The following is a 72,089-nucleotide window of genomic DNA, read 5'->3' on the forward strand; positions in this document are numbered from 1 at the left end:
TGAAAGACCAGTCAGTATGTTTTCAGTTGAGCTGGGTGCGGGTTTAGCTGTAGCTTTAGTAAGTTCACTATGGATTCAAATGTTTTGAGGGCGGTACTGGGACTTGGTCTTCATTAGGGTCTTCAATCATTGATGAGATTCCAAAGTTCTGCTTACTCCTCATAGCTAAATAGCCAGCTTTCTAAACCGTGACAGATTTCTCCTTGCTTTACTCCCACAGCCTAACTTTTGTGTTATTGAAGAATTCTCTTTGCTCTCCAGTGCTGTCTCTCATCTTAGGAAATCTCTCTTTGCTCTTCTGCCTTGCCCTTGTCCTTTAGAAGTCAGCCAAAAATTCTCTCCACTCTGAAGGCAGAGATTGTCTTGGAGGGGTTTCACTCAGTTCTTCCACCTCATCTTGACTTCTGAGTTAAGCATGGAGTGCCAGGGGAAGAGTGTGGCTCTCTCAGCTCTCTTACCCCTCCTCCAATGTTCTGTAACTTCTGGAAGTTTCTCTCAATTTTTCCCCATCACTATTTTCAGCACTCAGTAAAGATCAGAGGGAAAGAATTGGCAGTAGCACAGTTTTGTTCTGTGTCTGGGGCTCCAGTGGAATTTGACGTGTCATGCCAGCCCACACGCAGTCATTAGAAATGTCAGGCTGGGCTGGTTTCCCCTGCTCCCACCTATGGAGGAGTGCTCCTTCTCCTTTCATGTCAGTTATAAGAGGTCTCCTTGGCCATTCTTTCTTAGGAAGAGCTTGTCACTTGCTGGATTTTAGTTTATTTAGGTCGCTTTGCGTTCTTTGCTCCCTGATAGATTTTTTTTTGATCTGTGATTATGTAGCTTTTCCAATGTTTTGGTTGAAAGGGTGAAATGATGAAATTTTGCAGCTTCCAACATCTGAACTGGAAGTAAAACAACTACTAGAATTTGAGAGGTGAAAAGTAGGTTACAGAAGGGTTTTTGAGTATATATTGAGAATTTTCCAAGCTTTAAGTCCTATAAATAGTCTCTGAATGCCCAAGAAAACAAGCAAGCAAGAAAGTATCTAGACCTTGGATTTTCTCATCTCTAGTACTTCTATCTCTCCAACAGATTTTCATAATTCCAGCATAATACTCACCTTCATATTTCAGGGCAAGTTATACAGAGAGATATGGCCACAGCCAAAGGAGGCTGTCAAAATTGTAGGAGTCAACTCACTCAGTCCTCTACAGTCCTGTTGCATCTGTTCAGGCCATACACAAATGAGTTACCTCTGCCAGGAAGTGCTCAGTAAAGAGGGGATTGAGTCACATCTCTTGGTTATTGTGGTAGAAAATGTCCAGGCCCAATGATGAAATAAGAAATACATCATGAAAGTATGTAACTCTCGTTGAGCAGGAAATTCCCTGTATGCTACAAGGAGAAATTGCCACATGGCCCTTTCTACATCACTCATAAAATACACAATCCAATAGATTAGAGTCCTCTCATGTGGAAGATTTCTCACATCTCATGGTTTAAAATTTAAAATCAACACACGTTAGGTGTTCTTCTGTGAACCACAAAAGATAAAACAAGGAGCTGAGGTACCCGCTTGTAACATTGATATGGTGTATGTCTCAAGTGTAGGTTGTTATTTCTTGGACCATTAGTAAACCAAAGTGAAAACAATCATAAACAGTGTCCAAGGAGTCAATGTTCATATAAATCAGAGACTAATTAATAACAACAATAATAATAAATACTTGTCATATTTAGTATATTCCAGGTACCGTTTAGTTCTTTAAGCTTTATTTAAAAAACACCCAAAAAACAAAAAAAAATCCCCTTTGAGCTATGTACTATTGTTATCTCCATTTTATAGATGAGCAAATGGAGGCAAAGGGGTCAAGGAACTTGCTGAAGCCACAAGTAATGATTTGTTACATCTACAGCTCACAGGAAGAAAATGGAATCATGTTACTATTCAGTTGCAATTTAGTCACTAATTATACTAATTACTATTATTATTTGACATTATTATGATGATGTTAATGAAAATAGGATGGATATTCTGACAATGTACTAAATAGAACCATTTTTTAAACTGTTCATTTATATTATGAAAAATTCACTCCTTTCTTTCTCTTCCACATCAACTTTACCTATATTCTTAAGTGAAAGGAAGATGTCCATGAAATATAGACAACCAAAGTAACATGAGAAGAAAACCAAATACTGTAAATCTTTAAGTTTCTCATCCTCACTCTCTGAAAACACATGTAGATTATTCAATACTGCTTTTTTCTTTTTACCAATGTGTCTTTCAAATATTAGAACGGTGCTGTGAACTAAGCAAATCTTTCCAACAGTATGTTATATCCATAAAGCACATGTCGAGACCCACTTCAATGATAACTAATACTGTATCAACTTGGACTATGTTTATCAGTAAGAAACACTTCCCCAAATCAGGATTTATCTAAAGATAGATTCTAATTGCCAGAATGTTCCTGCCCCCAATCATTTTTGAGTTGAAAAATCTGAACTTCTTTTGGTTGGGACTGACACGGGTGCAATACAAGTGAAGCAGAGGGAAAAAAAAGAAAAACTTTGGAGCAAAAAGCATGAGACAACTGATAACTCTGAGTGATGGTTCAAAAAGAATAAACTAATTTATATTTCATTTGATGTGTGTTTGAAATTAAAGGGCTGTGATAAGACAAAACATGATAAAAGGAAGAAAAAAGCAATGACCATATGTATATGTCCCCTTTAAAACAAAGTATGTACCAATCAACAATAAAGTAATTAGCAATTAGAGTAAAAGGGTGGTTAAAAAAAGACTAAATTCTACCCGAGGAGCCATAACAGTAAAAATTTGCTAAAAGCTAGCAGTTTAAACTTCTTCATAATCTCCCAATGAATATCTGTTTTCTGATATGCCTATTGCCATTCTGTCTTATCTAATCAAGTTTATACCTGGCTACTAGAATAACCTAACTTTAAGAACGTAAATACACAGTAACATGCTTTATGTCATATCAAAATCACTCCAACTTAAGTATTACATTTTCCAACAAACTCCCTCGTTTTCTTATACTCTGCTGCCTTGTTTGTTTGTTTGTTCAACTCATCTCAATTTTGGCATTTTCATGTTACATTGAAATAGCATAGAAATAGTCTTGTCCAGCCTCCACTTAATTTGCTACATGAATGAGCCTGGCCTTCAGGCCCTCCATAAAAGGGAACAGCTTGAGGCTAGTAGGTCAATCTTCACTCCGGCCAGATGCCTTTGCTTTCAAAGCTCACTTGTAGGCTGAACATAAATTGGATATATTTGTTCCAAAAGAATATATGACAGTTGTACTTGGTATTGTACTTATTCACTTTAGCAAATATTGCAAAAACTGGTAAAATATGATTGTAAAAATTATTTCTCTAAAAATTATGTTCACTATTTTATGATGGATACAAAAATACATCTGTGTTATAAAGTGTGATGAAACAAATGTAAACTCTGAGAAAATAATCATAAAAATTTAGAGGAATTCTACACTTAGATTAGTTTTTATATTCTTACTCAATTTTAAAAAATCAAACTAGAAATCATAAATATTGTATTATAGATGTGATCTATATAAGAGAGACAAGGCAGAGTTCAAAATCAAGTATCTATAATAAAAGAAAATGTCTTGCCCCTAGGTGAAAAGACTAAATAATTACTGTGGGTTCACATGCTTTACATTAATATACAGTGTTTAATGTACACTAACAGCATTATTAGTAATTTTTCTGCCTTAACCCACTTGATTCAATTGAGCAACTAACTACAAGTTATGATCACATTAGATAAGAAAATTTTACCATATGTTTTACTTCTATATTCCCCCACAGTAGATGGAAATTTTTGTTGGCAAGACCCCTTCCTTATACATTTTGGGGCCTGGGAATAAGACTGCATTTATCATCTGAGAGATACTGTGTAATATTTGACATCACATCCTTTTAGGACGCAGCTTAACTATGTCTTCTCAAACCAGCCTGCTACCATTATTATGTTTAGGTAGATGTGTTGCCCACACCCCATTTATTCTTTATTAGTGAACTCTATTTATTTTTCTTTATTAACAGTGTATAAAAATGTGTAATTCTGTAAGTAGTAGCTATGGCCACTGCCTATTCAGCTTCATGAAACCAGTGTTCACATTTTTCCAATTCACTTACAGAACTTAGTGACCACCATATCATAAGTGTTCAATAAATAGACACAGAATTAAATTAACTCATTTCTTTTCTGCACTGCACAAGCCACAGGCTATCTACCTCCCAAAGAGGCCATAATTCCTATTCAGGGTCTCCTTGTGTGTGGTTACTTATATTTAAGTTAAGGAGCTCCATCTGAAAGTTAGTTATCATTGATTGCTAATTTTATTTCTTCCTTCAGAAATCTCTTATCTCACTTTTCTGCTAATTCATGCTCGTCATCTCTTTCGGGACAGGTTTTAAAACCCACTACTATAGGAAACTTCCTAGCTCTGCTACCCTCTTCAATTCACAGTATGCTTTTACTCTACTTCCCCTCAGCATATGTAAAGTTCCTTCTACTTTGAAATTAAATAAATATTTATAAATAGTTATGAAATATTTATTTAGAGTTTGAGTTTAGATTTGTGTTATTTATATATTTCAAATAATGAGTATAAATATATATATATTACAAATTTTAGAATATCTTCTCCCCCACTTCATCTATGTATACATTGTACCTACATATGTATATATGTATACATGCATATAAATATATATATCCATTCTCTAATTAATATGGATGCATACTGGGCAAAATAATTGTCCAAATTATACTTTTTAATTTTTTTATTTTACAAATTTGTTTTACCCCTAAAATAAATTCACAATTAATCATTTAAATTACAGTATTTCCAGTTGTGAATTTGACAAATCTTTCACGAAGCATTCAGCTATATAAAAGAAACACCATATAGTAAAAAAATATATATCAATGGGTTATTCATTCCATCAACTAGCACAGATTCATAAAGCATAACCACATGTGGAGTGTTCTGCAACCAGTCTTTTCACTGGGTTCTTAATTGAATGAGACTCACTTTTCCCCACTTGTTTTTTATGCCATTTAGAAAACTATGTAATAATGGCCAGGCATGGTGGCTCATGCCTATAACCCCAGCACTTTGGGAGGCCAAGGTGAGAGGATTATTTGAGGTCAGGAGTTCGAGACCAGCCTGGCCAACATGGTGAAACCTCACCTCTATCAAAAACATAAAAAATTAGCCAGGTGTGATGGCGCCCACCTGTAATCCCAGCTACTCAGAAGCCTGGGTGACAGAGTGAGACTCTGTCTCAAAAAAATACATAAATAAAAATAATAAAAAATATAATAAGTATATATAATTTTTATTCATCTGTTTCAAAGATTTAAAAATTACATTATTAGAGCAGCTGGCCTCAAGGTGAGTATCATTAAATGTAGATATATTCTATTCAGAAGTATAAACAGTAGAGTTCATCCTGGAAATGGAACTGACCCTAAATGCAAGCAGCTGTTTTCCAGAATTCTACGTTCCTAGAAATGAGTAATGACTGTATGGGTTTCAAGTATGGATAAACTGACAAATTTCCACATGTAAGTTTTCCAATGCAAGGGAGGATATTTTTAAAAATATCAATGTTCTTCTCTTTTATATATTGATTGTACCTAACCTTATCCCTTGAAACAGATAAGATTCTTAGAGCAAGAATGCTCTAAGATAGTGTTTTTTGTTTCTTACATTAAAAGAATTTTTCAGTAAAGCATTGTTGGCAGAGAAAGGATTTTCTAAATTCCTCCTTCATCTATGGCTCCCCGACCTCATACCTCTCAAGAGTAAGACTTGTTTGATTATCTCACAGAATTATATATAAGGAAGGTTCAGCAAGTAAGAGAAATGAGGGAAATATATTTTCTACCAGCCCTAAGGAATCCTGGGGAAAGAATGAGAACAAGAAGAAAGAGTAGATGTGAAGTTCTTATTTTGTTTCTCCTTATTTCTTGGTGACCTTAGGGTTGACGGTGGATAAGAGTGTTTACAAATATCAAGGTAAGGGAAAGCGAAAGGTAGAAGGCTTTTGCTGGGCTCCCGCTTCACAGTAAAATGGTTTCCGGCACAGCTGAAGCCAGGTCAAAAATTAAACTTAGTAGTGATTTGTGTGGTGAAACAGAAAAGTCTCTGATATTTAGCCTCCCTGAATGGAATGAATGGGAGCACGAAGCAGATGATAGTCCGGAAGGGCAGATCGCAAGAGGAGAACTTCAGCAGAGTGAGGAACAGAAGTCAAGAAGGGGATCATGTGAATCAAAGTCAAATGGGAGTCACAGCCAGGCTTAACAAGTTCTGCAGGCTGGAAAAGCTGAAGTAAAGCTCACTCAGCTCGGGAGGACTGTGTGTCCCTGGCTAAGACAAGAGAGATCAAAACACAATTCACAGCAGACATTGACTTGTTCAAGCAAATGTCACGCAAGCCAGGGCCATTTATAATCCAGAAGATCCAGAGGACACAATGAAGATCTGAGGGCCCCTCCCTGTCAATGCCAAAAGTTTACATAAGTCTCTTGCTCCCATATCAAAATTTTGTCTTAAGGAAGAGCAGAGTTGGGGATGGGGGTATGAAGGAAACCATTTAAAATAATTAATGAGACTGAGTTTGTCAATAGAACTAAAAATTAGATAGTTTTGTTTATCTCTTCTTTACCAACACGTGAGGAAGACAATATCTATTTTTGCCCAAAGAAAAATGCTAAAGATGTTCTGTGTATCTGAGTGGTATTGTGCATAAATTATGCCCTCAATATATTAATTTAGGGAGATGTACGATATGATGATATGACTTTAAATAAATTTGTATCTACTGCTACACAACATTTGTTAGTTCATTATCCATACGTGAAATAAAATAATAATTGCTAATAATAACACATGGCTAACATCACTTTTTTAAGATGGTCCCAAATTAATTACATATTATTTTCATTTATTCTTCGCAATAATCTGGTTAGGGTACTCTTATTATTCCCATCTTTACAGATAAAAAATAAAAAATAAAAACGCAGAGAATGGTTATATCATTTGTGAAAGTTGTAGAGCCAGGATTTCCACCCAGGCATTCTGACTCCAAAGCTTGCTTTTTAAATCAATGGCTATGAGACTCAATGATTTTATTACAGTGTTCACTTTTATCTAAATTTGTGGGCAATGTGTTGCTTGGCACCAAGTAGAGAAATGTCTGGATAAATAAAACAATTTTTTACTGAGTTGCTCATGTCCACATTCTAACATGGCAACTAGATTTTGGGTTGTTTCTACATGACATGAAAGAAATATTGAACTTACTTTAACTAAATGAGTTAGAAATTCCTCTATTGGAATTCCAGTGCCTTTATTGCACTGTTTACCATTCCATGTTTTAACTGAGGACATCCATTTAAGTTATGAAGTGGAGACTCTTAATATAATGATTAACTTCAGGTAGCCTGTTTTATTGTTATTCCACTTACCACGGCATTTTCTTTCTTATTTTCTCCATTCTTTCAACTCATTCATTTTTATCTCTATTCTCTCCATGTTTATCTTATCCTTGTCAGATTATTTAATCAGTTTCTTCTGGAGAGGGCTATTTTTCTTCACTAGTCCTCTGCCCTCTTCTGTCAATGTTATACACACAACTATGACATGAAGAATATTAAAATAAGAATTGGAGACTCCAAAAAGTAATTTGATGTTGGCTAAATCATTTCATTTTTCTAGGACTCAGTTTCCTTATCCAGAAAATAAAGAGATTAAACTAGAAAGTTTCTAAAATTTACTCCATATCAAGAATTCTTGATTAAGCTTGTTGAGCTTGTGATTTACATTTTACATAGAACATAATTACTTTAGGCTGTGTCTACATGATGCCAAATATTAAATTGATTTAATAATAAAAAAACATTTAGCCCATCATCCAGATGTTTTGTGTTCAAAACACCAAACATCTGGAAGAACTGGCTCTTGAACTGATTTGACCTGACATTTTAAGCACCACTGTGTAGGACCAGCCAATGAATATATTAGTTGAACTGATCGTATCTGGTTTCCAATAAACATTTCAATATGTAAGTCGGGTACTTATGTCCAGTATCTGTGCTGGATTTGCAACTATTTTCTAACTTCTCAAGAGTTGATTTAAATTTGAGTAAAATATTAGAAGCTTGGTGAACTTCGTTTACAGAAAGGTCCATCTTGTTGAAAGATCCTATGAATAGCCTATCTTGAACTTGAAGATGAGACAACCCTCCCTACAGGAGCATTGATATGGATTTTGGAATCCTTACAAGAATTAACACCAGTGCTACTGTAATTCTATTTGTTATTCCATAACTCATAGTGTCTATCTTCTATATACATTCATATCCATCCTTATTCCTTAGAGATACAGTTTGTTCATTCCTCTTGATCATTCCTTAGTGGCGATGAAGCACATTTGGTCACCATCCTCCTTATAAAAATAACTTAAGTACTTAAAGATGCTCCCCTTCAGGACATCATCTTCTGGATGAACTGTGTAGAGAATCTGCTTTAGTTTTCAACTCAGAACTTATTTTCCCATTGTCAAAATGTGGAGTATGTTTGCTGGAATAAACAGAATGAAATGAATAATTATGATTGTATGATCATATGGCCTTAAGTTTATCGAAGGAAACTTGGATAAAAATAATCATGAATGGAGATTCTTTGGAAGTAGAAAGAAAGTTCAGTTATGGTAAGTCACAGTAACAAAAGCTGCTATTTATTAATTACCTACTTGTATTATTGACATTAAAAAACAAAATAGCATCTTCATTACTTAAGATACAAAGTTTCAGAAATTGTCCAGCCATACAAGAAACTATCTGAACCAGAATTCAAACCCTGGACTGTCTCTCTCCAAAACCTATGTGTTTTCTAATAGACAATATTGTTGCTATACCAAAAAGGGTCGTTATCTCACACAAACCCCAAAGACTTATTTGAACTATTTTGCAAAGTTATAAAAGATTATTTTATCATCGGGATATTTTATATAAAATCCAGATTTCCAACTTCTCTAGAAAAAGTTGCAATACCTGGCAAGGCTGAACCGACAATTAGTGAGTTAAAAATTAGTTGTGGCTGCCTCTGGCAAAACAGGCATATACTATCCCATTTGCACGAATCTTCGCCATTCCCTATTACATTACTATTAATGTGTATGAATGTCTATTATTGTATCCAAATTCTGAATATTATGCCATTAAATCACTAGAGTATACCAGTGATTTAATACCCAGTCTAATTGGCTTATTTAAGTTACATTCATAGCCTCATTTATATGCATGTGAAAACACCTAAATATTAAAACAAACGTGGGAGAAGAACCCAGAGTTGAAAAACTAAACAAATTTAAATGAAGTTTTCACTTATTTACCATTATGTTAATGAATGTGGTGAGAATCTCTCTTTAGTCCTGAAGAGAGATTTATCTATGATTTTCAGTTTATTGGATAAATAACTGTGCCCAAATTAACATTCATGTAAATGGTGAGGCAAATGTATCAAGGACATGACATGATTTATACACCAAAAAAATGTGACACATAGGCAGTGTTTTTGCCACAACATCCAGATGGAATACATGACATGATCTAAAAGATGGAAATCTTTCCATTCAAAAAAATGTGATCACAGAGCCAGCATGCTCTTTCTCCACTATAAGGTTATGACATATATACATCTGCCACCCAGCTGTGTAATCCAGATTTGCTAAAAATAAGAGATGATATTTTCAAAAAAAAAAAAAAGAAAGAAAAAAGCTTACCATTAATTTATTGGACAAAGTTTTGAGTCTGACAAATTCCGTATCAGATGCCAAGTCTTATCCTTTCAGTCTGTCATGGTTTTACCATGAATCCAGAAGGGTTACATGCCATCATACATTAAGAAATGTTGTTTTACAGTATTTCTCTAATAGTCCTTGTAAAAACATAATCTCATAAATACTTGGCAGAAAAGTCCAGTTATAGGAAATAGTAGCATCGTATACTTGAGCTTGCATAGTTTTTAAGAGGCAAAATTGTTGATTGGAACACTCAGAAAAAGACAAAAGGAATAATACATGGTATTTTGCTGATATTTTAGGTATTTATTTGTTTAATAAATATTTACTGTGTACTTATTCTGTGCTAGACACTGGGCCAGGCATGGTACATACCATTTTTAAAAAAACGCAAAACAACTAGACATTATCCTTGCTCTCAGGCAGCTTGCTCTTGAGTGGAAGGGAAATCCTCTACAGAATCATATGTAAAAATATTCTCTGGCAAATGCTATGGAGATTTGACCTGCAGGGAAGTGGACTCCTTGAGAAAATGAGGTTTTGAAATCTGAAAGGAAGAATAGGTGTTAACAAAGTGAAGAAACGAGAGGTGAACATGTTAGGCAGAGCAAACAGCATCTACGAAAGGCCTATAGTGGGGTGCAGCATAGTGAGTATGAAGGGACCAAAGAATTTCATTATGGCTGGACAGAGAGCAGAGCTGAGTGTGAGATGAGGCCTGAGATGTGGAGAGAAGCCAGGCTATGCAGGACTTTGTTTGTCACGTTAGACAGCTGGTCTTCAATAAATGGGAAGCTTCTGAAGAGTTTAGGTGGAAAATAAACTGATTGGTGTTATGGAAAGATCACTCTGACTGCCATATGAAGAAGTGATTTGAAGGAGGCCAGAATAAATGTAGGTAGACAAGCTAGCGTACTTCTGTAGTAAGTACATGTGTTAGTTATTTATGTCTGCATACCAAATGACCCCAAAACTTAATGGCTTAAAACAATAAACACTTATTATGTCACAGATTTTGTGGGTCATGACTCTGGGCAGGGCTTACGTACGGGTTCTCTGGCTGTAACTCTCTCGCAAGTTTACAATCAAGGTGTCGTCCAAAGCTGCTGTTATCTCAAGGCTTGACTGGAGGAGGATCTCCTTCCATGCTCACTCAAGTGGTAGCTGGAAGCATTCAGTTCCTCGTGGGTTCTTGGATGAAAGCCTTAGTTTCCTTGTAGGAAGGCTCACAATATGACAGCCGGCTTTCATCAGAACAAGCAAGGAGACAGCAAGGGAATGAGAGCATGGCAGCGACCTAAGTCTTTTTGTAACCTAATCTCAAAAACGCCATTCCATCCCTTTGACCATATTCTCTTTATTAGTATTTAGGTCCAGCTGGCACTAGAAAGTAGGAGATTATACAAGTATTTGAATACTAGAAGTCAGAGACTCTTTGACGACCTTAAAAGATAATGGTACCCTGGATTATGAAGAGATACAGAAAAGTATGTGGATTCAAGACATATATATTTAGAAAAAAATCAAATGAATTTATTGATAGATGATTGTGGGATAAATTGTATCCCCCCCAAAATTCATATGTTAAAGTCTTAACCCCCAGTACCTCAGAATGTGACTGTATTTGGTAATAAGACTTTTAAAAGGATGATTAAATTATTTGAAGCTGTTAGGGCAGGATCTAATCTACTCTGATTGATGTCCTTATAAAAAGAGGAAATTCAGACACAAAAAGAGACACCAGAACTTTGTGTATAGACAGGAAAGTTCTTGTGAGGACACAGTGAGAAGCTGACCATCTGCAAACCAAGGAGAGAGGGCTCAGGAGAAACCAAACTGAGACACCTTGAGACTTGAATTCTAGCCTCCATAACTGTGACAAAATAAATTCCTGATGTTTAAGCTGCCCATTCTGTGGTATTTTGTTATAGGAGTCCTAGCCAACTAATACAACTGTTAACTCTGAGGAATCAGGGAAATAGAAATATCAACGATTTTTGCTAGGCTGTTTAGTTTAACTGGATCAATAGTGATGCCTTGCTCTAATACGAAATACTAAAAGAGGATCAAGGTTAGGCAGATCATTTTCTCTTTAATTAAAAATATTCATTGTTCACCCACTATTACTAGACACTTCTAGACACCAGGATAGAAAAGAGACAAAGCAAGCAGTCACTGACTTCATGGAGCTTATATCCCATGTAATGTGTGGGTCTGTTTTTCCAAACAGAGATCTGAGGTAGAGATAGGTACATTAGTAAGTGTTCTCCGGAGAAACAAAACTAACAGGAGATAGATTAGATGGATGACAGATGATAGATAGATAGATAGATAATAGATAGACGATAGACAGATAGATAGATAGATAGATAGATAGATAGATAGATAGATAATAGATAGATAGATAGATAGATAATAGATAGATAGATAGATAGATAGATAGATAGATAATAGATAGATAGATAGATAGATAGATAGATAGATAGATAGATAGATAATAGATAGATAGATAGATAGATAGATAGATAGATAGATATACAATTGTTTCACATAAGCCAAGGGAAGACAGGGTTTCAGAGATGAGGCAGTAGTCAACAGAATGGAACACTGGTGAGAGCTCAAGTGAAATGAGGGGTGAAAAATTTGTGTTGGAATTGGTGTCGTGGAGGTCAGTTGTAAGCTAGGTAAAAGCTGGTTGGGTAGAGGGTCAAGACTGAAGAATGTGCTGAGTAAACAGTAAAAAGTGATGACATGTAAAAAGGGAGAACAGTCATCTTTTCCAAAAAATGTATGTGTGGATGGGCAAAGAGGAGAAGATGGTTGACTGAATGAGAAGAGGGTAAATCTACACACAAAAGAAGAAGTTTAATAAATCATGTGGGGTTGCTGAGAATAAAAACATAAAACTCTAGTCACAGGTGATGGGAAGGATTGGCCCCAGGTAAGAGGTGGAGCTTCATTATGAGATGTAGGCAGCTTGGACCTGTGGTTTCAGGAGAAGGCAATATGTATAGTGGTCAAAGGCATAGACTCAAATTAGAATCCTAACTATCTGAGTGAAAACCTGATGTCGCTTGCTAGCTGCATGACTGTGGGCAAAGTATTTAAATTATCTGTGCCTCTATAAAACGGTGATAGAAATAGCACTGTTTTCCTAGGGTAGCTGATATACATAAATTTTAAAAACTAGTGCCAGGCATATGGTAAGCATTATGTATATATTTATCGTTGCTATTATTACTATCTCTCTGAACTAGGAGTCAGATAATCTACTCATAATGAGAGTGAATGGGGGTGGGGGTTAGGGTTTGATGTGGGTAGAGAGGGTTAGAGAAGGAAATGCTGAGAGTAGGAAAGTAGTACAGAGATGCTGTAGTTGAATTGTCTAGCAATGTTGAATGTTCTTTCAAGGTTGGGATTATGCATTTGTCATAGACCCAGGTTTTTCTATCATGTGAATATTCCAGCAGTGCTTAGCCATTTGGAAACAGAAGCAGAGAAAGCAGATATTTGAATACAATTAGACTGAGTTTTGCCAGATAGACTGTTAACACCAAGAGAGTGTAGGGCAAGGGAGTTTGAGAATATTGGCAGAAAACTGTGTTTTATGGACTTTAGGCTGGATAAACAAGGACATGAAGGAAAGAGCTGGAGGTTGAATTTGGACACAATAGAGGAGCCTCATAAGAGAAGCATTATGACCATACATCATAATACCACATCTGGCTTGTCAAGATGACTATCTATTAGCTATAATTTAAATCCAACTTGTATCAGTTAAAATAGAATTTGGTGTGATCTAAATAAGCAGTAGTAGTGCAAGGTAGAATAATTTAGTGTGTCTTAGTCTGCTGAGAAATAGTAAGTAAAAGTGTAGCAGTTGGTTACTTGAAAGCCCATTAGGTGATATCTTTAGGACAGAATCCCTTTCTCAAGATTATTAAAGAGAGAAGAAAAAGAAAATGATAAGTTAGCATTACTACCCACAGGCAGTGTAACTTGCTGGATGAAAAGAGTGCAGTAATTGAGGAAGATTGTCAAAAAGGCAGGGGGTAGAAGAGAATACATTCAATTTGTATTGTTTCTTAGTGAAACATTGGGTTTTAAAATGGCTCTCAATGTTACTACTCAAAAGGAAAAAGTCATACCTTGGCTTGATATGCTGAGATCCTTTGAATGAATGATGTAGTCGAACTAATGTGACTATAATTTTCGCTCTAACTTCTGAGACCCTTGAGAAATTCCCTAAATGATCTCAAATCAATTATTTCATTGCATGCTAAAGATTAAAATAATAAAGAAGAACAATTATTTTCCTGTTGCAAGAAGAAAGTTTTACATACATAGTTTGGAGTGCTCTAGATAGGATGCTAAAATCTGAGCCAGACTTTGGATACTTTTAGGAAAACCAAACTTTAAAGTGTTGCAGCTTTAAATTTCAGAAAGCCTGAAAATTCTCAATGCCATTACCTGTTAAGGATTTTCCATAATAATATTGAATATATAATAAAAACTCAATTATTATTCAGAGACATTGTGTAGAAATAACTGAAATATATATTTGTGTCCAGAGGATTCATTCACATATTGTTAAGGACTAAGAAGCTTTTGTGAAGCCTAGAAAAACAATATTGCATCTAACAAAATAGGTCAGTGTGAAGTTGCTTTATTGCCAGGACAAGGCAACATCCCAGTAGCCATTTTAGACGAGATGATGAAGAAATAAATGGGCTCAAGACACAAATGGCTTGCAAGAATACCATTTCCTCAGGGAGGAAAAAGGGTTAGAGAAAGATACAAAGGGTCAAAAATATTTTTAAATTTATGCTAATGTTAATTAAATTTAATTCTAATATTACTTAGCACATTCAGCAGATGATATGAAATGAGAAAAGATGCAATTGTACAAATCAGCAAATGGATCCCTTGCTTAGTTAAATGTTTTAGCAATGGGTTCAGTTGGAATACAGTGGTTAATTAGAGTAGACTCTGGCTAGAAACCCAGTCACCAAGTCTCATCTTGGTTTTTATAATAACCATGGGCAAGAGTTCAGCTTCTCTAAGCCACAGTTTCCCCACCTATAAGAAGCACTTGAATTTAATTCATTTCTGTGACTCTTTTCAGCTATAAGTTCTGTGACTGTTTCTGGGCTCCAGTTTTCTTGATCAGCTGCAGCAACACTCCCAGCTTAATAACTTAGAGGTATTCACAAGCAGAAGATTATCTGTTACTTGTTGGAGATAGAATCCAAGAAAGGCTTAATTTCATGATTTTAAAGAGACCCAAGGAAGTGTATTTCCTCCATGTGGTTTTGGTTTAGGAAAATGTAAAGTACAATTCTGACTCAACTTGTGGGTGGTCAAATGGGGGGAAGTAAACACAGGCTAGTTCTGTAATATGTTAGGTCATTGCAACTTTGTGTTTGTAGAAGCAGCCTGAGAAAAGATAAACAAACAAATGCTCAAATCAAGTGAAAAAAGAAAGCTTTTTGTTAGATCCAGCTATAAACACATGGAATATACTGCTTCATAAAATGGAGAAAGCTAAGACGTTAGTCTGATTATTTTACCATTCTCCTCCACTCCCATGACCCAAACAAATATATATACAAAGAATCCACCTAAAAATTATCTTTGCAGCATTAATAATCTGCAATTTAATGTCAAGTAAACCAAAATCCCGTTTTACAAAGTTCTTGGTCACAGTTTTTAATATGTATTTTATCCTAACATTTTTAAACTATATGTTATTTTCATATGATAGAATGTAACAGAGAGTGGCAGAGGCCCACATAGAACCTACATGTTTATTCAAAAGGAGTCACATTATTATGATATTGAAGCTTATCTGGAGAAAATGTAACTGAAAATTTGAGGGATATATTGCGAAAGTTTTCCCACTGACTTTTTTATTATAGAATATTGACTGTATACCTCTAAAAGATAAAGATAAGATTTTGTTTCACATAGATTATATTATTTAAAATCTTACAAAATGTATTAGCTATCTAAACATAAAAACCTTTAAAAATCAATTTAATGCCATCTTGCTAACTAATAAAGAAAAATCAATCTGTAAGGGAGTAAATCGCTAAGAAATTGCCCTCTTTCACATGATTTGTGATTGAGGAAGTGTATAGAGGTTATGTGGTATTTCTCGTTTATAATGATTTCAATTAATTCAAATAACTTTTGAAAGGAAATTATTAGTGTAATTTTGGGATTATACATCAAATTCCATACTTGGAAGTGTTGGAAGTATTATTTTTATTGCAAGGTTAGTTTTTATATTTTTTAAAAAGCACCTCCTTTCGTTATCAAATGTATCTGAAGAAAAAAATAGGATGCTGAAATCTTAAAATTAGAAAAGGCATTGTAAGCATTTTATTTGAGTCAGTTTACTTATTTTTCTTGCCGTTTTCTCTGTGTATGTATAATATAACCATACTCATAGGTGTGTATAGATGAGGGCTAATGCTAAGACAAGAGCTAAAATAACAAGACTCAAGTCGCAGTTATTGGCCCATAGGTAGCTCATTTCTGTGCTGAGATTACTTAAAATGTTTAATTTCTATTAAAAAGTTAAGAAAATCAGCCATCTATTTTATTTTTAAAAGATCAATACTGGCCCAACACAGTGGTTCACTCCTGTAATTCCAGCATTTTGGGAGGCCGAGGCAGGTAGATCACCTGAGCTCAGCAGTTTGAGACCAGCCTGGCCAACATGGCGAAACCCCATCTCTACTAAAAATACAAAAATTAGCTGGGCGTAGCAGTGCATGCCTATAATCCCAGCTACTCGGGGGCTGAGGCAGGAGAATTGCTGGAACCTGGGAGGTGGACGTTGCAGTGAGCCGAGATTGTGCCACTGCACTCCAGCCTGGGTGACAGAGTAAGACTCTGTCTCAAAAAAAAAAAAAAAGAAAAAATTTACAAGTGGCGATGGGGTGTTGGGGGGGAACGTCCATCAACTTTCAACCCTTTAATTAATTAGCTAATAATGTTTTATTGTTTTATCATGAAAGGACATTGTGATTTGTAGTTAATTTCAAAGACACTTCTTTGAATTTAAAAAAGCTTGACTTTAAGCTTTTTAAATAATTTAGTCAGTCGATTCATTCCTTTGTCAACAAGAAGGAGGTAGGAGGGTCTTACACACTTTACTGTAAAATAATCTGTGACATACAGGTAGATTATAAATTACTTTTGAAACATCCGTTGCAATTTATCTCTCTCTCTCTCTCTCTCTCTCCCTCCCTCCGTTTTTAGTATTGTATTGGTGCCACAGGTGGTTGTGGTGTATTATTTTACTCTTTCAAAGTGATGTCTTTCATAGTTCTCAGATTTAAAGAGCTCTTAAAATGAAAAATCAATTATTTTAAATATTTAGTTGCTTGAATTTTTTTTCTCCTCCAGGTAAGCAGATAAAATGTGGAATGAATGGATTCATTTTTCTTTTGTATGACTCAGAACCACATGCGGTATACATGTATAGCTAGGAATCATACGTTTTTATAAATGTAAAAAAAAGTCAAATTCAAATTTCTAAAATGAAAAGTTTAATTTTTCACCTAAAATCCCTGTTATTAGATGGAAATTCTCTATATTGGCCCAAAAAAAGCTTCCCATAACCACTGAATGTATGTTTGGGTTGCATTTTGTTTGTGTTTTATTTCTACCTATACTTTAGGCAAACACAATAGTCTCAGAGATTTCTCAGCTATGGGGGAACATGCACTTATTCCACTTACAATTATTCATTGAGTGCCCATTATCTGCTAGTAACTGTATTAGCAAAATAGGAATAGAAAAATGAAACATATCTCTTGTAACAGTGAACCATAAGACAATATGTGTTATGTGAAGCCATGGAAGTGGTTCGGATACTCTAGGGAGAGATTAGAGATTGAGAATAGGAGAAGGATAAGGACAAAAACCAGGTGACGCCAGCATTTAGTGGCCTAATAGAGGATTATTTCCAAAAAAGACAGGAAAGGAGTGGTCATAGGAGAAGAATAGAAAAGAGTGGTGTCATAGAAAAGAGGAAACAAAAGATATTCATGTTCACTAGATTTCACAAAGATATATTTTACTTTTCCTCTCCGTGTAACAAGAGTGGTATTTTAAAAATAATTCCCAATTTCCATTGCTTTACTGGAAGTGAGTTTCTCTCTCCCTATACTCAATCTGATATTTCAGTTTCAGGGAAGTGTATAAAGGAGATGTCAACTCAGGGAATCAGAGAAAGCCATGGGAGCACAGCCAACCCTTCCCAACTCAGGAACTGTGGTAAGAAACAAACAAAACAAAACGAGAGTAGAGGGATAGCTGGTGGGTGAGCTATGTGGATCCCACCCTCCCCTCTCTGGACATTGGCCTAGAATGTGACAAATGCATTAGATAAATGGAAGAGAAGGCCAAAGGAATGAGGCTTTGGCGAAGTAACTGATCTGCAAGGTGATTTTATGCCAACAAAGAGCCTTGCCAGCATATCTATGAGGGATATGTGGTGTGGTCGAACAGGGGAAAACTCTAGTTCTCATTTTATAAGAATCATGGATGCCAATTTGGAGCCAGTAGATTTGTCATGGGGCCTGGCATGGTGTGGAAAGGACTGAGAGGTGTACAGTACTGCCATGAATCCAAAGAAGGATACGTCAGCAAAAAAGTCCACCCCAGGTTTGAGCAAACAAAGAATAAACAGGCCACAACTTAATCAGGTGGGCATCAGCAATCCCTAGTTGAATGAATTGGGGCAGGAGAGGTCAGCCCTATCTCCAGGGAGGGCTCTGGCACACACACAACCACCAAGGTAGAACCAGAGAACTTCTTTTTCCATCACCACGTGGTCATAAATGTCTATCTCTCAAACCTCAAGTGTCTTACAGAAGAGCAGGGGGATAGAGAAAGAAATCTGAAAGTTCTACGCTATTATTCCAAAGCGAGTGAATTAAATCTAAAGAGACCCTTCAAATTATTATGTACTCTAGGTTTTAAAATAAATTGATCCCTATTTAATTCTTCCAAGCCTCTGCCCCACAACTACTCAGTGGATGAGAATGACAAGATAGATCATGGTAACTTTAGACAGTGAGGAAATTGTATATTTTTCTGCACAACTGTGTATAATGTGAGCAATTTTTCAACCAACCAATTATGCTTCATTTGTTTTTGTTTCTCATCACTCAGTAGAATTATTTTACAAGGTTTAACCTTCATTTGAAAAGAAGATGCAAATTCAGTGAAGTCAGATCTCTTTGCTCTCCTACAACCATCCTGTCCTCAAGCACACACATATTTTTTGAATTACAAAACATCTAAAAAAATCTATAATAACTGATGACTTTTGTGGAAAAACTCTTAGCAAGCTAGATGCAATTAGTAGCTATTGGCAATTTAGCATATGTTGATTATTTGGTATTTGGTTTAGTTCAAGATCAAATTTGGAAGGCACAGTGTGTAGAAAAGTGTTGTCAGAGGTAGAAGAAGGGAGATCTGATGCATGGAATAGTGGATATAGGTGTAACATTGAGATAAGAACATCCTGTTGAAGCACAGGAGATTCAAATGGGGAGAAACTTCAAAACATAGAATATACCTAAATTTGGCCAGGTGTGGTGCCTCACACCTGTAATCCCAGCAGTTTGGGAGGTCCAGGCAGGCAGATAACTTGAGGTCAGCAGTTTGAGACCAGCCTGGCCAACATGAAACAACCCTGTCTCTACTAAAAATGCAAAAATTAGCTGGGCATAGTGGTGCATGCCTGTAGTCCCAGCTACTTGGGAGGCTGAGGCAGGAGAACAGGAGAATCACTTAAACCCAGGATATGGAGGTTGCAGTGACCTGAGATCACACCACTGCCCTCAAGCCTGGGTGACAGAGCAAGATTCTGTTAAAAAAAAAAAAAAAAAGAAAAGAAACCTAAATTAAGTTCAGGGGAAGAGAAGGATAATACCAATAACATTTACTTTTATTTTAAACACACCAAGACTTTAATCACATATGATGTTCCACTGGACTCTCAAACCAATCTCAGGATGTGTTATTATCTTTGTTTTACTGAGTACTGAGTCAAAACCCCAGATTCCAAGTGGTAAAGTGACTTTTCCAAGATCACATCACATTAAGTGGAAGAATCAGGCCTGGAATACAAGTCTTCTTCCTACATGTCCATTTCTCTTCCCATTACAATTACAGTAGCAACTTTTCAAGCATTATAATTTTACACACACCTGGGTCTATGTTTTTGATCTATCCAGAACAAGTAAGCACAAAATCTTCTTTAAAAAAAAAAATGGCCACCAACTTCTGAGATTGTAAACATTTCAGCTCATGCAATCCAATCTAATCTCTCCAGCTTGGTTTGTTTGTAATATTTGTACTTGCTAACATATGCTTAAAATCTAGGATTAGTATCTTTGAAATGCTTTTAGTAAAAAAAAGATTTCAGTTTGTCTAAAAGTAAGGAAAAAGATGACAAGTAAGGAAGTAAGGGAAAAGGAAAAGGGAAGACAGAGAAAGTTGTCTGCATTTTAGACTTGTCAAAATGAACAAAGCAAATGAAATATAGTAACAATATCAATTAATAATGATTCAAAGAACATTCAATTGTATTTGGACATATAAAAATACAAGATACATTGCTGTATTCTATCAGTAGTAGCTATTATTCAGTAGAGATGCCTGAGATGCATTTTTTTCTGGTTGTAAGAAATGATATTTTTGCCTTCATAGTTCAAGAAAAAGAGGACTTTTATTACTGTCCAATGGACATTTAGTGGTAAATGTCCTTGGAGAAAATACCCAATAATTATTAAATGAAGAGAACATCTCCAAGGAAGAAGAAAACACATAATTAAGAAACAAGATTAGACATGAAAGCTATTCTTACATGGCTAAAATAGAAGATATCTAAATTAGGGATGGGAGAAAAGAGGGATAATACCAATGACATTTATTTTTATTTAAAATGCACAAAAATTCTAACCACATATGATGTTCTATTGTACTTTCACACCAACCTCTAGATGTGCTCATCACCATTTATGAAAATCTGTCTTACAAAGAGAGATGTCAAACTGCATAGCTTTCTTTTACCTACAGTTTTTTATCATATACATTTTTTCATCTTCCAAATTTCAATATTTCTGTATCTTTTATTATGGATGTTTCTCTTGTAAGTAGTTCATAGTTTGATTTTATTTTTCACCTAGTCTGACAATTGTATTTTAATGTGAACATTTTTAGTCCACTCATGGTAAAAATATTTACTCTTGTTGCTGTTGCGTGAAAAGTCAGCTGACTGTCTGGTTGTCACTAGTTGGAAAGGAATACGTCTTTTTGGCCACACTTAAACTTTATCTTTGCCTTTGGTTCCTATTGTTTACATATTTGTTTTTTGGGATTTATTGCATTTCTTGAAATTGTGGATAGGTATCTGAGTCATGTTTTATTATATTCTTCCTTCCCTACTTCACCATAGCTTAGCTGACAATGGACAGAATATATGTCTCCACCTCACTGATAATGAGCTACAGAATATGCTTTGGTCAGTGGAATGTAGAAGTGAGAATATGTCAGTACCTAGCCAAGACCCTATGGGATACCTGATGTTTTTATTTTTCCCTCTTGTGCTAACACCAAAGACCATGAGAAGAGCATGTTTAAATCAGCTGCTAGTCCCAAAATGAGAGTCATATAGAATAGTGACTGAACTTGATCCTCAACCAGTCTGATGAATTGTGAGCACAAAAATACTGGAAGTGAGTTTCTCTCTCCCTATACTTGACCTGATATTTCAGTTTCAGGGAAGTGTATAGCGGAGATATCAACTCAGGGAATCAGAGAAAGGCATGGGAGCACAGCCTTGTTTTATTGTAAGCTACCGAAATATGAGGGTTGTTTGTTATGTAGTATTATTGATGCAAGTTTCTGAGTAATGCAGTATCTTTTGTCAGTTCTGGAAAATTCAGAATCACTATGTCTTTGTTTTCCTTTTGTCTCGCTCTCTCTTGCACTTATACATATGTTAAACTTTTTCACAATTTACTCTCTTTTAGTCATAAATAGCATTTTTTCATCTTGATTATTATATGCTGTAATTTAGATAATTTCTTCTAACCTATATTCCATATCATGAACTCTATCTTTAACTTTTTTAAAATATCTATTGTGCGGTGAAACCCCATCTCTACTAAAAATACAAAAAATTAGCCCAGCACGGTGGCGGGATCCTGTAGTCCCAGCTACTCAGGAGGCTGAGGCAGGAGAATGGCATGAACCCGGGAGGTGGAGCTTGCAGTGAGCTGAGATAGGCCACTGCAGTCCAGCCTGGGCAAAAAAGCGAGACTCCTTCTCAAAAAAAAAAAATAATAATAATTGTCTATTGTGGCTTCTACATAATTTCAATTTGGTTCCTTTTCAAATATGGTTATATCACTTTAATAGATTTCTTACTCCCTATATATATCTTCAATCTTGTTTTTCCCCTTAACTGTAGTAAGGATATTATATTTTTCATCTGCATCTAATTACTTCATAATTTGAAGTCTTTACAGTTGGTTTTTTATTCTCTTGTTTCTTCTGGTTTACATTTCTTTCCTCTGTGACAGGTTATTTTTTATTACTGGTTATATTTTAGAAATGTTAAACTATGGAAAGGGTTCCCTTTTTGGGTGACAAGATTTGTGTTCTCTTATGAGATTACTGGCAGCACTACCCATCTGTCTGCACCTTAAACTATGCCAAAAGTTTAAATTCTTTGGACCACTGAAGGAGTAGAAACCTGTGTTGTAATTTCATGTAAGAACTAGTTCTCTTCTGGTTTATGTTCACCCAGAAAGTGTAGCCCTTAGAGTTCCAGAAAATGTGAGAGTGTCCTGTTACACTCCCTGTCTATGTGTGCTCCCCACCTTTGAGTCCTATCCTGTTTATCATAAGGAAGTTTCTTTTATTTTCTAAATCAATAAATACCTACAGGACAAAGATAGCATATATGCTTGCTTGCTTCTTTGGTTTCAACTATTCCCCTATTTTACCATTGGTAATTGGTTAAAATATTTTCATTTTCTCACTGTTTTAAAGAAGAAATTTTATTTTGCAAATATTTTACCCAGGTTTTAAATTGCTTTCAGGAGGATGATTGATCTGAATAATCTATTCCATCATTATCAGAAACAGAGAGTCTCTTAAGAGTTTTTCTAGGCCTTTCATTGCACTGCTGTTTTCCTGTTTAATTTCCTTTTCTTCTATCTGTTCTTTCCACCATCGTACATGCCTGTCCTACAATCAATTCTGACCCAAATTTAAAGTATATTTTTAAAAATCTAGAACAGCATAAAGTTAGTGTTGCTATTAGTCTGGCTTTAGTCAAGTCATTTTTTTTCCTTCCTATGTGAGAGATCATGTCTAGAAAGCCAGAAAAATTATCTAGCATGGTAGTGCAGCCGGCTTGCCCCAGCTCCCCCTCAGTGGGCTCCTGCCCATCCCAAGCCTCCCCAACGGGCACCGCACCCTGCTCCATGACACCCAGTCCCATCGACCACCCAAGGCCTGAGGAGTGCAGGCACATGGCGCAGGACTGGCAGGCAGCTCCGTCCATGGCCCTGGCACGAGATCCACTAGGCGAAGGCAGCTGGGCTCCTGAGTCAGGTGGGGACTTGGAGAACTTTTGTGCGTAGCTGGAGGATTGTATATGCACCAATCAGCACTCTGTGTCTAGTTTTGGGTTCATGGATGCACCAATCAGCACTCTGTATCTAGCTAATCTGGTGGGGACTTGGAGAAACTTTATGTCTAGCTAAAGGATTGTAAATACACCAATCAGCACTCTGTGTCTAGCTCAAGGTTTGTAAACATACCAATCAGCACCCTGTGTCTAGCTCAAGGTTTGTAAATATACCAATCAGCATCCTGTGTCTAGGTCAAGGTTTGTAAATGCACCAATCAGTGCTCTGTGTCTAGCTAATCTAGTGGAGACTTGGAGAACTTTTATGCTTAGCTAAAGGATTGTAAATGCACCAATCAGCACTCTGTGTCCAGCTCAGGGATTGTAAACACACCAATCAGCACCCTGTCAAAATAGACCAATCAGCTCTCTGTAAAATGGACCAATCAGCAGGATGTAGGTGGGGCCAGTTAAGGAAATAAAGCAGGCTGCTCAAACCAGCAGCAGCAACCCCTCGGGTCCCCTTCCACACTGTGGAAGCTTTGTTCTTTTGCTCTTTGCAATAAATCTTGCTGCTGCTCACTCTTTGGGTCCGCACTGCCTTTATGAGCTATAACACTCACCACGAAGGTCTGCAGCTTCACTCTTCAGGCCAGCGAGATCACGAACCCACTGGGAGGAATGAACAACTCTGGACGGGAGGAACGAACAACTCCAGATGCGCCGCCTTAAGAGCTGTAACACTCACTGCAAAGGTCTGCAGCTTCACTCCTGAAGCCAGCAAGACCACGAACCCACCAGAAGGAAGAAACTCCAAACACATCTGAACATCAGAAGGAACAAACTCCGGACACACCATCTTTAAGAACACTCACCGCAAGGGTCCGCAGCTTCATTCTTGAAGTCGGTGAGACCAAGAACCCACCAATTTTGGACACAGTAGCACTGTCTTCCTTTTCCAGTTCCCCGTTTCTGTTACTGAAGTCCTTTCTCTGTTCCTCAAACGCCATGACCAATGTTATGTTTGCTTTTTGTTGTTGTTTGTTTAAAAAAAACCTCATCTCTATATGTAAAATAACATATAAAAATACTACAGAAACCCTGGTTACAATGTTTTATTTGCCTCATGGAAATCTCAGTGCCACTTTTCAACCTCTTTGATACTGATTTCTAATCAAATCACCACCTTTCATCCCACTTTCTGGATGCCACCTTCTCCTCCTAACTTACTTTCTTCCATCTCCTGCAGTTAGCTATATGGCATATCCACAGCTTCCACCTCTTTTATGGACTGGGTGTATTTCCACGTCCAGATCTCTCTTTGATGATGCTATAGCTTCATGAACTTTTAAAAATAAACTTTCATGTCACAAGACATAACTACTCACCATTTACTATTGAAAGGCAGAGTAAAGGAAAAATGATAAAAATTAATTTGTTTGTATACACATTTTATTTAAGGAATGATGTTCAATGGTAAATAAACCAATAGAATTGGCAACAATTTTTAAAAATACATATCCCATGTTCCATATCTGTTCCAAAAGTTCTGGTTCACGTCTTAATGACAGTCACACCCTGCTTTTAGCCTTTGAATGTTGATTGCATTGACAGGTTCTCTCTCTGTCTTTCTCTCTCTCAGTGAAATTTATTAAAGGCACTTCTCTCCATATTTTTGCTTACTTTCGCAACTTAACTCATGGAGAAAAGGTATCAGACATAAAATCTGAAATACAGCTGTGCTGTTTCAAAATGAATAATGTCTACTGGGTGAGACACTGAGTCAAGGGCTTAGTTTGCAGCATAAGGAAAATATTTGTGAGTGTTGCTGGAAAAGCTGACAGCGTAGCATATGCAGCCTCCCTTTTAGATACAGAAACATGGGAAAGAGAGCAAAATGCTAATTTGGCTAGGAAAGCAAATGCAACTTCTGTAACCAAGTTAGCAGTAGCCATCAGAATCTCTATTTGATTACAAGTAACTTTCTTCTGTTCTTCCTTGTTTTAGAAAATAAAGTTATGAACTTTTAAAAAATCAGAACAAATCTCTGATATTCAGGGGGAATAGAATTCCTGGAAAAAGACAGTGAAAACATTCCTATTGCTCAACACAGAACATTATCTACAAAATATAATAGACCTAAAATTAATGAGTTCACTAGCCATTGCTTCCACAAACATAAATCAGTAATATGATTTTTGCCTTGACTGAGGCAAAATGCCAATTAATTGAAGGTATATTTTCTAAAATGATAATTTAAATAAAGTTTCTTTATTAAAAATGTAGGATTTTCATTGAGTTCAGCTTTCCCATGAAGCACCTTTACTAGAGAATTAATACTAAAAGCCAGAGACAGTAGTAATGACCTTTAGGGAAAAATGGATTTTAAAATATTAGGCAGTCTGCATTTTTAATTTGAATGTTAAAAACATGATCGAAATTAATGCTACTGGAAAGAAATAGGTAGGTGTTAAGCTGGGTAGAAAGCTCAGTGTATTTGGTCAAGTGGTTTTCATTTGCTCTCAATGTTGAGCCAAATTTGTGCTAACATGTAAGCATCTATGAATATATAACTTGGATGTTTATGTACCTTGATGTAATTGAAATAATACTTGAGTAGCAGTCAGAACAATCTATTTTAAAAAGCATCATAAACTGGCTGTGTAACTGGGAATAAAGAGAAAAACCCCTCTTTTCATATTGAAGCTCTTTGAAAGCACTGAAAATATAATAACATAATGAATAGGTCATTCAAAGGGAAGACTAAACTTCTCCATAAATCCAAGTATTTTCCAGAGTTAATCAAGTATATATTGAGATTCAGGCTTACAAGACATGATCTTCCACATGGAGATGAAGATCTCCTTGTGGAAACAACACTGACACAAAAGCAGAAATCTAGAATAGATCATCTGTAAGGTTATTTTCAGTCTTTACATTCTAGGAAAATTCAAGATTAAAACAGTTTTCTACTTGCATGTGAACTAGGATTTCAGAATCAGAAAAGTTAGGAAAGGAGTGCAGTGCACACAGAGTTAATAGAAGGAAAATGAGCTAATGAACTCTAGGGAGGCAACCATATTGCAGTATAAAACATTTTCTTGGCTTCTAAATTAAGTATTGATTTAATAATGCAATAAATGAAGTAATAGGAAAAAAGAGAGCCAATATCAGTCAGTAGAAGTCTGCTAGCAAGCTGACAAACATGACCTGTTAACAATCCATTTGCATGAGCAAATAAGCACCATTATTAACAAAGTCAGTATAATACAGAGACATTTAAATGTAACAAATAAATTTTAGGAATGAATTGCTGTCATTATTAAAGATGATTAGAGTGTTAGCTTTAAAAATTTAAGATGGGTCTGTTTATATGAAAAGCTTTAATAGTCCATTTTGATTATTTCAGACAACTAGATTCATTGAAATATCACTTGTTAACAGTGCCTAAGATCGTGTTCAAAATCAGTCATGTCTTTTAGATGTGTTCTGAGAAAGTTTTTAAATCAATGTATTTGGCACAATACAAGAGACCTGAGCAAAAAAGGGGGACAAGGAAAGAAAATGCAGTTTCTGATAGTTTCTGATGATTCAGCTGGAACTAGTTAAATCCTTAGGGATTACCAATAAAAAGTCCTTTCGTCTTGCTTAAGATGGTTGCTTTTTAAATTTGTCAGATATATGTGAATTAATTTAAAACAATGATGAAATCAGGTAGTATTGCCAGTACATTTGCTCACTGCCTCTCCTACCACTAACTCCACTAAGAAAAAATGAGATAATGTGTTACAGAATAAAGAATCATGAACTAAGAAATTAGAAATACATATAAATACAATTTTCCTCTTTTCCTTCACCTAGGCAAATGAGAAAATAGTTTTATGATGTAAGATGTCAACAAATTAATATAGTTGCTTTGCAACCTAGTAAATTCAAAGTACCAAATTCAATTAGACTCCTTTATCACTGTATAATCAGCTTGTTAGCCATTATTATCATAATAGATTCTTGACCAATTTTAAGTCATTAATATTACAATTTAAAACAGAATGTGGTACAGAATAAAATTTCTGAGATATTTCAGTTTATTAGTTGTTACATGTGTAGACTAATGCTGACATGACTGATTTTCTTCTACACTAAATTATTTCAGAATTAAGTTGTCCAAGAAAGCAAAACCTCACATGCGTATAAAGAAAAAGACTAGTGGTGCTAGTACCTAAAACAGACTTGAAACCATTATTTAATTCATCTGTGCATGAAATTTTCAAGTAATGTTTTATTAGGAAAACAATTATTTTCAATGTCTTCAAGTTAAGAAAAAGAAAATATGAGTTCTTTACAAAGTAACAAGTCATTTAACTCGTAAAAATAAAGAAGGAAGGAAAATTTTTTACTAGTAAATGTTCTCTATACTTTCTCCACAAAATAATACATGGGCTATAGAGTTTGTTGCTAAAAGAAAAATATTTGAGAACTAGTCAGTATTTACTAAAATATGCTGTATATAGCATATTGTATAGAGTGATTTGAGTTTTCTTTACTTAAAAAAGCCTAACTAAACTATTTTTACCTCCTTTATAAGACATAAGGAATTTTAGAAAAAGAAGAAATAAATAAGCAAGGAAGAGAAAGGAAAGAAAGAAGAAAAGGAGGAAAGAAATTCAAATCTATGTACTTTTTCAATAGAGATGTTATCTTTTCATCTACCTACTCAATGTGTTTCCATCTTTAAATAATCTTTTTTTTCTGAGAACTATTTGTAAGATATAAGATCTTATAGAAAATAATCCAATTTTCTTAGTACAGTAATTTTTAAATGCTATTGGACTAATGAATTAACTAAATAGTTGTCATTTCATAAGCATGGAAGCCCCTCAACTACAATAGTAGTATCATCTATAAAGTGATGTCTTTTAATTCTCATGGATGCAGAAACAAATTGATAAGACATTAATTCAACTAATAAATAGTATAGTTTTTTTGTATGTGGGTTACTATCGGATATTGCCAGTCTTGCTGTGATCATATTTTGATATACTCTTGGAGTTTCTTTTTCCCCTGATGTGAGCATCTGATTTGTAGCACAGTAGTAAAATTAACATATGCAGTTAAATTATACAGTAAGTACTAAGTCCATATTCCTCCTGCCTTAGGCCAGTGATCAATCAGACACTCTTGTTCAAGAACTTGAACCAAGAGCCCTGGAGAGAACAGGCTCAGAGTCACATTAACGATGGCACACCAGAGGGACAGTCCTTCAAACACCACTGCTCACTCGCCTGGCTGAAATTATCACTGCTAATGCAACCAGACATCCCTGGCATTCTTCTTCATTATTCAATTTTTGTTCAAACTTTGTAAAACACCTAAGTTCTGTTCCATAAACAATATATATTACTAAAAACCAGTTTTCTTGATTTGAAAGAGAAGAATTACACAAGCATGAAGGAAACTGGAAACTATATACTTTAAAACCTAGATTAGACTCTTAGAAACTTTCATGTATGGATCTTCATATTTGCTATTATAATATGGGCCTAGATATGTCTTTAGAAGAAAGCCTGTTGTCATTCATTGCATAAATTTTGTGTAAAGAGTATATTTTTTCTGTAAGAATTTTTAAATTTTTAGTCTATATAAATATAGCCAAAAATCTCATTAATTCTAAGACAAGAAAGTACTCATTGTCAACTAGAACCACAACATTCACAGCATCTTTTATTCTGTTTGTTATTTTGGAGAGTCAAATACCTAACATGACTTAAAAAGTTTTTTATTTTTGTTTAAAGCACATATATCCTTCTCTTTCACCAATATGCTTATCAAGAATTCAAATCAAGAGCTAAATCAAGCTGAATCAAGAAGCTAAATATTTGTATTTGGTTTTGACTAATAATTAAAACAAATATAAATTTTAAAGTTAGTGATATAGTGGAATTTTACTAACTCCAGAAAATAAAACAAAACATGAAAACACACAGAAAAACAAAAAACTTGGATTGTTACAGGACAGAATCGTTCTCTGTGAGATCAATAGTTCCCACAGCTTCTACTAGGCAGGGTAAATGGTTTTAAAGGAGGATCGTGCTTAAATAAATATATTCTCAGCCACCCAAGGGTTTGCTGATTTCTGGAGGGCCAGAAACACAGGCTAATGTTTGGCATCTCTGGTTTCTGACCTGGATTGAACTGGACATGCTGAAATAATGTGAGAAAAGACTGTTTTCTGGCTAGAACTGGAAGTATATCTGCCAGCATTCCTGTGAACATGCTTTTCTTCTGTCCAGCTTTGACTGTTTAAGAAGTCAAGTTATGTTAGACCTAGATTGTATTCTGAACTAGAGCTGGACTATAAAACTTTTTTGAGAATGATAGAAATGTTTAACCCAAATTTGTGAGGGCAGAGCATTTAGGAGTGATGAAATTTCCAAAAGTCAAAAACATCTGAGGAGTGAGAGAAATGAATTGTTAAAACATGTGTCAGTGGAAATGTCGTCTGATCTAGGGAAGATGGCTTGAAAATATCTTCTCACCTAGTGTATAACCAAAGATCACTCCAGACGAAAAGCCCCAGGCAGAAGATTTTGAGATGTTAGGGATCGCCTATCATACTATGTTCAATGGGAAGAAGAGGACACATTAATAGTTAAATCTCCATTTAAGCCAAAGCATGCTAAGTTCGTATTACACTAATAGGTTATTTGAGATGGCCTAATTTTGTAATTTATAAATAACTTTAAACTTTATTATTCTTCAAATTGATCTCTGTCCACCAAACATTCCTTTTCATTTTTAGAGTTATAAATTTTCTAATGGAGAACAAAGAGTGACTAATGACTAATCCGAGTTTGTATGTTGTTGTTAACAAACTGAAAGTTTTTTTCTTCTACTTATTATTTTATCTTGTTCAAACGTAACTTGATTCTCTTTTGGAATCATGAAATAGAGTTGGAAGGCTTCTTTAAAGGTCAAACATCCCAGAATATCCTTTGAGGAAAGGAGCGGCACATCTTCCCCATGTTACACAAACAGTAGACTTTGCCTAGGCCTATGTCCTCAAGATCATCACAATTTGGGTCCATTTTTGCCTTTTCAGTCACCAGTAAAGAAGGAGAACAGCTGGCTTCTCTCCTTTGTATATTCATCTTTTATATACTTAGAGATCAGGCCCATCTCTCAGTGTTTAACCAAGACTAAACATGAAAAGCTTCTTTGGAACTTACTCATCACTTTATTCCCAGTTAATTAATTATCATGTTGATGACTCCTGAAACTTTTCTAAATTTTTTTCGTCTTCAGTTGTAGGATTATAAGTGGGCACAAAAGTCTTGAAAGAACTCAGCCGTTACTGAAGAACATATGTTGAAAGTATTTTGTTACATTTCTTAAAGTTTATTGCACATTACCCTTTTTCTAAAATGAGGATAACACACAGTTGACTCATATGCTCAAATTGGGTTTGTTATTTCACCCATTACCAGCCTATTCTGTGAGTATGCTGATAGTATATATTTTCCTCCCCATGTCCTCTATTTTCAGTCCTAGTCCCAGTTAAGAAGTTAAATATTTATGTTGGATTTTGACTAATAATCAATCTGATGTCCACAACCACCTCCTGTCTATATGTCTGTCTACATATGAAAGGCATTACAATATCACCACCACCTATTGCAAAGATCCCAAAATTATCTAAATTTACTTCAATATTATCTAAACTATATTAAAGAGATAATTTTTAATGGGAAACCACATTTGAGAATCAAATATACAAGAATGAATTACCCTGTGACTATTGCTTCAAATCAAATTGGAATTAAACTTTCAAATGGGCTCTGCTGCTAGATAAATAATTGTAATAAGTATTCAGAACTAACCTTCTTCAAAACTTGTTGTTTATCATATAACCTCTATCTTTATAGCTAAATTGAAAATATCAGGGAATCTAAATGTACCCTTAATGAGGAAATCATTACTATTTACCTTGTTTTTTTGTGGAGGAATATTTAATATTTCAATACTCCTATCAAATACTATTTTCTAAATGGCTGTGTTTGTTAAGAAAGATTGGCAGCAATTAACACACTACCTCAATGACAGTGGCTTAAACCATAAAAATATGTATTGTTCTCTTAATTTAAAACCCTCACAATCTCGGCCAGGGAGCTCAGTGATGTCAGCAACAATCCAGGCTTATTCTTCCTGCTTTACCATGTTTTCATTTTTTTTTTTTTTGCATCTTCCAAGTTACAGGTGTCTGTCATAGCTCAAGACAGGTTATAGTCATCTTCAGAGCAGGAAGAAGGGGAAATAGGAGGCTCGTCTAACATTAGTATCAAGACTGTCTCATTCACTGGGAAATAAGTTTACTTTTTAGAACCACCTCCACTGAGCAGAATGTGTGATCACTTGGTTACTCCCACCTGCAAGAAGTCCAGAAAAATAATTTTCTATCAGATGAGAGTTAAAGTTACCACGATTGGCATAAACAAATCACAGCTCATTTAATGGGTTAGGCAGATTGCCTTATTTTCTAGAGATCAAGGGCTCTTAGACCACCACTTAAACAAAATGGGCTCCATTGGCAGGAAAAAAAGATTTGGGGAGTGGCTTTTTGTAGGCAGCCAAAAGTGTCTAGCATAGTAGCCATTCCCCTTGAGTATTATCGTGTGCTTAGACAGGCGCCACAGATCACCAAACATCTTGGCAGAAATATGTTTCAGGAAATAACAAAAGATAGTTTTACCTAAAAGTATGGAGCCATGTAGAAGAGACAAAACTGTTCTTAGCTGAAGAAAGGCTGAAATGTATCGATCAAAAGGGCTCACTCTGTCTTCAGGCACCACGTGAATGTCTTACCTGAGGTGAGGGTTAATGGAGGACTGGGCTTATGCTGAGAAAGCCCTGGACCTACCGATCTCCCTCTGGCTCCCCTTTCCCCACAATGGCCACACTGTTCCCGCAGTTATGCCTGCCCTCACTTGCGCTAACACCCCTCTTGTCAATCCAACAAGATTCAAACGTGAGCAAGACTCATCCCAACCCAGCCTCAAAGAGACTCAAACAGCAGGTAGAGATACCAAGAACACAAAGGACCATGTTGTGAGCTGTAACAAAGGCACGAATGAATATATGAAATGGAGATAATAATAGTAAATTCCTCACAGAGCTGTTACAAGGATTAAATAAAATAGTTACACATGATAAAAGCTAAATAAATATTATAGTACTATAAAAAGGGTGGACTCATATATATGGAATAAAATTAATGGTGAATGGTCACTGCTTAGATACCACTGGTGAAATATTTGAGGTTTGAAGATAAACAGTATCAAAGACTTCCATTAAAAAACAAAATAAATGTTACCTACACACAAAGAAAAATAAGAATCATTTCTTCTTATTCCTCTTCTACCACATTAAATGCTAAAAGATACTATAATATCTACTGAGTTTTCAGGGAAAATGTTTAAGAGCCAACCCAATTCTACTCACACAATAAAAGCAATATAAAGACAGTCTCAAATACTCAAGGACTCAGATTAAAACCCACATAGTCTTCATGAAAAATAAAGTTATTCAAAACATACTTTAACTAAGAATAGCTGTCAGTGTCATCCTTTTAAAAACTAGGTCAAATCATGTCATTCTTTCTGCTCAGAACTATCCAATCATCCCCATTAACCTAACAGTGGTCAACACAACAAGGACCAAAAAAATCTGGCTCCCATGACTTCTCCTACCTCATATCCAACTCCCCTCACCCTTGGCCATTCAGCTGCAGTCACAGTGACTTGAAAAGCTGGAGACATTCTCACCTCTGTGCTCTGAAGAAGCACTCCTTTCTTTCCCTCCTGTTATCTGAAAGCCACTCTGTCATCTTCTCACTCAAACATCTGTTCTTTCTGTGGACTCCTTGACCAATTGTTTATTTGAATATCCTCATCCCCAGTTCTATTTTCTCTCTTCTGGGCATTTCCAATATGTACTAGGATGTGAGTTCTCTGTATTTTCCCTATCTAATAACTTGTTTCACCTTTTTTCCCTTTGCTGTGTGGTCTGGTCATTTTGCTCAATTTTATTTCCAATGTGCTAATTCTTTTTTTAATAGCTTTGTATTATTTTTAAATTATTTGCTGTGTATTTTTTATTTTAAAGAACTCTTCTTGGCCTGTAATTACTCCTATGCTCCAACAACTCGTTCTTGACTTATGGATGATATATGTTCTCAAATACCTCTAACGACATCTTCAAATTTTAAAATTCTCTACTATTTTTTATATCATTTCTATGTCTGAGATCTGCTAATCTGTTTGTCCACCTTGGTCTTTCTCTTACAGACTATTAGTATTCTTCAAATGCCTAGTTATTCTTGGTTATACATTCATATTTACTAACATAATTTTATATTAGTCAGCATAAATAGCTATCATACTTTTTTTAATAGTGTAAGCCTGTGTACCTGAATAGGAAGGGCTCATTGAGAGCTCCATAAAAGTTGATGGATTCTGTTGAAAATCAAGCTTTCCTTTATAGTGTATAACCTTGGAGTAGGGAAGATAGCTCAATAACTTCACAAATGTCAAAATAAAGTATGTTACTTGGCAGTAGAATAATTCTCCAAAATATGGTTCTGTTAGGTACCAGTTCTTCCCAGAACATTTCAGAAATATGGTTTCCTTTTAGGTTCTTCTTTACTTCATTCAACTCACTATACACTTTATGATTAACTCCTCTCCATGTCTATTAGTCACTCATTATAGAAGGTAATCCTTGGGTTTCCATCTGTGAACTAATATTGTAGAATTCTGCTCAAACGTGTGGGAGAATGAGGAGCCACCTTAGACCACATATATTTCTGTGACTCTACTCAAGTCTACTCTTTTTTGGCCTTCCAGCTCCAAATTTATAATTTCTGTGAGGCTCAGCCAGGAAGAGCTTCTTCCTAATATGTAGCTTCTTACTCCTATACCATTTCCAAACTATAACTTTTTTTCACACATCTACTTTATCTATCAGTATATCCCTTCCCACTTTCAGAGTTCTACAAGTTTGTACCGTCTCTGCTTTGCTGGAGGAATCCTCTCTTGTTTACAAAATTCCCAAGGACTCACTCTGTTTTATATCTTTACTGCCATTCAATGGCAGTGGACAAACACATTAGCAGATCTCAGACATAGAAATGATATCTGGACTAAAGTTTCATGGCAAAGATGGCTATAAACCACCAAAGAAAAGGATGATCCTGGTTCCAAACCAATTATTTAAACATGATATAAATTTTATGGAAAATAATCTATAAAATTTCACGGCCAAGACTTCTCTCGGTCTTATTTCAACATACGTCCTAATTCTGACTTTTCTGCCTTTGCTGATTTTCTTGATTTTACCCTTTGATTTGTTCTTTATTCTTTCCATTCCACCTCTCCTGCAAAGTCCTGTAAGAAAATAATTCAAGATGATACAGAAAGGAACATCTTCATTTCATTATGCTTTTCCATCCCTTAACAATTATCGTGACTAGAGAATGACAGATGCAATTGGCCCAGGAGTCTAATACTAAAGCTGAGTTTTTGAGAACAAAAGTTAAAACATCAAAGCCAGTAGGACAAATGAGGAAGGCATAAACACATGTATTTTCTAATTTAAAATGAATAAATAAAAAATATTTTTCATTTTAAATTGGTGAATCAAATAAAATTAGAATAAGAGAAATTAGAATGTAATAGGATTGTCCAGTTTGATGCAAATGTTAATTCATTAAATATCATTGTCTTTGTACTTGCCTTAGTAACTACTGAAACGTACGTATATTGATGATGGCTGTCACTTATGGTCTCGTTTTATTAGATGGTGAAAAACCTCCTTTAGGAGGCTTTATAATTAGCATAGACAACCATCATCTGTTTTGGATGATTGTGGAGACAGAATTTTTAGGCCCCTTCCAGCTCTGATCCTGTGTCTGGGTCTAAACAAAATGAATCATTTCCAAACAATGTTCTGAAATGCACACATCAGCACTTCCTGGTGCTGCCTTGTCTGAGAGGCTCAGCTACAAGCACAGACTTGTAAACAACGCTTTACCTTCCCTTATCCTACCACTTACCCCAAAACACATTTCTTGTTGTTTTCACAGTGTGCCCTGTTTCCACCTTCTCACACCTGCTTCTCTGCTCTGTCCTCACCCCGTCCACACACAGTACTCAAATACATATACCTACTGACTCTTTCCAGCTCATCAACTAATCCCTCATTTCCCTCCAAGTCAGACTGCCCAGCTGCAAGAGCATCATTAAATCATAGTTTATATGCTCTCCTTCCTCTCCTTCTTGCTGTAATATGAAGTAAATAATTGTTTCACAAAGTGTTTTTCTCTGGAAAAGTTTTCTCCTTTCAGAGACCCAAATTTTTATAAAAATTTAAGGGAATTGAAAGTTTTGGACTTGGTAGAGAGAGACACTTGCTCACATTTGCACACGATGACCCACCATTAAGTAAAATTATTAGGTACAACACAATCCATCTTTGAGTTATAAATTATATGGTTACTCAACCTCAGATATATATACATATATATGCACATGCACATATAATTGCAAATATTTCTCAATAAAATTAATATGTCTAATAAAATACTTGAGTTAATATAGTTTTCCAAATCCTATCTTTCCATTGATTTTTATTATAAAATTACCAGGAAAAATGGAAATAATAATAGCAATAGCTAATGTTTTTTGAACTCTTACCATGTTCCAGGCACTGTTACCAACACTTCAAATGGAATAATCAATTTAATCCTCATAACATCCCTATGGGCTGGGTGTTACTTCTACCCACATTTTATGGATAATGAAATGAGATACAGAGATTTTACGTATTCTACCCAAGATCACTGCTACTAAATGACATAGTGAGGATTCAAATCTGTAGTCTAGTTTTAAAATTCATCGTCTTAACCAACACAATTTAATGCATCATGATATAACGAAATAGTGCTAAATAGAAATAAGGCCTAAAAACTATCAAATGGAAAATTTAATAGAGTACCAATGATATCATTGAACGTTTTAATACTTATGTAGTTATATGCTGCACAATTTCATCAAAATTGGTTAAAATACATCTTTGCTTGCAAGAAAAAAAGTCATCTTATGTTAAAATTATGCATATGCTATGAAGTGAGTCTCTGTGTACCCCCAAAATTTCTATGTTGAAATCCTAATCCCCAAGGTAATGGCATTAGGAGGTGGGGCTGCTGGGAGGTGACTGGTTCATGAGGGTGGACCCCTCATCAATGAGATAAGAGCCTGTATTAGTCAGGCTTCTCCAGAGGGACAGAACTAATAGAATATATATATATGTATATATACATAATTATATATGTGTGTATATATACATGTCAATATTTATGTGAGTTTATTAAGTATTAACTCACACGATCACAAGGTCCCACAGTAGGCCATCTACAGGCCAAGGAGCAAGGAAAACCAGTCCGAGTTACAAAACTGAAGAACTTGGAGTCTGACGTTCGAGGGCAGGAAGCATCCAGCATTGGGGAAAGATGTAGGCTGAAAGGCTAGGACGGGCTCTCTTTTCACATCTTGCTGCCTGCTTATATTCTAGCTGCGCTAGCAAATGATTAGATTGTGCTCATCCAGATTAAGGGTGGGTTTGCCTGTGCCATCCCACTGACTCAAATATTAATCTCCTTTGGCAGCACCCTCACAGACACACCAAGGATAAATACTTTGTATCTTTCAAATGGACACTCAGTATTAACCATCACAAGTCCACCCCTTGTCAACCTGATCCCATATACATCTCCTGAGATCATACTTAATCTTCAAAAAAAGACAATGATAAGGTCATAATCACACCTAACATAATACAACTTTCCTTTGTACAACCAGAAACGCACCAATCCCCAACCCCAATACTATTGCAAAAAGTTAACAATATCTAAATGCTGAGGTGAAGTCAATAAATCATATGTCATATGATAAAGAGAGGAAATAAAATGAAGATCTTTTCTTAGTACAAGTGTATACATGCACAAACATGTTTTTAACAAAAGAAGAAGGAAACACTCAGGACCCAATTACAGTCCTCATTGCTGCAGCTGGTCATGTGGTCATAGCTGTTATTTATGACTACCTTATTCTACTCCCCATTCTGTATTCCCTTTGCCTTCAGCAAGCACCTTAGCAGGTAGTGGGGTTTTTTTCCTGGTGGAGTGACCCAAAACTTCATTCCAGAAGGGTCTGGGTCATTTGTAGTCCTCCCTGGATTGGGCTGTTGTAGTTTTCCATTGATCTTAATCACAGGACATGGTAATACTAAGAGACATCCTAATGGATCTCCTGTATTCCATGCATTCTCTTCCTTACCTTTGCTGTGGAGTAGTAGACCAATTTCATCTTGATAGTCTGGGTCAATCACCCCAGCCAACACTGTAACTCTCTTCTTAGCCTGTTGACTTAAAGGTAGGAGAAGTCCAAAGTATCCAAGTGGCAATCTCAACTTTCAGTTTGATAGAATCTTTGTTGTATCTCCTGGTGGCAGCATTCCTCCCTCTGGAACTAAGACCTCTAGGTCAGAAAAATGTAATGTCGTGGGAACAGGAAGCAAAAATTTTGCTAGTGGATGACTAGGGGTGATGGTGACTGGTGCCACTTCCACTTCCACCCCTTGCTTCCTGGACCTATGAATCCTGGCTATGGGAGAAACAGTACCATATATTAGATGCTGATTCAGAACAAATAGCCTTCTGGAGAACTTTGCTCCAGCCCTGCAAAGTATTGTCACCTAGTTGGTGGTGTAATTTTGATTTCAAAATGACATTCCACCATTCTATCATTCCAGCTGCTTCAGGATCATGGGGAACATGGTAAGACCAGTGAATTCCATGAGTATGAGCCCACTGCCCTGCTTCTTTAGCCATACAGTGAATGTCTTGGTTGGAGGCAATGCTGTGTGGAATACCATGACGGTGGATAAGGAATTCCTCGGTTCATGGATGGCAGTCTTGGCAGAAGCATTGTGTGCAGGATAGGCAAACCCATATCCAAAGGAAGTGTGTATTCCAGTGAGGACAAACCTCTGCCCTTTCCATGATGGAAGAGGTCCAATATAATAAACCTGCCACCAGGTAGATGGCTGATCACCCTGAGGAATGGTGCCATATTGAGGGCTCAGTCTTCGTCTTTGCTGCTGGCAGATTGGGCACTCAGCAGTGGCTGTAGCCAGGTCAGCCTTGGTGAGTGGAAGTCCATGTTGCTGAGCCCATGCATAACCTCCATCCCTACCACCATGGACACTTTGTTCATGGGCCCATTGGGCAATGGTGGTGGTGGCTGGGGAAAGAGGCTGAATGGTGTCCACAGAAAGGGTCATCCTATCCACTTGATTATTAAAATCTTCCTCTGCTGAGGTCACCCTTTGGTGAGCACTCACATGGGATACAAATATCTTTACAGTTTTTAAACACTCAGAGAGGTCCATCCACATACCTCTTCCCCAAATTTCTTTGTCCATGCTTCTTCCATGTCCCTGACCAGCCACCCAAACCATTGGCTACAGCCCATTAATCAGTATATAATAACATATCTGGCCACTTCTCCTTCCATGCAAAGTGCACAACCAGGTTCACTCCTTGAAGTTCTGCCCACTGGGAAGATTTTCCTTCACGGCTGTCTTTCAGAGATGTCCTAAAAAGGGGCTGTAATGCTGCAGCTGTCCACTTTTGGGTTAAGCCTGCATATCGTGGAGAGCCCTCTGTGAACCAGACTCTAGCCTTCTCTTCCTCTGTCAACTGATCTTAGGGAACTCACCATGAGGCCACCGGTGCAGGCAGTGGGAGAGAAGGCACGGTGACAGGAGTGGAGACCATGGGCATTTGAGCCACCTCCTCATATAACTTACTTGTTCCTTCAGGACCTGCTCGAGCCCAGTCACATATGCACCACTTCCATTTGATGATAGACTGCATCTGTGCACGACCCACTTTAAGGCTAGATAGGTAGGAAAGCATCCAGTTCATAATAGGCAGTTCAGGTCACATGGTGACTTGATGACCCAATCAAACATTCAGTTTCCACTAAATCCCAGTAACAGGCCAAGAGGTGTCTCTCAAAAGGAGACTAGTTATCTGCAGAAGATGGCAGGGCCTCGCTCCAAAATCCTGGAGGCCCCTGCTGTGATTTACCTATGGGGGCCTGCCAGAGGCTGCAAACAGCATCTCTATCTGCCACTGACACCTCAAGCACCATTATATCTGCTAAGTTATATCGTCCAAGTGGCAGAGCAGATTGCACAGCAGCCTGGACCTGTAGCAGAGACTTTTCCTCTTCTGGACACCACTCAAAGCTGGCAACCTTTCAGGTCACCTGATAAATGGGCCAGAGTAACACACTCAAATGAGGAATGTGTTGCCTCCAAAATCCAAATAGGCCCACAAAGCATTGTGTCTCTTTCTTAGTTTTAGGAGGGGCCAAATGCAGCAACATATCCTTCACCTTACAGGAAATATCTCAGTGGGCCCCACACCACTGGACCTCTATAAATTTTACTGAGATAGAAGGTCCCTGAATTTTAGTCAAATTTACTTCCCATCCTCTGGTATGCAAAAGTATCACCAATAAGTCCAGTGTGTTTGCTACTTCTTGCTCACTGGATCCAATCAGCATAATGTCATCAATGTAATGAACCAGTGTGATATCTAGCAGAGGTGAAAAGAAACCAAGGTCTCTCCAAATAAGATTATGACACAAGGCTGGAAAGTTGATATACCCCTGAGGTTGGACAGTAAAGGTATATTGCTGGCCTTGACAGCTGAAGGAAAATTGCTTCTGGTGGGCCTTATGGACAGAAATGGAGAAAAATGCATTTGCCAAGTCAATGGCTGCCTACCAGGCACAAGGAAATGTATTAATTTGCTCAAGCAGTGAAACCACATCTGCTACAGCATCACTTGGTTAAGCTTATGATAATCCACTGTCAATCTCCAAGATACATCTGTCTTCTGCATAGGCCAAATGGGAGAGTTGAACTGAGATGTGGTGGGAATCACCATCTATGTGTCTTTCAAGTCCTTGATGGTGGCACTAATCCCCACAATCCCTTCAGGAATGCAATATTGTTTTGGATTTACTCATTTTTTTTAGGTAGATGCAGCTCTAATGGCTTCCGTTTGGCCTTTCCCACCACAATAGCCCTCACCCTACCAATCATGGAGCCAATGTGGGGATTCTGCCAGCTGCTAAGTATGTCTATGCCAATTATGCATTCTGGCACTGGGGAAATGACCACAGGATGAGTCCGGGGACCCACTGGACCCACTGTAATTGAGACCTGAGCTAAAACTCCATTAATTGCCTGACCTCCATAACCCCCTACTTTAACTGGAAGACCACAATGACGTTTTGGGTTCCCTGGAATCTAAGTCAGCTCAGAGCCAGTATCCAGTAGTCTCTGAAATGTCTGATCATTTCCCTTTCCCCACTGCACAGTTACCCCGGTAAAAGGCAGGACGTCTCCATGGGGACGGATGGGAGAAAGATTAACAGTATACATTGTTGATAATGTAGTGGGGTCCTTCCTCAAGGGTACCTGGCCTCCCCTTCATTCAAGGGGTTCTTGGTCTGTAAGCTGGCTCAAGTCTAGAAATTGATTGAAGGGCCATGATTCTCTGTTTTTATAATTCAAATTAGTATTTTGTCCATTCAACCTAGAAGTGTTCTGCTTTTATAAATTAAGTAGGAATGCAGCAGCCTTCCTATCAATTTCACATCTAGGAACACCATGATCAATTAGCCAATGCCAGAGCTCTAATAGTCAGACTATTCTGATTGCCGCTTTGTCTCTGCTGTTCATTACTGTAATTACACCCACCTTGCCTTTGACTGTTGAGTGCTGCCACTTGGCCCCTGCCTTCTTGGAATCTAGTTATTCCCACTGTATTTAAATTTTGTAATTGGGTGACTGCAGTTCCCTCCATTAGATCTGACCTACAGAGAAGAGCAATCATAGGGCTCTTCAAAGATGCAGGTGCTGTCCTCACAAATCTATTTCACAAGGCATTGGTCAAGGGTATATCTTCTGGACCCTTCCAGCTGTGATGAGTAGGTCTGAAGTGACTAATCCACTACAACATACCAACCTCCCTAAGCCTTTGGATCTCTTCCTCTACATTAAACCAAGGGATATCAGGCATTTCCAGCTCACTCACGGTGTGCCATCTTTTAATCCATATTTCAGCTAACCAAGAAAATAAACTATTAGAACCTTTTTTAATTCCTTGAGCTAAAACATTAAATGCAGAGTCCTTACTTAGTGGACCCAAATCAATAAATTCAATCTGATCCAACTCGATGTTCCTTCCACCATTATCCCATACCCTTAATATCCATTCCAATGCCTGTTCTCCAGATTTCTCTTTATACAAATTAGAAAACTCGAGCAGTTCTTTCATAGTGTAGCACACCACCTCATGGATCACATTCTCAACTTCACCTCTAAGGGCCTGCTGGGACTTTAATCTAGTTATAGGTCTAGAAGCAAACAGGGATGTTGGGGGTGGCTTCTGAAGAGAATCAACAAAATCTTGCCTGGCAACTGCCTCAGGGGAGGCCATCACTGTTGCCTCAGGCAGCACAGGGTTTATCTCCTCAGACAAAGGTGGCAAGGCTGATGGCAGCATCAGTTGGGGAGGGGATGTTGCCACTGCTGGGGATGGTGAAGCTGTCTTGTCTGGCAAAAAGTTTCATCGGAGTTTACAAACTCAATGTCCCCAGCTTCATCGGGGTCCCCCACACAACCCCATTCCAAGTCGTAGGGTTTCCTTCTTTTCCAATCAATACCCTCACTTTAACAGTCGACATCTGGCATGGCTGTGCATGCATTTTTAGTTGCAGGTCAGCCATTCTCATGATAAGAGCTTGTATCTGTTTCTCCACTATTTCAGCTCTTTCTCTACTGGAGATAAGACTCTCACTCAGGGCAATCTTAACAGATTTGAAGCTCAGTATGTGCTTCTAAACCCTGAGTTCATCATTTTCTTTCATCACATTGTCCACTGAACTTAGGAACAGCCATCCATCTTCATTATGTTCCTTGGTTCTCCACATATGGCCAAAGGCATTACATATAGAGTCACTAAACTCCTTGCCTCTCACGACTGATCAATCAGGATTGTTAAATGCATTTATTTTGCATAAATCTTTAAATAGTTCATTCCAAGGACTCTCAGTGTTCTCCATACTATTAGAAGCAGAATCCTTAGCATTTTGGGTCTAATTAGATTAAGGAGCCAACTCCAGATACCCGCAAAACCAATGAAAGAACTCCATTCTTAACACATCTATATAAAAGGGAGTTTATTAAGTATTAACTCACGTGATCCCAAGGTCCCACAATAGACTCTCTGCAGGCTGAGGAGCAAGGAGAGCCAGTCCGAGTTCCAAAACTGAAGAACTTGGAGTTCGATGTTCTATGGCAAGAAGCCTACAGCAGAAGGGAAAGATGCAGGCTGGGAGGCTAGGCCAGTCTCTCCTTTCACATTTTTCTGCCTGCTTATATTCTAGCTGGGCTTGCAGCTGATAATATTGTGCCCACCCGGATTAAGGGTGGGTCTGCATTTCACAGCCCACTAACTCAAATATTAATCTCCTTTGGCAACACCCTGACAGAGGCACACAGGATCAATGTTTTGTATCCTTCAATCCAATCAGGTTGACACTCATTATTAACCATCACAGAGCCCTTATAAAAGATGTTTATGAGAGACCTCTCTCTTCTTTCAATATGTTAGGACACAGCAAGAAGGCACCATCTGTGAACCAGAACGTGGTTTCTCACCAGATACCAAATCTGCCAGCACCTTGATCTTGAACTTCCCAGCCTCTAGAACTGTGAGAAATAAATTTTTGTTGTTTATAAGCTACCAAGTTTATGGTCTTTTGTTATAACAGTCCCAATAGACTAAGGTAGCATATGGTACATCCACATACTCCCCTAGAGCTACTGTGAAAGGACAGATAAGTATACAAAATGTGACATGAAAGAATTGTAGTTATGCCTTTGTATGCCACATGATTATGCATTTCCTAGTGCCTAGCAGCATCCTTTGCACACAAGGGGCATCCAATAAATGTTTATTGATTTGGATAGACATTTATTGGTAGCCCTGCAAGGGAATTATAAGGCATAAAGCATCCGAATGACTTCTTCAAACATAGTTAAATTTAATTCTATGAGGATGTATAAACTATGAAATAATCTTTTTTTCAGAAGTCTTCAGCAAGATATGCGTAGGTAAATGCTTTGGTCATAAGCTGTAAGAATGTTGAAGCACAGACATCAGAAATCTTCTAGCCCAAACCTCTCATTTACAAAAGAGGGAAATGTTCCAAGGGTTCATTGACTTGCCCACACAGCTGGTTCATTGCAAAAGTGTGACTAGTCTCTGGATGCCTAGGTTGACTTGAGAGGTGCAGGTATGTACACAAACACACACAAATTCTATCTGCCATAAACTATCTTTCTCCTCAGTACACTACAGTTCTGAAATCTTAGCATTAAAAGATATTGCTTTTAATTATGTAAATAAATAAGTTATCTGGTACCCAAGATTTGGGGGAAAAAAAAGGAAAAACAATGGCCTGACCCTTCACATTTTTCATGAGTTGGTGCTGTGCTGAGTGTTTTGGCTGCCAGGTAACTGCTAATTGAATGCTTTCTGCAGCTCCACTGAGCAAAAAGGTTACTATGTACCTGAGGAATGCTCTCAGTGGACATCTGGAACTTGTTCTCCAACAGTATTTTTATTTCTCATTTTAACCTTCTCTCTTCTAAAGTGAGGTATTCACCGACCCAAACCTAAGAGAGTGCTGATGCTGACAATGTGTATAAAGGGAAGCATAATCTATCTAACTCTCTGGGCTTTCTTGCCTACTTTGCACCTCTTAGATGTAAAAACAAAATAAGACAGTTGAATATCTAGCATGTCACATAAACAGAAATCACCTGTTAACTCCTTAAAACTATATTTATTAATACATTTACTAGCATAGATTAGTTAAAAATGTAGTTGATATAGTGATTATTGTTGACTCCCCAATATCCAGTTTATCACCCCAACAAATAGCACCAGTACAATTTTGTGACCAAGGCTGCATTCTGATTTATTGTTATTGAAGATACTTAAAATAATCCAATCCCCTTTGGCAGTGATTGGGATGAGTCCTTTAGCCAACTTGGTCTTATGAGACATGAGAAAGAATTTAGAGGGCTTCTAAGAAGTTTCCTCACTCTCACAAACAAACTACAGAAGAATGACAGCCCTCTGTTCCTTTCCTACTGGATGTGAATAAAATGTATAGCCCTTATTGCTACTACAACGATTATTTAATGACATATCAGGGTTACTTGGGCCAGATAATTCTTTACTGTGGGGATATTATAGGACATGAAACTGGCCTATGAAACTAGATGCTAGTGGCATTCTTCCAGTCATGGCAATAAAAAATGTTTCCGATATTGTCAAATGTGTCCCCTCAGGGGCAAAATCTTCCCCAGTTGAGAAACATCGACTTAGATAAAGCTAGAAGAGTAGATAACAGCAGGGAGAGATTAAAGGAAACTAAATTCATGGCTATGTCATTGAGACTCTAGGTCAACTCATTCTGAAACTTCTTTACATCTGGCCTATCATATGAGCCAATAAATTCCGTGCCTTTACTCTCTTAACTAGTGTGAGTTGATTTGTCACCTGCAGTGAACAGCAGCATAGTGGATACTGAGCAAAACTTGGAGTGAATTGGATAGTGGTAAGAAGAGATAAAAAGATGCAATCTCAAGGAAAAAGCAGATGGCTTATGGAAGAACATGAGAAATATTGGGTTGGGGGCACATGATGGTGATTAACTTGGAGAAGTAAGTGCCAAAATAGGTTGTTAGAAAGAAAAAGGGAAAGGGCAAAAGTACAAGAAAGACTTACTCTTATAAAGAGAATTTTAAACTAATGCTAGCTGCATTTTACTATTTTTCCCCAAGTATTTGTTTCAACAGCAAAAGTAATACATTTGCATGGTACATTCACTTCCCTCTTCCCTAAATGACTACTTCACATGACCAAGCTCTTCAAACCTCAAACACTTTCTCCCCATCTTCACATAGAGAGGGGTGTGGAGGTTCCTCTCCACCCCCGCAGTCAAAGTTAAGTTGTCATCAACTTAAAATAACCTGCTATAACTATAATATGTTTTTGTAAGCCTCATGGTTACCACAAAGCAAAAGCCTGTAGTAGATGCACAAGAAATAAAAACTGGGAATGAAAACAGCACTAGAGAAAAACGTTTAGACACAAAGGAAGACAGCAAGAGAGAAAGAAAGGAACAAAGTATCCCCAAAAAAAACTTAAAAAATTAACAAAATGAGAGTGCTGAATCTTTACCTATCAATAATTATATTGAATGTATATGGATTAAATTCTTCAATCAGAAGACATAGAGTGGCTGAATGGATTAAAATAAAAACAGGACCTAACTATATACTACCTACAACAAACTAACTTCACCTGTAAGGACACAATAAACTGAGAGTGAAGGGATGGAAAAAGATCTTTCACACAAATGGAAACCAAAAGAGGGCAGGAGTAGCTGTAATTATATCAGATAAAGTAGACTTTAAGTCAAAAATTATAAAAATAGAGAAGGAAAGTCATTATATAATGATAAAGAGGTCAATTCAGCAAGAGGGTATAACAGTTGTACATATATACATATATATAGGCATCTGACAGAGCGAGTAAATATATCAAGCAAATATTAATAAATTTGAAAGAAAAAATAGACTGTAATATGATGATTGTGGGGACTTCAAGACCCTGTTTTCAGCAGTAGATCATCCAGACAAAAAAATAATTCAGGTAACGTCAGACTTAAAATAGAGTTTACATCAAATGGATCCAACAGACATATACAGAACATTCTAACCAACAGCTGCAGAATATACATTCTTCTCAAGTGGATATAGAACATTCTTCAGGACAGATTATATGTTATGCCACAAAACAAGTCCTAACAAATTTAAGAAGATTGAAATCATGTCAAATATATTTAACGACCACAATAAAAAAAGAGCTAGAAATCAATAACAGAAAGAATTTTGGAAAATTCACACATACATGGAAATTAAATGTGGTCCTGAAGAACAAAGAGGTCAATGAATAAATTAAAAGGTAAATTAAAAATTGTCTTGAGACAAACTAAACTGAAAACACAACACACTAAAACCCATGAGAAATAGCAAAGGCAGTTCTAAGAGGAAAGTCAATAGAAATAAAAAGTCTACATCAAAATAGAATGATCTCAAATAAACGATGTAATGTTGCACCTCAAGGAACTAGAAAAACAAGAACAAACTAAGCCCAAAGTTAGTGGAAGGAAGGAAATGGTAAATACCAGAGTAGAAATAAATGAAATAGAGACAAGAAAAACCATAGATAAGATCAATTAAACTAAGATGGTATTTTAAAAAGGTAAAATTGACAAACCTTTAGCTAGACTAAATAAGAAAAAAAAGAGAAAACTCAAATATATAAAATCAGAAATAAAAATAAAGACATTAAAACTGATACCACAGAAATCCAAAGAATCATAAGAGACTATCATGAACAATTATATGCCTACAAATTGCATAACTTAGAAGAAATTGATAAATTCCTTGACACATACCATTTATCAATATTGAATTATGAAGAAATAGAAGATCTGAAAAAATGAATAATGAGTAAGGAGATTGAATCAATAATAAAAAGTTTCCCACCAAAGAAAGCCAAGACTTGACGACTTCACTAATGAATTCTACCACTGAATTCACACATGCATATATATACACATAGAGATATAATGCCATGATTTTCATATAAATCATGCATATTCTTCACATGAATATATAAACCTATACTCCTCACAAACATAAATTATGTACATATTAGTCTTATTATGTCATGTATGTCATGAACATCTTTTTCAACTAAGTACACACTTTCTATCATTTTTGCTAGCTGTATATTACATCAATAAAATTTACTATAATGAGTTAATCATTCTATTATTTAAATTTTTATTATATCTAGAGTAACATTCTACAAAGAATATCTTTCTTAATTGTATATTGGTATTATTGATTTTGACTTTTAGCATAAAGAAAAACTATTGAGCTTTCTTTGTCTTGTACCTAGTCACTTAATAAATAGCATTTATTTTATTAGATTTAACAAATTTTAATAAAATTTTCTAGGAGTACATTAATATCATCTGAGAATAATTATGATATTGACCCTCCTTTTGTGATATTTAGTGTGATTAATTGTGCTTAACATATTGTATTTGGTAGAAATTCCAAAAATTATTTGAACAATAGTGGTAATAGAAATTATCCTAACTTCTTTCCAAACTAACACTTGTGGAATACAGTCATTTATGTATATATGAACAATTAACTGTTACTAATTTTTAATTACATTTTGGAAGTTCCCTTTTATTATTTATTGGCTTTTATCAAGAATAAATGCTGTTGATGTTTATCAAATGCTTTTTGGAGGGACCATTTCTTGATGTAATTGCTTATTTTTTCTTCTTTAATTTGTTAATGAAATTAATTAATATGGTGAATTTCCTAATAATGAATCACCCTTTCATTAATGAAATTAATCTGCATGGACGCTGGGTATTATATGCTGATTTATTTACTTTATTATACACCTGGATTTTCTTTAAGGACTGGAACAGGTATTATTCTGTATCTATTTGGCCAATGTGGCATAAAGGGATAGTCATGAAATTTTGACTTTCAGTGAATTGGAATCAAATTCTAACTTCATGTTTTAGTAGCTGTGTGACATGGGCAAATTAAAATCTCTGAGTCTAAATGTTTTCATCTTTATGCATAACTGCTATAAGTTGCTGAATATAATTTTTTTTTTATTATTGTACTTTAAGTTTTAGGGTACGGGTGCACAATGTGCAGGTTTGTTACATATGTATACATGTGCCATGTTGGTGTGCTGCACCCATTAACTCCTTATTTAGCATTAGGTATATTTCCTAATGCTGTCCCTCCCCCCTCCCCCCACCCCACAACAGGCCTCGGTGTGTGATGTTCCCCTTCCTGTGTCCATGTGTTCTCATCGTTCAGTTCCCACCTATGAGTGAGAACATGCGGTGTTTGGTTTTTTGTCCTTGTGATAGTTTACTGAGAATGATGATTTCCAGTTTCATCCATGTCCCTACAAAGGACATGAACTCATCATTTTTTATGGCTGCATAGTATTCCATGGTGTATATGTGCCACATTTTCTTAATCCAGTCTATCGTTGTTGGACATTTGGGTTGGTTCCAAGTCTTTGCTATTGTGAATAGTGCCACAGTAAACATATGTGTGCATGTGTCTTTATAGCAGCATGATTTATAGTCCTTTGGGTATATACCCAGTAATGGGATGGCTGGGTCAAATGGTATTTCTAGTTCTAGATCCCTGAGGAATCGCCAATGTGAGAAGATATATAAAACCCTGGCATGGCCCCACTCTCAGTAAATGTTAATTTACCTGTTCTGTGAACTAATAAGTAAGGATACCAGAACAACACATAGCCATGCTTTCAAGTGGATTAGAATGAATTTCCTCCTGAGTTACTGTGGAAATGTCCAATTGTGTATGCATGAACAGCAAAGGTGATACAAATATCACACTAAAGAAATTTTTTTTTCTGTTACTGCTTTAATAATAGCAGCTGCCAGTGAGTGAATCTCCTGGCTGAAGTACCTTTACAGCAATCTGTCTTTTTCATAACAGAACTGTTTAATCCAAACATGTGTTCTTGTCCAACCTTTCCCAGGACTCCTTATTTATTACTACAGTAAATGCGGCCAGTGGCCAGTGTAGTTCTCCTTACATATAATCACTAAAACATATTTGCAGTCGAATAGTTACTGCTGTTTCCTTCTCTGAATTTCTTTCTAGGACACATGGAAAGGCAGAGGGCCACTGTTTGCACAGCCAAACATCCTCTGTGTCTGGAAATTTCCTTGGGCAGTCTACGCAATAGGTTTCTAAGTATGATCAGCATGCATCTTACACTGGAAATTGTGAAAGCAGCTACCAGTACTATGTCTGGCACAGACGAGATTTCAAATAAATACATGAATAAATGAAAGGATAAGAATTTAATTAAAAGATAAGTTGTTTGGGCAACATCTTAATACCTTGAAGTACTGAAACAAATGGTTTTATCCATCCATTCACACATTCATTCAAATAAATATTGACTGAGGGTTTGCTATTTTTCAGACACTAAGTCACTGCAAACATTCTGTTCACTATGACATCCTGGCCTACATGGAGATTACAGTGTGGTGAATAGATGCTTATTGAACACACACATAATTCCAAAATTACTGAAGGTTTTAGAGAAATCTAATTATGAAGCTCGTAATAGGGAATAAAAATATAGAAATTTCATGTTTTATCTATAAAAATATGAGATTTGGTGCATTGAATCCTCCTTAATCTACATTTGTACTGGTAATGTATAAGAATAGCAATTGAACATATTATGATCACCTTCTGAATACTGGATGATCTAAAATCTGATTGAAGATCTAGTGTTTAAATGAGCTTTACTATAAACTTATCATCTACAAAATCAAGAGATCACATGCACAGAGAACAACATTGAGTCAGCCATTTAGAGGCTGGCTATTTTCTTTCAAAAGCTAAACATCCCTTTATTGCCCATTAGCAACACAACACTGAAAAATAATACTATTCAAAAATAGACAGCTAAATCTTTAAATGCTAACATAGTATAATCTATAAAACCCTGGCTGGATGAAAGTAACATAAAAAGAGAGTAGAATATGCTCAACAAATGGAAACATAATCAAAACAATAAAATATGTTATAATTCAATGTAGAAAAAACACATAAGGAAAAATTACAGATGAATTTTACATAAGATGGAAGGCCGTACACGGATATTTAAGAAACAACTACTCTTTGACTAGTCTGGGCCTACAAGCTGAACATGGGTAACTTTCACTTTTGGTGAGAAAAAGCCAATCAACTAGCATGCAATGCACTCATCCCTGGCAATAATTACCAAGCTCCTTTACTCTCTTCTTCTCATAACCTTCTGGCAACAGTCTATAGAACCTTGAAGATCATCAGCTTCTATTCACAGGAATTCCAGTATGATTACATGAGGAACTCTTGTTTAGATACCCAAAAGCAACACATATCCGTTTTGTGAACTTTCCCCTACTCTGCCCCATTAGGTAGACCCCTCCCATCACTTTCTACCCCTATGAAATAATCCTCTCAAGGAGCTCAGACTTCATGAAAAACAAGATTCTGAAAGGCACAGTCAACCATCCTTTGAAGAAATTGCCAAGACCTGGCTCTCTTCTCAGAAAAGGAAACGGAAAAGTATAGTGAACACAAAATGCATATCAATATCTCAATATTCTCAGCAGAATCTTCCTTTCACTTGGATCCCTTTCATCAGAATTTTAAATCCTTAAGTATTTCCCATCAGCCTAAAAACAAAAATAAAACCAAAAATAAATTATTTACCACCAATGACAACTACACTGTCAAATTTCATGTCAGACTATTTTTTTTCAGCCTTCTAAGTTATTGACCTGATTTTGAATAGGAATATACTCCAATAAAAAAACACACTGCCGATCTATCCTCTCAGCTGGTTTTCAATATTTTTGGTTAGCTCTTCCTTCTTCAAACCTTCCCCAGTTTTTCCTCCATTACAAACACCTCTTGCTTATACTAACCTTTTCATCTCTCAGCCTCCTCAACCCAACTGTTAGATGTTAGAGTTTTTTATGGCTAGACTGTAAGCCTTTTTCTCATTCTGTTCTCTCATCCAAGTCTACTGCTTCAATTCCAACTAGACACCAACGTCTTGCAAATTTACGTTTTAACCCCAGATAATTTTACTGGGTTTCTGTATTAGTTAGTTCTCATACTGCTATAAATAAATACCTGAGACTGAGTAATTTATAAACAAAAAAGATTTAATTGACTCACAGTTCTGCATTGCTGGGGATGCCTCAGGAAACTTAAATCATGGCAAAGGGGAAGCAAGGCACCTTTTTCACAGAGTGGCAGGACAGAGTGAGTGCAAGCAGGTGAAATGCCAGATGCTTATATAACCATCAGATCTCATGATACTCATTCACTATCACAACAACAGCATGGGGGAACCACCACCATGATCCAGTTACCTCCACCTGGTCCTGCCCTTGACACATGAGGATTATGGGTGATGGGGATTACCATTCAAGATGAGATTTTGTGTGGGAACACAGCCAAGCCGTATCAGTTCCAAACCTGTATGTGGAATTATTTACTGAACAGCTTCACTTAGATATCTCAATGCACCTCAAACTCAACAGGGCCAAAAACAAATTCCTGATTTCTCCTTGCCAAAACAAAATAACACAATGAGTGAATGAACAAAGCAAATCAATTTCTACAAAATTAACTGCTTTGTTGTCTTCCGGTGTTTCTTATTTCTTAGCTCAACAAAATGATCATCCACATATGACTGGATAAATTAGAAACCTAATGCTTAGCCTTCCTCCCATATTCAACCAATTTTTTAGACTTCAATTCCTAAACCTCTCTTAAATGCACCCACTCTTTTTTAGCCTGTCTCTCATAACCCTAGTATAGGCATTCATTTTCCCCAGGCTTGATTTCTGAATTGCCTGACTGGTCTCTCCATATCCACTCATATTGTCTTCCAACCCTATCCTCATACCACCATTAATGTTTTGAAAGCTAAAATTTCATCATGCTTTTCTCTCTTACTTAGAAACCCTTCAATACCATGTTGGCCTATTGAGAAGAAAGTCTTGTACCATCCTATAGTATATAATGCCTTATGAGATTTCATTGCTGCCTACATTACTTGCTTTGTCTTACACAATCAACCCTTGCTGTCTGCTCCAGCTTCACTGACATTTTTTCAGTTCCTGAAAATAAATCATCCTCTCTCCCACCACAAGTCTTTTGCTAAAACTGTGCCCTATACTCTAGTGCTTTCTCAACTTTGAAGAAAGTTTTCATTCATGCCAACTTTCATTTCCTGAGAGAACTCTCATAAGCCATAAATCAGGTCAAGAACTCATGTTATATACACTGGTAGCACAACACACCAATTCTTTATAATGGCATTGTTATATATCAAATAGTATTTGTAATAAATTGATTATTGTTCCTCTTTCCCAGTTCCTCTCCATAATGGCAAAAGTCTTGAGTGCTTTTGTCACAGTTATATACCTAGGGTCTGGCACAAAACTTGTCACATAATTAATGTTTAATACATTTTATGATATGAAAACCCAAAGGAACTAATTCTATAGAGATAGATACTAGTTAATTTGATAAAGTGGGACTGGGTGCAGTAGCTCATGCCTGTAATCTCAGCACTTTGGGAGGCTGAGGCAGATTGATCGTTTGAGCCCAGGAGTTCAAGACCAGCCTAGACAACATGGTGAAACCCTGTCTCTACAAAAAAATACAAAAAAATTATCCAGGCATGGTGGAATTCATCTGTAATCATAGCTACTCAGGAGGCTGAGGTGGGAGGATCACCTCAGCCCAGGGAGTTGCAGTGAGCCATGATTATGCCACTGGACTACAGCCTGGGTGGCAGAGTGAGATCCTCTCTGAAAGAAAAAAAAATTGATATAGAGGAACAAATAACTGCCTGTTTTTCAATCATTTATCTTTGATCAATAAGTACATAAATACTTTTTGAGCAGTGTATATTGACATTAATAAAAATGCCTATTTTCTTACCTGTGTATATCTTAATAATATTTTTGAATGACTAGTGGAAGAGCAGGAAAGAGTAAGGTGAAACTTTGCATTTATTTCACTTCTCCATTTTCATAATGCAAAATGTTGGATCTTATTATGTACATATAACTTGAAACATATTGCTGGTTTATATCTATAAATATAGATATAAATATTATATATGTCATAAATATAACAACAAAGTATTTAAGGGAGCTGGACCCTTCCTATCTTTAATAGTTAAATTAGTCTTTTTTAAATTTAGGAAAAGATATTGTTTACAACTTCTTGACACCAGTAGGCACAAAGTGATAAAGAGAATTTATCGAAATTTATCAGAAAATGAAAATATCAGGCAATGCTTGACTGTATTGAGAGACCTATGGATTTTAATTGCAGTTGTCAAAACTTGAATATAACTAGCTGATTTTCCACTCACCATGTTGGAGGCAAAAAAAAAGCAAACAAACAAAAGGAGGCATCATTTTAAGTAATTGATACAATTTATGGTGCTTATTACCAACCTCGAGCCATTTACAAGCTCTGAAAAAAATTAGAGGCCACTGATCAAGAATATATATCCCAAGGCTATATAGCTAATATACTAGCATAATCAATTCTTTTAAAATTGCTGTTTAATTTCAATGCATATATGCTATTCACTAAAATACAAATGTAATTTTTAAATATCACACAAAATATGAAAATTGATTTTACATTTTTATTTTAAAGTTTTTATTAGGTGTTCATTGACTGTAAGACTGAGTGTCTATTAGTCATAAAATTTTCAGCTGAATGTATCCTAAAATATAATAAATTATTATGTGCAACTTTACTGCTAATATTTTCAAATCAAAGTTTGTATAACACACTCTCCAACTTCTTTTTAAAAGCTATAAAAACTATGACACAGGCGGAAACATTAAGATCAGATTCTAAGTATTTTCAAATGAGACAAATGGCAAATGCACATTTAGCTCACAAGCAGAAGACCTCTCTTAATTTATTCAACAATTAAATTTGTTAGATACTACACTGGTCGCTAAGAATGTTCCCAACCTCACAGGGCTTAATCTAGTTCTCTCCAAAAATTATAATCACAACTTTGGTAAATCCTGTGACATATAGATTTATTTTTTACCCTCAACCATTGTTTGTATTATGATTCTCATTATATTAAAATAGCATTTGAAGTTGATTGTTCATATTATACATACCAAATAGACAAAATAAATATTTTGATTTGTCAATATTTGATTTTGTCACTTTTTAAAAATATTTTTAAAAATTAACCTCCTATGTACATCAAATGAAAAACAAAATAGATATTATCTTTAGAAGGGAAAATGGTTTTTCAATTCACTTTACTACTGAAGACTTCATATTTTAAATTATTCTAGGTCATTTTAAAAACAAATGTTCTCATCTGTTCCCCTTTACTATTTATACACCTTCTAGATCCCACCCCATAGGTTGGCAGGAATTTGCATGGCTATGTTGTTGGAGGGAAGTATTCATGCTGCCAGAGTGGAGCATGAATGAAAGGGTGTGTCCAGGGATCTGTAAAAATGTTTTTCTTGAACTGTATTGACTATTCTTTAATGCCAATGAGTCATGCAAGATCATGCACTTCCAGCACAATGAAGGGAATAGTCTCTGTTCTCCATCTATGTTATGTGAATGGATTTTGAAAACTAGCCATCTGTTTTTCTTTAGCTGTTCATCACAAAATTATATTTTGCAATCAGATTAACCATAATACCTAGATGTAGATAGAAATGATTTGTATACAACTATTACTACTGCTTATATCAGTGGGCAAAATGGGTTATGCAAAATGGGCAAAATGCAAAAATGCATTTTAACACTCCTCCCTTTGTCTTATAATTGTCAATGACATGAATGCCTCCTGATCTGATCCTACCATCACAAGGAAGTTCCTTAAGGACAGGAAATACGTTACTTGCATATTGTAATATTCCCAATATTTAGCAAATATTTCTACATTTAATAAGCACTAAAATTTGCAACAGTAGAAACAAAATGTGCCAATTCTCCATTTAATATTCTGTTAATTATTCAGCAACTCACAATGTACAGAAGAAGACACTGGAATTATATCACTTATAGGTTAGATTACTTTTACCAACTCTGCCTACTTTGTTGACCTTGAAGTGGTTTTCAATTTTGGCTACACAATGGCATAACCCAGAGGGTTTTAAAAATATCCCACCCAGATCACATCTCAGATGAAATAAATCAAAGTCTCCGGAGGAAAGATGCCAGCATCTGTGTTCCTTTTTCTTTTTTTTCTCTTTTTTTTCTTTTTTTTTTAGACGGAGTTTCGCTCGTTACCCAGACTGGAGTGCAATGGCACGATCTCGGCTCACCGCAACCTCCGCCTCCCAGATTCAAGCGATTCTCCTGCCTCACCTCCTGAGTAACTGGGATTACAGGCATATGCCACCGCGCCCGGATAATTTTTGTATTTTTGGTAGAGATGGGGTTTCTCCATGTTGGTCAGGCTGGTCTTGAACTCCCGACTTCAGGTGATCCACCCACCTCAGCCTCCCAAACTGCTGGGATTACAGGCGTGAGCCACTGTGCTGGGCCAGCATCTCTGTTTCTTAAAACTACCCTGTTGATTTCAATGTGCAGCTAAGTTTGGAACACCTTTCCAGAGAAACCTGAAGAATGCACTTATTTCACTGAAATATGTTAAAAGAAAAAGCTATGATGATTTCAATAATTGATAACAAAGAAAATAATTAATGTGAACAGACTTAGAATTTCATAGAGAATGATTAATATTTCAATTCCTCAATCCTGATAAATTAGAAGATATTCCCAGATCAAAATACCAAAACGTATGTGTTTGAAAAGTTTCATGTGATAGAAAGTACATTAAGTCTGGAGGAGGTTTCCTGGGTTTTACTGATGGTCATCCATAAATTAAACTGTACATCTCAGTTTTCTAACCTGTAAAATGATCAAGTTAGGCTGGATAATCTCTATGATTGTCTCCAGTCCCACAATTTTATAACTGGTTTAATGAGCATCCTGAATAATTATTTTAAATAGTTTCTAAAATGTAAGATTTTCCATTGGAGGGAGTATCCTTTATAATTATTAAGAAATAGGCCTTTGGTGGTAATCAAAATTCTTTGTTTTATATTTAAGAGCTCTATTAAATAAGAAAAATAAATGTAGAGTCTTTCGGTTTTGATGAAAGATTTTCCATGGTGCAAATTCTTTGACGTTGAGTCCAGATACCAAGATTGCTGCCCATACTTCACCTGAATAATTCCAATAGTATTGGCTACTATACTCTGTAAATCCCAGTTAATTGAATAAGGTTGATTCTGACTGAAAGAAGGCTTCACCACCTAAAGAGAACTGTAAGAATTAATTCTAGCTGTGGTAAAATAATATGACACCCTATTACTGGTTCAGTTAGTGTACAATGAGCCTAAAATTAAACTTACTGTTAAAAGATCTTCCTCTGAATTTTAACATCATGTTGAATCTTCCATCTTTCTTCCATGCTGTGTTAATCCATTTGTATTGATATAAAGATATGTCTGATACTGGATAATTTATAAAGAAAAGAGGTTTATTTTGGCTCACAGTCCTGCAGGTTGCATGGAAAGCATGCTGGCATCTGGCTCCTGGTGAGCCCTTAGGAACTTTACAATGATAGCAGAAGGCTAAGGGAGAGCCAGTGTATTACATGGCAAGAGAAGGAGCTAGAGAGAGAGAAAGCAGAGATCCTAGACTCCTTTAAAATGATATCTCACTTGAACTGAGTGAGAACAAACTTAATACCAAGGGGAAGTGTTAAGCCATTCATGAGGGATCCACTCCCATGATTCAATACCTCCCACCAGGCCCCACCTCCAATATTGTGGATTACATTTCAACGTGAGATTTGGAGGGACAAACATCCAAACCATATGATGTATTCTCATAATTGTTCTTTGGGTTAATTGGTTAGTATCAACGTTAATCCCAATCTAATATTCTATCATATTCCTTAGTACCTTTATTTATTATGTTAGTCAGTTTTTATGCTGCTATAAAGATACTACCTGAGACTGGGTAATTTATAAACAAAAGAGGGTTAATTGACTGACAGTTTCACATGTTTGGGAGGCCTCAGGAAGCTTACAATCATAGCAGAAAGCAAAGGGGAAGTAAGGCACATCTTACATAATGGCAGGAGAGAAAGAGAGTGAAGGGAGAACTGCAAAACACTTTTAAAACCATCAGCTCTCTGAGAACTCACTCACTACCACAAGAGCAGCATGCAGGAAACTGCCCCCATCATCCAATCACCTTCCACCAGGTTCCTCCCCTGACACATGGGGATTACAATTTAAGGTGAGATTTGGGTAGGGACACAGAGCCAAACCATATCACTTATATCTCAATAAATTCTCAAAAAAATTCTGAGGAAGACACTGTTTTAATTTTTTAAAATGAGAAAGCTAAAGTTATAAAAAGTCAATAACTTGCCTAAAGTCAGTTGGTGGCAGAACCAAAGATTATATCATGTAGTCTTTTTTAAACTTAAGCAAAAGTAATTTTTTAATATTAATATTATTTTTGGTTGGAAATTATAATTGTATACATTTATGGGGTAAAATGTGATTTTTTGACATATGTATACAATGTAAAGTGATTAAATCAGGCTAATTAATGTAACATGATTACCATCTATCACTTTTTATGGGGGGATATCTGAAATTTACTCTTAGTTATTTTGAAATACACACAACATTATCATTGAGTATAGTCACCCTGCTATGCAATAGATCTCAAAATCTCTTCCTCCTGTCTGTGTAAAATTTTGTATCCCATGATCAACAACTCCCTATTCCCTCCTTTTCTAGATTGCCAACCTCAGGTAAGCATCATTCAACTCTCTACTTCCATGGATTCAACTTTTTATATTCTACATATAGGTGGGATCATAAAGTGTTTGTGTTTTGTGCCTGCTTTATTTCACTGCCTTCTTTCACTTATATCCTCCAGATTCATCTGTGCTGTTGCAATTTACAGGATTTTGTTCCTGTTTTATAAGGCTAAATAACATTTTGTTGTGTATATATGGCACATTTTCTTTGTCCACTCATCCATTGATGAAAACGTAGGTTGATTCCATATTTTGGCTATTGTAAATAATGCTTCAATGAACAAGAGAGTGCATATATCACTTCAACATGTTTCATAAGTTCCTTTTACCCAGAAGTAAGATTACTTGATCATATGGTAGTATTATTTGTAGTTTTTTGAGAAACCTCCATACCATTTTCCATAATGGCTGTACTAATTCATATTCCCACCAAAAATGTACAAGAGTTCTCTTTTCTCCACATCTTAGACAATACTTGTTATTGTTCTTGTTTTTGATAAAAGATATTCCAAGAGGTGTGAGGTGATATCTCATTGCAGTTTTAATTTGTATTTCCCTAATATTTAGCAATGCTAAGTATTTTATCATTGTATTAGTCTGTTCTCACACTGCTAATAAAAACATACCTGAGACTTGGTAATTTATAAAGAAAAGAGGTTTAGTGAACTCACAGTTCCACATGGCTGAGGAGGCCTCAAAATCATGGTGCAAGCTGAAGGAAGAGCAAAGACATGTCTTACATGGTGGCAGGCAAGAGAGCATGTGCAGGGGAACTGCCCTTTATAAAACCATCATGTATCATGTGACTTATTCACTATCACGAGAACAGCATGGGAGAAACCCGTCTCTATGATTCAATTACCTCCCACTGGGTTCCTCCCACGACATGTGGAGATTATGGGAGCTACAGTTCAAGATGAAATTTGGTGGGGGACATAGCAAAACCATATCAATCATTTATCTATGGGTTATTTGTATGTCTTCCTTTTGAAAAATGTCTGTTCAGATCCTTTGCCCATTGTTTAATCAGGTCATTTGTTTTCTTTCTATTGAGTTACTTGATTTCCTTATATATTTTGGATATTAACCATTTATCAGATGTATAGTTCACAGATATTTTCTCCCATTCTGTGGGTCGTGTCTTCACTTTGTTAAATTGTTTCCATTGCTGTGTGAAAACTTTTTAGTTTAATGCTATGTCATTGGTCTATTTTTGCTATATTTTCATTTATTCGTGTTTTCTTTATTTTATCAGCATTATATAGTTTTCAGTAAACAAGTGAGTTACCTTCTTGGTTAACTTAACATCTAAGTATTTAATTATTTTGTTCCAATTGCAAATGGGATTGTTTTCTTAATTTCCTTTTCAGATAGTTTGTTATCAGTATATAATAATTCTCACTATTTTTGTACATTGATTTTGTATCCTGAAACTTTAGTGAATCATTTTATCGGTTCTAAACAGTTTTTCAGTAGAGTCTTTAGGGTTTTCCATTTAAAACATTGTATTATTATCAAATAGGAACAATTTAACTTCTTACTTTTCTGTTAAAATATTATTTATTTCTTTCTCTTGCCTAATTTCCCTGGCTAGGCCTTCCAGTACTATATTGAAAATGAGGGCTGGGTGAGGTGGCTCACGCCTGTAATCCCAGCACTTTGGAGGCCATGATGGGTGGATTACTTGAGCTTAGGAGTTGGAGACCAGCCTGGGCAACATGGCAAAACCCTATTTCTACCAAAAATACAAAAAATTGCCAGGCGTTGTGATGGGCACTTGTAGTCTCAACTGCTCAGGAGGCTGAAGTGGGAGGATTGCTGGAGCCCAGGAGGTGGAGGTTGCAGGGAGCTGAGATTGCACCACTCCACTCCACCCTTGGCAAGAGAGTGAGACTCTGTCAAAGGGAGAGAGAGAGAAAGAGAGAGAGAAAGAGAGAAAAAGAGAGAGAGAATGAAAGAAAGAAAGAGAAAAGAAAGAAAAGAAGTGATGAGAGTATCTTTGTCTTACTTCTGATCTTAGAGAAAAAGCTTTCAGCTTTTCACCATTGAGAATGATGTTAGCTACAGATTGTCACGTATGGCCTGTAATGTTGAGGTATATTTCTTCTATACCTAATCTGTGAGAGGTTTTATCATGAAAGAATGATGACGTGCTCTTTCTACATCTATTAAGATGATCATATGATTTTCATGCATCATTTTGTTCATGTGGTGTATAACATTTATTTATTTGCATATGTTAAACCATCCTTGCATCTCAGGGTTAAATCCATTGATCGTTGATGTTGTTTGAATCTGTGTCCCTACCTGAATCTCATGTTGATTTGGAGAAGCGGCCTGGTGGGAGGTGATTGGATCATGGAGGCAGACTTCCCCTTGCTGTTTTCCTGATAGTGGTTAGTTTTCATGAGACCTGGTGGTTTAAAAGTGTGTGGCACCTACTCTTCACTCTCTCTCTCTCCTGCTCTGCCATGGTAAGATGTGCTTTCTTCCCCTTTTCCTTCTGCCATAAAGTTTCCTGAGGCCTCCCAGCCATGACTCTGTACAGCCTGCAGAACTGTGAGTCAATTAAACCTCTTTTCTTCAGAAATTACCCAGTATCAGGTACTTTTTTATAGCAGTGTAAGAATGGCCTGATACAGTCATGGTAAATTATTCCTTTAATGTGTTATTAAATTTGTTTTGTTCAGAATTTTTGCATCTATGTTTATCAGGGATATTTGTCTGTAGTGATTTTTTACTTGTAGTGCCCTTGTCTGGCTTTGGTATTAGTCTAATTCTGGTCTGACAACATTAATTTGAAAGTGTTCGATCATTAAAAAGTCAGGAAACAACAGGTGCTGGAGAGGATGTGGAGAAATAGGAACACTTTTACACTGTTGGTGGGACGGTAAACTAGTTCAACCATTGTGGAAGTCATTGTGGCGATTCCTCAGGGATCAAGAACTAGAAATACCATTTGACCCAGCCATCCCATTACTGGGTATATACCCAAAGGATTATAAATCATGCTGCTATAAAGACACATGCACACGTATGCTTATTGCAGCACTATTCACAATAGCAAAGACTTGGAACCAACCCACATGTCCAACAGTGATAGACTGGATTAAGAAAATGTGGCACATATACACCATGGAATACCATGCAGCCATAAAAAATGATGAATTCATGTCCTTTGTAGGGACATGGATGAAGCTGGAAACCGTCATTCTCAACAAACTATTGCAAGGACCAAAAGCCAAACACCACATGTTCTCACTCATAGGTGTGAATTGAACAATGAGAACACATGGACACAGGAAGGGGAATATCACACATCAGGGCCTGTAGTTGGGTGGGAGGAGGGGGGAAGGAGAGCATTAGGAGATATACCTAATGTTAAATGGTGAGTTAATGGGTGCAGCACACCAACATGGCACATGTATACATATGTAACAAACCTGCACGTTGTGCACATGTACCCTAAAACTTAAAGTATAATAATAAAAAGAAAAAATGTTCATTCCATTTTGATTTTTTGGAAGAGTTGGAGAAGAATTGGTATGTGTTTTTTAAAAAATGTTTGTTAGAATTCATCAATAAAAGTGCTTGATCCTGAGCTTTTTCTTTTTTATGGGAGACTTTTTACTACTGATTCAATCTCACTACTAATTGTTGGTCTTTTCAGATTTTCCATTTTTATTATTTAACTTTTCTAGGTGTTATGTATCTGGAATTTATCCTTTTTTCTACAGTACCCAATTTGTCAACATATAATTGTTTATAGTAGTACCTTATTATCCTTTGTATTTCTTTAATATCAATGGTAATCTCTCCTCTTTCATTTCTGAGGTTATTTTTTCGAGTCTTCTCTCTTCTTTTTTTTCCTAGCTGACCTGGATAAGGGTTTGTCTATTTTGTTAATCTTTTCAAAAAAAACTGTTCTTAATTTTGTTGATCTTTTCTATTGTTTTTCTAGTGTCTATTTCATTTATTTCTGCTCTATTTTTCGTTTCTTTCCTTTAACTTTGGCTTAATTTGTTTTTCTTTCCATAGTCTCTTGAGGTTTAACCTTAATTGTTTATCTGAGATCCTTCTTTTTTGATATAGGCATTTATTGTTCTATATTTACCCAATAGGATGGCTTTTGATGCATCCCACAAGTTTTAGTATGTTGGTTTTCATTTTCATTTTACTGAAGGCATTTTGTGACTTCCTTTTTTATTTATTCTGTGACTCACTGGCTGTTCAGGGAGACATTGTTTAGTTTCCACATATTTTTGTATTCTCTAAGATTACTCCTGTTATTTATATTTTATGCCATTGTGATCCCAAAAGATACTTGATATAATTTCAATTAACTTGAATTTGTACAATTTATTTTGTGGCCTAATGTATTTTCCATTCTGGAGAATGTTTTGTGTGCAAACATGAATTAAAGGAAGCATCAATACAGCTTTCAGCAGAAAGTATAATTTAAATCCAATATTTATTTATTGATTTTCTGTCTATATTATCTTTTCATTGTTGAAAGTACTGAGCTCCTCTACTACAATAATATTGCAGTCTATCTCTTCCTTCAGCTCATTTAATAATTGCTTGACATATTCAGGTGCTGTGATGTGTAGTATGTATTTATTCACAGTTGTTATGTCCTCTTGGTGAATTCGTCCCTTCATCATTATGTAATCACCTTGTCTCTTTTATAATGTTTTACTTCAATACTATTTTATCTAAGTATAAATTACCCTACCTTCTTCAGATTTTTATTTATATGGAATTATTTCCCTTCCTTCACTTTCAGTCTGTGCGTCCATGTTAGTAAAGTGAGTATCTTGTATAAAGTATATGGTTGGATCTTTTTTTTTAACGCATTCAGCAACTCTGTGTCTCTTTATTGGAGAATTTAATCCATGCACACTTAACATAATTATTGATAGGCAAATACTTGCTACTGCCACTTGGTAATTTGTTTTCTTATTGTTCTGATTGGTCTTTTGGTATTTCTTTTTCTTCCTCTCTATCTTCCTTTGTGACTGTGTGGTTTTTGGTAGTGGTATGCTTTGAATCCTTACTTTTTATATATTGTGCAACTACTATAGGTTTTTGCTTTGTGGTTATTATAGGCTTATTACATAAAGCATCTTATCCTTATAGCAGGTTACTTTAAGCTGCTAACAACTTTAATTGCATTCAGAAACTCTACACTTTCACTCCTTCCTCTCAAAACACTTTTTCTGATTTTAATATCAAATTTTTACATTTTCCTTTCTTTTATAATTTGTATCTCAAAAACAATTTATTGTAACCTCAGTTGTTTAAAATGATTTTTTTCTTTTAATCTTCATGGTGTGGATACAATTGTTTACACACCACTCTTACAGGATTAGAGAATTCTGAGCATGACTATGTATTATTTATACCATTGAATTTTCCACTTTTGTATGTTTTTGTTATTAATTAGTATCCTTAAAGAACTTCCTTTCACAATTCTTTTGAAGCAGGCCTAGTGATGATGAACTGCCTTAGCTTTTGTTTGTCAGGGTAAGATTTTATTTCTCCCTCAGTTTGTAAGAACAACTTTACTGGGTAAAGTATTATTGGTTGAAAATTTTGATTGTTTGTTTGCTTTCTTAAGCACTTGAATACATCATTCCACTCTCTTCTGGCCTGCAGGATTCCTGATGAGAAATCTACTGAAAGCTGTATTGGTGCTTCCTTCAATACAATATGTTTCTTATCTCTTGCTGCTTTCTTTGTCTTTGATTTTTGGTAATTTGATTGAGATATGTCTTGGTGAACTCCTCTTTGAACTGAATTTTATTGGCCACCTGAGGGCTTCCTGTACTTGGATTGTCATCATCTTTCCATAGATCTGGTGAATTTTCAGCAAATATTTCTTAAATATGTTTTCTAGGCCTTTCTTTTCTTTTGTTTTCTGGAACTCCTGCTATGTGAATATTACTTCACTTTACGGTGTCCCATAATTCCTATGGTTCTTTATTCTTTTTCATTTTTTCTCAAAAAGAGATTGAATAATTTCAAATGTCCTGTCTTTGAGCTTGATGATTCTTTCTTCTACTTAATCAAGTCTGCTATTGAAGCTTTCTGTTGAATTTTTCAGTTCAGTTATTGTATTCTTTACCTCTAGGATTTCTATTTTTAATTGTTACTATGTCTTTTTCAAAATTCTCATTTTGTTCACACATTGTATTTCAAATTGTATTTACATTTCTATATTTTTTAATTTCCCTGAACTTCTTTGTAAGGATTATTTAAAATTCTTTGTCAGTCATTTCATAGATCTTCATTTCTTCTAGGTACATTATTGGACCTTTATAGTTTCTTCTGTGGTGCCGTATTTTCCTGATTTTTTAATAATTCTTGTGTACTTATGTTGATGCCTGTGTATTTGATGAGACAAATCCTTCTTTCAGCTTTTGTGGACATTCTTTGGTGGTAATAGTTCTTTAATATTAGTCTAGGCTGAAAATTCTGGATGAGTTGGCTGGTAGCAACACAAGGCAGAAAGATGTTGGTGTCAGATTTCCTAGTTGAGTTGGGTCACTTTCTGTTCTCTGAGGTCTAATGATACGATTGTCTATGCTCCATGCTCTGGTGAGATGACTGGCTAAATTCTGCTCTCAGGCAGAGTTGCTAGCTAGGCTCTGTGGTATTCTGTGACCAAGCAGGGTTGCAGGTTGTCCTCCCTGGTTAGGAGACACTGTTATTTGGAATCTATAGTTGGGCAGAGTCATGTGCTGGGATCTGAGGCTTGGTAAGGTATCTCAGGTTGCTACTTAGCCACACTAAGTGGGCAGGGCGAGAGGCAATGCTTTGTATATATGATGAACTTGGGCTTGTGTTTCTGCCTAGGATAGGCTTAAATAGAGCACAAAGGCTTGGTGGAGTTGCTGCTCAACAGCTGGGGTTAGATGGGTACAGATGTGCCCTCTTCACTTTATCACTGACTAGAATTTGTCTCCAGATGTGAGAAAGACTTAGCTAAAGCACAAAGGCTCTGCAAGAAAGCTGGCTAGGGACTCAAGCCTGGTAAACCTGTGAACTATGATTCCTGCAATGTGATATCATTGGCTAGTCCTCTGATATGGCACCTTTGTTGACCAGAATGCAGAGCAATGAATTCTACAATTATTCCCCAAATTTCCTATTCTAATATCTGAGAATGTGAATAAAATAGATAGTATTCCCATGATTAGATTATGCTATGGCACAGTTGACTCTAAAACAGAGATTATTTAAGTGGTCCTGACCTAATTGTAAGAGTCCTCAAAAGCCAAGAGTTTCTTATGGAAAGAACATCAAGAATTTGAAATTCAGGAAGGATTTTACATGCCATTGCTGATTTGAAGATGGCAGACTTTACCTGTCAAAGAACAAGAGTGACCTTTAGGAGCTGAGAGCAGTTCTCAATTGATAGTGAACAAGAGAATGAGAACCTCAGCCCTACAACTGCAGGAAATAAGCATAAGTTTAGAAGTAATATTTTCACTGAGGCCAGGCACAGTGGCTCATGCTTGTAATCCCTACTCTTTGGGAGGCTGAGACAAGAGGATTCTTGAAGCCATGAGTTCGAGACCAGCCTGACCAACATGGTGAAACCCCATCTCTACTGAAAACACAAAACTTATCCAGGCAGGGTGGCACATGCTTGTAATCCCAGCTACTCAGGAGGCTGAGGCATGAGAATCACTTGAACCCAGGAAGTGAAGGTTGCAGTAAGCTGAGATAGTGCCAATGCACTCCAGCCTGGGTGACAAAGTGATAACATGTCTCAAAAAAAAAAAAAAAAAAAGAAAAGAAAAGAAAAGAAAAAAAGTAGTATTTCCACTGAACCTCCAGATGAGAATTAAACCATTCAACATGTAGATTTTAGCCTTGTGATACTCTGAGCAGAAAACCCAGCACACTATACCAAACTTCTAAATGATCAAATTTCAAACTAATTAGTGGATGTTGTTTCAAGCCACTAAGTTTGCTATAATTTGTTGCACGACAATCAAAAAGCTAATGCTAATCAAGCTGGCCTCATTTTTAAAATGTAAGTTTAATAGTTGTAAATGCATACTACACAGAAAACTATCATTTAAAAAATAAATAAAGTATATTTTTTGTGGAAGAGCTTTGATTGGCATTTCAAACTTTCTTTGGGCAAACATAAATCTAATTTATTCCTCCAAGTATAAACGATTCCATTTCTAAGCCATTCCAGAAAACCCTTTCCCAATGTATTTCTGTGTTAAATAATTCTCACAACTATGAAATTTCCTTCTAAATCTTCATTTCCTCAGGTTAGCGGCCATCAGTGTAATATATGGATACTATCTGCTGCTCCTACCTAGGCATCTTACACCTTATATAAAAAATGTATACATACTGTTGTGGAAAAGTAAAAATACGTAAATAATCTCCTTAAAGCTGTTAGACCTGGGAGGCAGAAGTTGCAGTGAGCCGAGATATCGTGCCACTGCACTCCAGTCTGGAAACAGAGTCTTGTCTCAAAAAAAAAAAAAAAAAAAAAAAAAGAAACTGTTAGAGATGGAAGGGAAGGGGAAAGAACTGCAAATGGGACCTAGAATGGCAGCAAGAACCCAGGGAATTTTAGCAACCATTTTGTTTCTCTTTCATAAACTGCAAGATTTTTCTCTTAATGCATTTCTTAACAACAATTTTCTCTGACTTCTAAAAATTTTAGCTTCATTTTGTCATAATATGATTCACATGTATAGCAATTTTTTGAGTTCTGATCTTTTTCTCAATTGGCAAATCATTTCCATACTTCTGACTCAGTGTTGTAAGAGAGAGAACCTAGCTGGATAAGCTCACTTTATTCCACCAGTCCACATTTAAGGCCAGTAGCCAGTCTAAGGAAGGCTACCACTGGATCCCTAAGGCAAAAGAAGGGTGAGATCACAGGCTCTAAAACTGATCAACTGTGCAAACAATAGAGATAGCTGCTTCCAAGAACAGACTTTGCCCAGTGGTCATCAGCTCTAATAAAGACCTCATATTGGCCAGGCGCGGTGGCTCACGCCTGTAATCCCAGCACTTTGGGAGGCCGAGTCTGGCGGATCACGAGGTCAGGAGATAGAGACCATCCTGGCTAACACGGTGAAATCCCGTCTCTCCTAAAAATACAAAAAAATTAACCAGACGTGGTGGCGGGTGCCCGTAGTCCCAGCTACTCGGGAGGCTGAGGCAGGAGAATGGCATGAACCCGTGAGGCAGAGCTTGCTGTGAGCTTAGATCATGCCACTGCGCTCCAGCCTAGGCGACAGAGCGAGACTCCGTCTCAAAATAAAAAACAAAAACAAACAAACAAAAAAAAAACACTCATATTTATTTTCTTCATCTCTCTGATTTACAAACTAAAATTTGCCTTATCTCTTCCTACTGAAATAACAGAAAAATCACACTTACTAATAAGGTGGGAGACGTAGGTACAAAAACAAATCTCTGCAATTGAACAATTACAATGTAACTAAGCTTTCCACAGAAGATTTTACTAAAAAATAATTTTTCTTGAAGGTTACTATAGTTGTATTATAACTATATGTCTATAAATGTAAATGGAAAATAAAACTGAGCCAAAGTTAATTTTGAAACTATCAGATAATCAGAACTGAGCTGGGAATAAAGTTTTTAAATCGTGTCCCTCAATTCTTCAAAAAATATCAGCCAATAAATAAGAATTTTGGTTTGACATTGCTTATATTAAAGTGAACATTCTGGTCCTAATTAGCTAACAGTAAACAATGCTCCAATCAAACTGTTCTTTAATTTCAAGAATATAATAAATGCTATACAAGTTCCAAGGAGATGATATCACCTTTTCCTTATATAACTAAAAATAACCTGTAAACTTAATCTTGCCTTTGGATAATTAATGATTCCTAGACACATACAGAGCAGGAGAGAAAGGCACAGCTGAAGGGGATAATAGTATGAGTAAAAGTATAGCAAAGGTGAAAATGGACAATGCCAGTTGAGATACTGTGAAGACATGGAACAAACCATTAATAAAGTGTTTTAGAAGTTGGTTTGTAGTAGATTAAGCCCTTGATATACAGGATGTATGGATAGAAATGTGTAAAATACACTGCTCGTAACAATCTAATGAGTATAAGATAATACATTTGATGGCCGGGCATGGTGGCTCACACCTGTAATCCTAGCACTTTGGGAGGCCAAGGCAGGCGGATCACCAGAGGTCGGGAGTTCAAGACCAGCCTGACCAACATGGAGAAACCCTGTCTCTACTAAAAATACAAAATTAGCTGGGCATGGTGGCTTATGCCTGTAATCCGAGCTACTCGGGAGGCTGAGGCAGGAGAATTGCTTGAACCTGGAAGGCGAAGGTTTTGGTGAGCCGAGATCGCGTCATTGCACTCCAGCCTGGCAACAAGAGTGAAACTCCATCTCAAAAAAAAGAAAGATAATACATTTGATAACAATAACTGAGGTTTGTCCGGCCTTTAGTTAACTTTATGTCAGGACCTGTTCTATATATATATATGAACTTACATAGTTTTCACAATAATCTTTTGATATAGATGTTATTGCTATTTTCCATTTTACAAATGAGGAATTTGAGGCAAAGTGGTTAAATGACTTGCCCAAACTCAAATAGCTAAAAGAGAAAGTTAAAACTAAAAATATCTTATATGCTAATATCTACTTTTTGTCACTAAACCTACTTTTTCTACCCTGTTTACTTTTCTCTTTTGTGTGTTTTAAGAAAATTAGCTACAGTCTGTAAAGAAGTCAATTATATACATGTGGGTATGTGGAGCTATAGGTGAGTATGTTTCTGTGTTAACTATTTCAAGAGCTAATGGCAACATGAAATCCAAGTTTGGCTTGGATTGGAACAAGCACAAACTTGTTGAACCTAAAATGTATACTCATTATATTCATTTTTTAAATGCATTTGGAAAACTAATAAACAACAATTATTTTATGGGTAAATTTCCTAGTAGGCCATTTTAAACTCTGAAATGTTTTGACTATCCAAGGCAACATTCAATATGCCATTTATTTCAAAGAGCATATAGTTTATAACTCTGAGTTGTTATTTATCCCCAGTTCCCACAATTTATCCATTTGGAGACTACAAACTTGAATTCCTTTTTCAGAATTTAACTATGTTTTCCTTCATCTAGTTTATAAAATTGAGATCTATGGAAGTGTATTAGTTCTTGCATTTGTATAAAGAAATGCCTGAGACTGGGTAATTTATAAAGAAAAAATGTTTAATTGGCTCATGGTTCTGCAGGCTGCACAGAAAATATGGTGCTAGCATCTGCTCAGCTTCTGGGCAGGACTGAGGAAACTTACAATAATGGGGAAGGTAAGGGGGAGTGAGCATTTCACACGGCTGGAGTAGGAAGAAGAGAGATGGGAGAAGATGCCACACAAACAACCAGATTTCATGAGAACTTTATCAGGAGAAAAGCACCAAATAGATGATGCTAAACCATTCATTAAGGACTCACTCCCATGATTCAATCACCTCCCACCAGGCGCCACCTTCAACACTGGGGATTACAATTGAACATGAGATTAGGGTGGGGACATAGATCCAAACCATACCAGGAAGCTTCTTGTCAATTTATTATTTGGAGGCCAACAATTTGTGATAAATACTAGTCTTAAAAATAAAATTAAAAAGCTGATTTTCATAAGAAAAAAAATCCTAGCATTTTTTGTGGTGTCTGTTTATGATTGTTGAAAGGACTGCTATAGAAAAGAAAACATCAAATGAATTATCAATTAGTGATTTTTTTTCTCTAAATTTGCACTTAGCTACTAATATTCATTGATCTTGCCCTTTTGTCAGTCAAGTTCAGGGAGCTGGAGAAGCATACTTCCCGACCAATCCATTTAGACTCTTCAGGCACTAGAGCCCTATGTATTATTGATGTATTTTATTCCAATGATAGGCTAACACTCTTGGTTGAAAAAGTTTTCATTAATCAACTACTCATGTACTGAGTTTAACTGAAGCCTGGAGGAATCAAGATCCCAAACGAACAGGATCACCATAAGCTTGCATAAAAATATAGAGGTACTGACCTGTTCAAATGACAATGGTTAGTAAATTAGTAGTTAAGAGTAAATTAGTTTCATTTTTAAAAAATTAAATTAGTAGTACATTAATGTTATTTTTAAACAATCTTTGAAATCTTTGAGTAATTGGTTTGAATTTTCCAAATGGAAGTTCTTTGCACATAAAAACTTCTACAACTTATTGAAATGTGATGGTTTTCCTCTAATTCAAGAAACTCTTCATGTGGTCTTTTCATGTTTTCATTGTCTCTAAGTTAACTCTAGTGGTCTAACTGACCCAAAAATTTCAGCAACTTTGAAAGAAACCACTGAAGTTTATATAGTTTTATTAGACATTTCTCTAAAGCCATTTCATTTCAAGCTATTTTAGCTGTATACAGTCACTTTCAAAAGGCATATTTGTTTTCTTTTATCTTTCTCTGTCCTGTCAAAGGTCTTAATTACTTTCTAAGTGGATTTCTAGTAATTAAATTATAATCTAATATTTATATGAAAGTTGAAGACTTTATTGCTTTAGACTTTCAATCTCCTGCAAAGATAAAAATCAGGTAATTTCTTTACCAAGTAACATCTGATTTGTATATGCCGTGTTTAATGAATATCATCTAAATGGTCTCTCAGTTGTTCATGCATATGTAAATAACCTAACAAGGAAAGCTTACTAGTGCTCAGCTAAATTTGCAGTTTTCTTCCAGAAATTTTTTCTGGAATTTTTCTTCTAAGAGCAGACTTTGGTTCATATTTTCTTTATCCCATGAAAGATGATCAGAGGTGACATGCCAATTACCAGTAGGAAAAATTAAGAGTGGTCCAGGCTGGGTGCAGTTGCTCACACCTGTAATCCCAGCACTTTGGGAGGCCGAGGTAGGTGGATCACGAGGTCAGGAGTTCAAGACTAGCCTGGCCAAGAGGGTGAAACACCGTCTCAACTAAAAATACAAAAATTAGCTGGGCGTGGTGGCAGGTGCCTGTAATCCCAGCTACTCGGGAGGCTGAGGCAGAGAATTGCTTGAACCAGGGAGGCAGAGGTTGCAGTGAGCTGAGATCACGCCACTGCACTCCAGCCTAGGTGACAGAGCAAGGCTCCAACAACAACAACAACAACAACAAAAGTGGTCCAATTCTCTGTATTCTCTTCACCTAACCTAGAGAACCCTAAAGTTAATATGATAGCAGAGCCTATATCAGTCCAATTCCCTGAGTGACCCGTATTGATCTGTAGTGATATGTAGCATAAAGACAAAATAAATCTCTGTTATTTTAAGAGTTCTCGGTATATTATAAATACAAGTCTTTTATCAGATATGTGTAATTTCTCCCAGTCTGTGGCCTGTCTCTTCACTGTTATCAGTGTCATTTACAGAGAAAAACTTTTTAATTTTAATAAAGTGCAAATTTTTTTTTCAATGAATTGTGCTTTTGGTATTATATTTAAAACTAATACCTGAACACCAGGTCATGAAGATTTTCTCTTATTTTTTTCTAGAAGTTTTATGGATTTGCATTTTACATTTATATCTTTGATCCATTTTGACTTAATTTTGTGTGAGGTATGAGATTTATGTGTAGGCGTGGACATCCAATTATTTCAATGGCATTTCTTGAAAAGACTATCCTGTTTCCATTGAATAACCTTCACACCTTGTCAAAATCAGATGGCTATACCTGTGTGTGTTTACCTTTGGGTTCTCTATTTTG

Source organism: Symphalangus syndactylus, chromosome 8, assembly GCF_028878055.3.
Source record: "Symphalangus syndactylus isolate Jambi chromosome 8, NHGRI_mSymSyn1-v2.1_pri, whole genome shotgun sequence".
NCBI lineage: Eukaryota > Metazoa > Chordata > Mammalia > Primates > Hylobatidae > Symphalangus > Symphalangus syndactylus.